Below are 72089 nucleotides of genomic sequence, written 5' to 3' on the forward strand. Positions count from 1 at the left end.
GGGGCCACCGCCGTGTATAGCAAGGAGAAATATTTGTCTCGTTCCTGAGACTCCTGCGAGTCCGGGACAATGTAGGAAATAAGTGATGTCCCATAGAATAATAATACAACAGTGAGATGGGACGAACAGCTGGAGAAAGCCTTTACTCTACCCGCTGAGCTACGGATCTTTATAATAGTAACAATTATACATGTATAAGAGACTAATATCAACACAAAGGGCGTAAGTCCTAAAAATATATTTTCCAAAGACAGCAACATCTTAATACCTGTAACATCGCCACTAGAATACCCTATCATGGTTTTCAGATCACAGTAAAAATGACTGATTGCTTGGGAGTTGCAGAATGATGCTTTAGAAATCAGCACAGCATAGATTACTGAATTAAAAAAGCAGACTAGCGAGGAGACAGAGATAAGAGTAATACACACATTACTGCTCATAATGATTGTATAGCGCAGAGGGATACAGATGGCGACATAGCGGTCATAGGCCATAGACGTTAGGAGTAAAAACTCTGCCACAATACAAAATGTAAAGAAGAACATCTGTGTGATGCATCCTTGGAAGGCAATTCTGGTGTCACCCGTTACCAGGATAGAGAGGAATTTGGGAATGATGCTGGAGACGTAGATGATGTCCTGCACTGAGAGGTTACACAGGAAATAGTACATAGGAGTGTGGAGCTGCGGAGTCAGACATATAAGACCAGTGATAAGCAGGTTCCCCAGCAATGTCAGTAAATACATTACCAGGATCCCAATGAAGAGTAGAAGCTGAAGGCCTGCAGAGATGGAGAAAGCCAGGAGGTGAAATTCTCTTTGTACTGTGCAGTTTATGAGATATTCCTTCATCCTTCTTGCAGGCTCAGGTTCAGCCGCAGCAGAAGCTTCACAGAGTAACCTGATGGGGTCAGAAAGAGGAGAAGACAACTAATGCTAAATCCAAGTTTTCTAAATATATTTTAGCACCAACATCATATAGAGACAGAGATTTTCTTCTATGCAAAATACATTATGTTTAATACATCTGTCAGGAACTCTGCACTGAGGTCTCCTCCCTAATCCATGCCTCCTTCCAGCTACAAGGTTTTGATAAAGTCACATTAGCTGTAAATGAGTCAAATAAGTTGATCTTCAGCCATAAATATGTTGCAGTGTTTGCACTTGGTTACTAGCACTGAACCATTAATAAATGTCCCTCATATACACAATACAGTAGTGAGAACTATTTAGAAATCCAACATTTCATATTCAGAAGGTCATGTTCCTACTTTGAAGGGTTTTGGACCCAGTTGAGAAAATATTTGGTTCCATCAGTCTAGGCCTCATGATGTTGTAGAGCCCAAGGTTGGAGATCATTATTTTATAATACATGATTATATCACTGGTCTAGTGTGAGTGAAGGGATGTATCTACTCTAGTTATGGTGACTGGTTACTTTGGAAGAGCACACTTAGAAAGTCTTGATGGATTCTGGGTCCATTGATGGGCCAAGTTCCAAGATGGGAATACACATTTTGCAGAGAACTTTCAGACCTCATTATGACATAAAGATACCAGCACCATAAATCTAAGCATTTCAATTGCCAAACAGGTCATTATTATTTCTTACGTTTACAAACATTTTGCAAACCCTACAACTGTGTACATAACATATTAGAGCATAAACTCATATAAACACACAAACTACAGCCCAGCACGTTGTCATTGATTTGTTTTCCAGAAATATACTCATGCACTTTATATACTAACAAGAGTCATTTTATTCTGGGTCGAGATCGGTTATGTAAAATGTACATTTATATACTTTACAGTAAGTATTACGCATCATTATTATCCAAGTGTTAGGCATTACTTTACAGTTTTCCGCACATATTATTCTTTACATTACATTCTAATCCATGTATTATTTATTATATTACATTATTATCCAAATATGGGGCGGGATGTAATACAGTACGATATGGCCGGAGCTCAGAGATTCCGGCTGAACTTGTACGTTTTGTTTTTTTTAACAGCGGCAAGTTTGGTTTTGCCTTATAAATATTTGCCGCTTTTAAAAACGTACAAGTTCGTCCAGAATCCCGGAGCTTCCGGCTGTCTCGCACTCCATTACTTGCCCATAATCCTTTACATTATTATCCACATATTATACATTACATTATTAGCCACATACAGTATTATTCATTACCGTCCACATGTGAACTCACCAAAACTATTTAAATTGAATCTTGTAGTGAAAATAGCTACTTAATATTTGTTGGTAGAGAACAGGGAAAAAAATGGTTAACATGTAAATAATTCTAAGGAGTCTGATGGGTTGATTCATATTGTTACGTATACACAGGTATATATTGGATCAGAAAGACATATATCAGTCATTGTTGTTACAAGAAGATTCTTGGATGACAATGTGTGTACGGTCTGTGAGCACAATGGGGGTCATTCCGAGTTGTTCGCTCGCTAGCAGATTTTCGCTGCCGTGCAAACGCTAAGCCGCCACCCTCTGGGAGTGTATATTAGCTTAGCAGAAGTGCGAACGCTTTAATCGCAGAACAGCTACAAAAAAAATTTGTGTCGTTTTTAGAGCAGCTCAAAACCTACTCAGCGCTAGCAATCACTTCAGACCATTCAGTTCCGGATTTGAAGTCAGGTGAAGGAGGCATCTCAGCTTTAATACTCTGAAGGAGAACCTGCATAGAATCAGAAGTTGGGACAATTATGAGTGACGTTTCCGGGATTCCCACCATACCTATATGCTGTTTTTGAACTGTCTAAACCACAGTTCCACCAAATCTGGTAAACCTCCATTGTATCTATTCTGACTGAGAAGCCTACCTGTCTAAAATGCCTTTTGCACAGACCGCTGGATTTTATTGTTTTTACGTTGTTTGTTATTAAAAAATTGTATTACACTATATTCTCTCTCCTATCTCTTTGTTATATATGCAATACGATGGAGATGATCTGAGAAGAATAAGTGAACCTCTGAACAAACAGAAGTGCTGGTTAAGGGGTTTTCTCAATTTTTTGTTTATGTTTGCACTATTGGTGAGGGGTTAAGGACACCTCTAGGAGTTAACCAGTAACAGGCTGCTTCTTGCGCACAACAAAATTATTTTTTTTCTTTATACCTAGCCATGCCTGCATTTTCCCTGGCACGCCTGCGTTTTTCCGAACACTCCCTGAAAACGGTCAGTTGACACCCAGAAAAGCCCACTTCATGTCAATCACTCTACGGCAGCCAGTGCGACTGAAAAGCTTCATCGCTAGACCCTGTGTGAAACTACATCAGTCGTTGTAATAGTACGTCGCGCATGCGTATTGCACCGCATACGCATGCGCAGCAGTGCCATTTTTTTGCCTCATCGCTGCGCATCGAACAAATGCATCTAGCGATCAACTCGGAATGACCCCCAATATCAGCAGTTAAACTGTACAGGAAACAGTCACAGTAAATACATTTTAATATCAAGGGTCCTATGGATCAATGCTTACGACACTGCAGTAATCATTAACAATACATTTTGTGGCAGATATTTTCCTTTTTAATCCTCGGCAGTTTGAGTTTATTATGTGTGTGAAAGACTCCTCCGGGAATCTGACACTGCGCTGCACATAATATCAGATTCTGCTTCTGGACGGAGGCTGCAGGGGAGGGATTGATAGATGTCTCTCCTGCTAGTGCCTCCATAGGCTTAAAGCAGTTTACGCCATCTGTAGATAGTATAAACTAACAGGACCAAAATCCGGAAAGCTTTGTTTCTCTGAGTTTGGTACATAAGGGGCCAGATCGTAGTCAACATTGATAATAGCGAGGATGGCAATTTGCTTTCTGTGACATCTCCTGGGTTAGGTTATTAGTACATAGCTACTGTACAATGCATAAGATTACGCAGAAACTGCAGATTTTACATAATTTGATTAAACACACACTTGATAATTAGGCCCCTTAGACTTATACACGTGTGACCAGTATGTCTTAAAGAAGGATGAAAAATCCAAAAGTACCATATAGCAAGCAAACAGCAATAATAAATATATGAATCTGTTCCATAGTACATAAGGGAGATACAGTAACTGTGAAAACATAATACAATACATATTCCTAATAAAGATTTGACCCCTATGATTTACCATGTGAAAGTTCAATTGAAGTTCAGTTTATAAATGAGAATTTCACACGATGGTGCAGCACGTTATTCAGGTTTCCCCCTGTCTCCCAACTACAAGGGATGGAAGATATATATAAAGCTGTGTTTATGCCCCAGGGATTGGCCCTTTGCGGATACCTTTATTACAATTTTCCCAGAACTAATTAATGTTGAACATTTTATTTTTCCTCCAGCTTGATTACTTTAATAATTCTTTGTAAATTTGTAAAGTGCAAACTTTCCTGTATGTTACCCAGCCTTTGTAATAGAAGTTTTCAAACAACATAGCATATACTGCAATAGTAAAACCCTAGCTGACACATCTCAGATGTTATTCTATAAGTGTCCAGTTATTACACACATAAGCTAACATTCAGTTATAAGACATTTTATTATTGCAATTATTATTATCCTTTATTTATATAGTTGCGGCAAATCGTACAGCGTTGTCGTCCCCCATTCCCCCCTCCCCGTGCAACCGGAGAATGGTTCGAGATGTCAGATAACCTCAGTAGGAGTCAGACTTTCAGGCAACTCTTATCAGCTTTGCCAATAGTTATTTTGGATTGTGGGGAAAACTTGAGGGGTCTGGAGGAAGCCCAAACATTCTAGTCGAGAAAATACAAACTCATCTGGTTGGCGCTGAGGCCAAACATCCAGAATGCAATTCAAACCACTATGCCACCAGGTTGTCCACCCATATACAAATATAAGTTACTATTTTTTTGGAAGATTACAGGAAGACGGCAGAACAACAAACATAGAGAATAAGAAGTAATACAGCTCTGCATGTTAGGGCTTTTTTGTTTTGTTTTCATTTGCTCAGTTGTGTAATGAGTAATGATTTTATGAACCCTTTGTCAATAATTTAGGAATCCATAGATTAGTTTCTGCCTCTCATGTCCCACTACTTATCCAACCATTAAGATCAGGCTCCCACCTGTATGGTGTCATCCATAATGTTTATTGATATGAGGAAATGTTCCATGCATCTGTTTGCCACTGAACAAGATCTGTACTATCTAAATAATTGTCAATAATAAAATACTAAATAATCTTTATCATTAAGGAGTTTATTAAGTGGGCCTATGATACTTTTAGTAGAACAGTCTGAGCAAGAGATCTTTGATGTTACGACTCTGAAGACTTAATGGTGGCAAAGAGAGCCACCACACAGGAAACCCTTTGTTTCTTGAGCTTCCCAAAGAGTACTCCTAGAGACCTCTTGGGCAGTATTATGGAGAATAAGTTCATCCAAAATGGTCATAAATTCACCCTTGTATAGTCATAGAAAGGAGAATAAGCTCTTTAAGCCACCAGGACCAACTAGAATGGGGAACCGTAAGGAGCCAGAAACTGGGAATGGTCTGACCAAGTCGCAGGACCAATCTTGGATGCCGCTACAAGAGAGAGAAATCTATGAGGGAGAAAAAAAAATCAAGCCTATTAAAGGTTTGCTGCGGAGCATAAAAGAAGGTAAAGTCCCTGTCTAATGGGTAAGAAAGATGCCTTGGATACATCAGCTGATGTCCTAAGAATTAACACGTAGCAAATGGTGGATACAAAAGGAGGCACTAGAATGAACTTTAGAAGTATCCAAGAGAGAGTCCATTGTCCAATTGAAATCCCCATCTAAACTCCAAATACTCTACTGCAAAGTGGCTATCTTTGTTCACTTGGTAGTGGACACCCCAAAGGAGCAAAAACTATTGCAAAAACATTTAGCCCTACTGTTGTTCTTATGAAAAATGGAGGTATAGTAATAATTCGAATAGTAGGGGCACCGTAAAGAGTAAAAGTTTGTCTCTTGAACAAAAACTATGTCTACTCATTCTGAGCTAAAATAAAATGTAGTAACTGGGTAAGCTTCTTGGGAGTGTTCAACCCCTTTGCATTAATAGTAAAAAAATATGTCAAAAATTTCATAGGAATAGGACATAGGTCAAACAGAGAGACTTCCACGAGGACAACAGCAGCAAGGTGGGACGGGAGGGGGGGAATTCCACAATGGAACTGCGTAGAGGACCCATATATAGGCATTAAAGGGAGGGGGGGGGGGGTTGTAAAAAAGGGTAAAAGTAAATAAAACAGCATATAAAGTAGACAACATTTACAGTGCATATGGGAAGTATTCACTTTTTCCACATTTTGTTATGTTACAGCCTTATTCCAGAATGGAATAAATTCATTTTTCCCCTCAAAATTCAAGCTTGGCACACCTATCTTTGGGCAGTTTTGCCCATTCCTCTTTGCAGCACCTCTCAAGCTCCATCAGGTTGGATAGGAAGCGTTGGTGCAGAGACATTTTCAGATCTCTCCAGAGATGTTCAATTGGATTCAAGTCTGGGCTCTGGCTAAACCACTCAAGGACATTCACAGAGTTGTCCTGAAGCCATGCCTTTGATATCTTGGCTGTGTGCTTAGGGTTGTTATCCTGCTGAAAGATGAACCATCGCCCCAGTCTGAGGCCAAGAGCAGGTTTTCATACAGGATGTCTCTGTACATTGCTGCATTCATCTTTCCCGCTATCCTGACTAGTCTCCCAGTTCCTGTTGCTGAAAAACATCCCCACAGCATGATGCTGCCACCACCATGCTTCACTGTAGGAATGGTATTGGCCTGGTGATGAGTAGAGCCAGTGTTGGACTGGAGCATGAAGGGCCCACCGGGGGTATGCAGTGGTAGGGGCCCATGATTAGAGGTGTGGCCAGCCTCCAAAGGGGGTGTGGCCAGCCACCGCAGAGGTTTGGCTAACCATTATAGAGTACCTGGCCTAGACTCCTTGAAAATGTATATAGTAATTAATGCTAGTGCATGCATGATAATGTACCAGATTAATGACAGCAATGTACTGTAGAGAATACATCATAATCCTGTGCAGTAGTTCAATCTTTGTCTCATCAGACCAGAGAATTTTGTTTCTCATGGTCTGAGAGTCTTTCAGGTGCACTTTGGCAAGCTCCAGGTGGGCTGCCGTGTGCTTTTTACTAAGGAGTGGCTTCTGTCTTACCACTCTACCATACAGGCCTGATTGGTGGATTGATGCAGAGATGGTTGTCCTTCTGGAAGGTTCTCCTCTCTCCACAGAAGTGACCTTCGGGTTCTTGGACACCTCCCTGACTAGGGCCCTTCTCCCCCTATTGCTCAGTTTATACGGCCGGCCAGCTCTAGGAAGAGTCCTGGTGGTTCCGAACTTCTTCCATTTACGGATGATGGAGGCTACAGTGCTCATTGGGACATTCACAGCAGCAGATATTTTTCTGTACCCTTCCCCAGATTTGTGCCTCCAGACAATCCTGTCTTGGAGGTCTACAGACAAATCCTTTGACTTAATGCTTGGTTTGTGCTCAGACATGCACTGTCAAGTGTGCAATCTTATATAGACAGGTGTGTGCCTTTCCAAATTATCTCCAATCAACTGAATTTACCACAGGTGGACTCCAATTAAGCTGTATGAACATCTCAAGGATGATCAATGGAAACAGGATGCACCTGCGTTTAATTGTGAGCTTCATGGCAAAGGCTGTGAATACTTATGTACATGTGATTTCTTAGCAAATTTTGCACGTTGTCATTATGGGGTATTGTGTGTAGAATTTTGAGGGGAAAAATGAACTTATTCTATTTTTCAATAAGGCTGTAACATAACAAAATGTGGAACAAGTGAAGTGCTGTGAATACTTTCTCGATGCACTGTATATCACATGGTACAAAGTGAAACATTCACCATAAAATGAACAATCAATTGCTAGAACACCTAGCTCCAGCAAGGTAGAGCAACACCCAAATAGAAACACTGGGGTACATTTACTAAGATTGTATTTTCCAGAATCATGTCCAAGTTCAATCACGAATGACATCGACAGTGTAAAATTGCAACTTTTTGAATTGATTACGATGGATTTACTAAGCTGTCGTATTCGGGTTTTTCTTTTGTTCCGATGTCGATGTCATTCGTGGTTTTTTACCTATTTTTACGGCAGTGATTAGCAAAACACTGCCGACTTTTTTTACAATCAATCTCGGCCGGATCTGTGTGATCCGTGCTGGGGTTTTTTTTTTTAATTAAATTAAACACTGTAAAATCATTAAAAAAAATGCGTGGGGTCCCCCCTCCTAAGCATAACCAGCCTCGGGCTCTTTGAGCCGATCCTGGTTGCAAAAATATGGGGAAAAAAATGACAGGGGTTCCCCCATATTTAAGCAACCAGCATCGGGCTCTGCGCCTGGTCCTGGTTCCAAAAATACGGGGGACAAAAAGAGTAGGGGTCCCCCGTATTTTTAAAACCAGCACCGGGCTCCACTAGCTGGACAGATAATGCCACAGCCGGGGGTCACTTTGATATAGTGCCCTGCGGCCGTGGCATCAAAAATCCAACTAGTCACTCCTGGCCGGGGTACCCTGGGGGAGTGGGGACCCCTTCAATCAAGGCCCCCCCCCCCAGCCACCCAAGGGCCAGGAGTGAAGCCCGAGGCTGTCCCCCCCCATCCAATGGGCTGCGGATGGGGAGGCTGATAGCCTTTGTTGTAAAAGAAAAGATATTGTTTTTAGTAGCAGTACTACAAGGCCCAGCAAGCCTCCCCCGCATGCTGGTACTTGGAGAACCACAAGTACCAGCATGCGACGGAAAAACGGGCCCGCTGGTACCTGTAGTACTACTACTAAAAAAATACCCAAAAAAAGACAAGACACACACCGTGAAAGTATAATTTTATTACATACATACACACATACATACATACTTACCTTAAGTTCCCACGCAGGTCGGTCCTCTTCTCCAGTAGAATCCAAGGGGTACCTGTTGAAGAAATTATACTCACGAGATCCAGGGGTCCAGGCTCCTCGGGAAATCCAGGGGTAATCCACGTACTTGCATAAAATAAGAAAACGGAAAGCCGAGCCACGAACTGAAAGGGGCCCCATGTTTTCACATGGGACTCCTTTCCACGAATGCCAGAAACCCACTCTGACTGATGTCTAAGTGGGTTTCTTCAGCCAATCAGGGAGTGCCACGTTGTAGCACTCTCCTGATCGGCTGTGAGCTCCTGTCCTCACTGACAGGCAGCACACGGCAGTGTTACAATGTAGCGCCTATGCGCTACATTGTAACCAATGATGGGAACTTTCTGCCCTGCGGTTGACCTAAAGTGACGTCACCGCTGAGCAGAAAGTTCCCATCATTGGTTACAATGTAGCGCATAGGCGCTACATTGTAACACTGCCGTGTGCTGCCTGTCAGTGAGGACAGGACCACACAGCTGATCAGGAGAGTGCTACAACGTGGCGCTCCCTGATTGGCTGAAGAAACCCACTTAGACAGAAGTCAAAGTGGGTTTCTGGCATTCGTGGAAAGGTGACACATGTGCAAACATGGGTCCCCTTTCAGTTCGTGGTCGGGACACCGTTTTGTTTTTTTTGTCAAGTACGTGGATTACCCCTGGATTTCCCGAGGAGCCTGGACCCCTGGATCTCGTGAGTATAATTTCTTCAACAGGTACCCCTTGGATTCTACTGGAGAAGAGGACCGACCTGCGTGGGAACTTAAGGTAAGTATGTATGTATGTGTGTATGTATGTAATAAAATTATACTTTCACGGTGTGTGTGTGTGTCTTGTCTTTTTTTGGGTATTTTTTTAGTAGTAGTACTACAGGTACCAGCGGGCCCGTTTTTCCGTCGCATGCTGGTACTTGTGGTTCTCCAAGTACCAGCATGCGGGGGAGGCTTGCTGGGCCTTGTAGTACTGCTACTAAAAACAATATCTTTTCTTTTACAACAAAGGCTATCAGCCTCCCCATCCGCAGCCCATTGGATGGGGGGGGGACAGCCTCGGGCTTCACCCCTGGCCCTTGGGTGGCTGGGGGGGGGGACCCCTTGATTGAAGGGGTCCCCACTCCCCCAGGGTACCCCGGCCAGGGGTGACTAGTTGGATTTTTGATGCCACGGCCGCAGGGCACTATATCAAAGTGACCCCCGGCTGTGGCATTATCTGTCCAGCTAGTGGAGCCCGGTGCTGGTTTTAAAAATACGGGGGACCCCTACTCTTTTTGTCCCCCGTATTTTTGGAACCAGGACCAGGCGCAGAGCCCGATGCTGGTTGCTTAAATATGGGGGAACCCCTGTCAATTTTTTCCCCATATTTCTGCAACCAGGATCGGCTCAAAGAGCCCGAGGCTGGTTATGCTTAGGAGGGGGGACCCCACGCAATTTTTTTTAATAAAATAACAACTTTCCCACCCCTTCCCACTGATATACATGCACGGATCTCATGGATCCCTGCATGCCTATCCAATCACGGAAAAAAAAAGTAGGTCTGTTTTTTTTTAGCACTTTTTTACGAGTTGTAATTTTTCACGGCAGTGTTTGTTTGTTTGTTTTTTGCTTTGCACTTCTTAGTAAATGACCGAGATTCATACTTAAACAGCCGCGTTTTGACCGATGGTGTATTCATTCGTAATTTTTTACCTGAACTTGCAAAAAATTACGAATGCCCTCATCACTGCCGTGATTAGTGCTTAGTAAATTACCGAGATGACACTTTGATGAAAAAACGGCATCTCGGTCAAAATCGGGAGCTTAGTAAATTTACCCCACTGATTACTTCATAAGCCCACCAGTGGGCTGGCCCATGCACTGCATCTCTTTCGTAGACCCAAACTAACTGACAATCATGAAGGAACATAATGAATCTTGGACCTTTATGGGCACTGCATGAAGATTATGTTAAAGTCATGGTGAGAATATCAGAGCAAAATATAAAGGAAAGCCTCATGGAGCTTAGGAGCAGAAAGCGCACAAAAACAAGAGACATTTTGGCGCAGAGATGCCTAGACATTGCACACAGAGTCCTTAGAGCCCAAGTGAGAAGACCAAGGTCTGGATCGTTTCTTTTGGTGCTGAAACCTAGGAACCAGTTGTCATGACTCAAATTGGACTATTGAGGAGCCTCCAGATGGGAGGAAAATGCTGGGACAGACACCATCTGGATGCCAAGGGCAGAACAAAAGTCGGGCAGGTCAGATGGTGATTTCAGTAAAAGGGGTTTATCATCTTTTAGCATATTAAGGTTAAAGGGAAATTCCCATTGGTACTTGATATCCTTCTTCCGGAGAACAGACAAAAGGGGTTTAAGAAGATAGATCTGCTGTAAAATGTGCCAAGACAGGTCTTGAAATTTTTGGTGACTACAAATTCAACAGAATCCAGAAGACGGACATTTCAAATGATGTCATCTATGATTGTAAAGAAATATAGCCAGCAGATTAGAGGCCTCAGAGGAAAAACCACATGGGTGAAGTGCTTGGTGGACCCTGTCAAACATGATCTGTGTGTCCGTGTCACTAGACAGAATCTTGTTAAAGATTTTTGTTACAACGTCAATAATGCCATGTTGTGGCATTTCTTCTGTGATCCCCTGTACCTTTAAGTTATTGCGGAGCTGAATTGACATGCTTCCAGGTTTTGGAGACTCTTAAGGGTCTCATCTTTCCCCTCCGCTGTCTCCTGTAAATCTAGAACCCATCCAGATCTATGCAAAATCCAAATTTCTCCTCCAGGTGAGGCTGAAAATCTGACTTGGTAGGCAGAGTCTTGAGAAGTTGAAGTATTTTAGAGTTGTCTGCCTCAGCTACAGCCAGACAGGGAGGCAATAATAAATATAAGAGGACATTTATAAGTAGGAGGACTTCAAGGTGGCCTGGGATGGAGGTTTTGGAGACCTTGGAACTTGGGGCAGGATCAATGTGGTGGAGGAATTGGTGCATGTTGGAGGTACTGTAGAGGAGAGATCCCTGCCCTTCCCTAAATTTTTCTTTGGAGGCATCATGGGAAGCCAGAAGAACAAATAGAAAAATGAAGGCAAGCAGTATATGTAATTATGCTCCACACAGGGTTGCGATAGAAGAACAAACAGGACAGGACACGGTCTGGGAAGCCGGGCACGCGCCATCTGCCCCACATGCAGGACTTAGAGTGAGGGCATATTAGATGAAAAGGGACAAATCAGCCAATCTCACATCTCCAAAAATGGCATATTTTGGGTGTTGGCCACATTTTCATGCATAGCATATCCCACCCTATATGAGGAGCCTTTCAGGTAGACAGAGCAGACGCTTGACCCCAATAGGATGACGCCATCTGCAGATGGCATTATCCTATCATAGCCTATGTCCTATGAACTACTAATTTGAGCATTTTTCACATGCGTTAGGGACCCAAACCAAGAAACAGTCTGCTGACTTTATGCTATCACACTGCTCCCAGCTATTCTCCAGGATGGACTCATATCGGAACTGGCAAGAGAAAACTAGTAAATTTGTGTGAAATTATAAAGTTTCTCTTTACAAATTTATGTGAATTTTTTTATCACATCTGCATTAAAAATGCAGATTGTTATATGTATGCCTTTATGGGAGAGATCCTGCATATATTCAGAATGTAATGTGTTAAAGTAGTTTAGGAATTGCATTTTTTATCAAGTAATAATTTAAGAAGTGCTGCGGCAGCCGAGTTTAAGAAGTGTTTTCTGCAGTGTGGGATTGGGACAAGAAGGGACCACCAGGGAAATGCAAACAGGGAGAGCCATGAGGGGTGTGGTCTGTCACCAAAGGGTATGTGGTCAACCACTAGTGGTCAGCTATTATAGGGTCTAAATTCAAACCACAGAGGAAAGGATTACTGCCATTGTAATAGTAAAATGTTTTATTGATTTAAGGCCACCTACCTTGCAACTTGTAGTCTGTCCTGTTTTCTCATCTTCTATAGCTTCGGCGGAGCAGAGTACTTAGTGGACCCCACCCACATGGGAATATTGTATTGCTGTACAGTACAAAGTAAATATGCATATACAGTACTGTATGTAAATTCAAGTTTGATATTTTAAGGACTCTCATTATAATAATAAAGAGCACTGGTGGGTGTGTGGCCTAGTTACTGCTGTGAGTAGACGTGCTGCCCTGGAGCTCCTGAGTGTATAGCTCCTTTTCATCTACTCTCCTCACTGTTCCCTTTCCCTATTGCCCCCCACACTTCCTACCATCCCGCAGCAACCTGTGAGTGGGATCCGCTAAATTGGGGAGAGTCCCTGTACCCTCCCACGGATTGCGGCCTTCTAATCAGCCTGTAGTTGGGGCCTATAGTTTACAGATGATCCGGGCCGGACTTCCGGAGATGGGGCGAACGCACCACGGCACCTCCGGTTGCATACCACTGGCCTTTGGAGTATCCCTGCACCCCCTCCTCATCTGTGCCTCCGTTCCCCTACCTCCATGTGAGCCCAGACGCTGGGGAGCAACGTCTATAACCCTGCCTGGCCGAGATCGAGTGGTGGGCGCCGTCCATCTTGCGCCGGCCATTTTGGACTCTCATGGAGCATTGGATACCCCCGTGCACTGAGGGCCTGCCCGTGTGAGTTACCATCCGCCACTTGTAACCTCTGCACGTCCGGGAGCCTGCGTTGTCGGGACGTCCATCATGGGACTTCTGGGACATTTCACATAAGCCACTTCTTTAGACGGAGCTGACCACGGTTGGGATTCGCCGGCGGCCCCCTCCACAACCTACCTGCTGCCCGCTGCTGTCCCTCCATTCCTCACCTTGGCACTCACTGGGAGACACTTGCCACTCCTCCGGCAACTCAGCTCCTATCACCTGCTGTGACTGCGGCCCTCGAGGGTGGACAACGCTGCTCCAGTTAACTCCCTCCCTGGCTACAGGTACCCCCTCCACACTTCTCCCTGGCTGGGAATTTCTATTGAATGGGGTGCTCCCTGGTACATATGACCAATTACAGGTCCTATTCTGCTGCTGCCCTCCTTTTACCTCCTGACCTTACATTCCAGAACAACCTCAGCCGGATTGCTCTATACACCCCCCACTGGAGCATCCACTGACCAGCCAATGTCTCTGTAGCCAGATACCTCTCTCACCACTCTACTGTGAGGTTTTCAAGGCGGGCATCCTAAGGTGGGCCAGTCGGTTGTTACTCCCTTGATTGATGACTGTATGACAAGTTGCTGGCTGGTCCATGACTATGTTGCCATAACCACCCCCACCTATTGGCTACTACTACCGCGCCACCCTTGAAGGGTGTCCAGACCCCGGGGTGACCCTCCACTTCACTAAGCCGTGACACTCAATTTATGGCTGATCAATTTAATCCAGGCACTCCAAAACACTCATGATGCCTATTTTAAGCTAAATCATTCTGCGGCTATATAGTGTATTGGGGTTCGCTCCTCTCTCGACCGTAGTATCTTTTTGGGTCCTCGCCTGGACCTTAATGTGATTTTTCAAGTCTACGATAAGTGGCCCACTGAGCTGATATCTTCTGTCACTGTCAACCTGCCCCTTCCATTTCATTATGTCACAGAGAAACCGCAAAACTCCTGCTCTTGCCAAACCTAGTATTCTTCGAGCATGGGAGAAGGCAGGCTCTGCTTCTCGTAACTCCCCAACCGTGGATCAAATGTCTGATACCGAGGATGTTCTGTCACCGAAAGCTTCCCTCACCACCCAAGATATTATAGCTATTGTCACTAAAACCATTCAGACGGAAATTAGATCAGTACTCACTGAATTCAGAACTGAACTTGCTGACCTGGGTACTCGTACCGACTCCCTGGAATGAAAATTAGACAAAGTCTGCCAGTTTCAGACAGTGATTGAACAAGAGCTCGCTGACTTTCGTTCGGATATCGATCTTCATGGCGACCACCTAGAGGATTTGGACAATCGGAAACGCAGAAACAATGTTCAGATCCGCACATTCCGGAGAGTGTTACAATGGAAGGCCTCCCGGGTTTTCTAGAGGGCCTATTTCTGGATTTGATACCCGAGATCCCTAAAGACATGCTACTTCGAGACAGGGCACATAGGGCGTTGCGCCCTCAACCTCCCCCCTACTCAACCCCTTCGTGATGTTATCCTGGGGTTCCACTACTACAAAACGAAAGAAAGATTTATGCTGCCTGCTCGGGAACACCAATCAATTATTCGAGCACCCAACTTCAAATCTACCAGGATTTGGCGCCTTCTACACTTAGAAAGCGACGAGACCTCACCGCTGTCACCAGGGTTCTCCGTGACCATTCCATTAAGTATAAATGGGGGTTTCCGTTCCAACTTCAAGTCACTAAGGATGGCTCCCACCATTTGGTTAAAACCCCTGCTCAATGCTACAACCTCCTCAAATCTCTTAGCATCTTTGACTCACTCCCTGACGACATTCGAAATCAGCTCCCCACCACTTCTCCTAAGAGACCTATGGCACCTACCCCTGAATGGTCTACTAAATGACAAGCTGAGATGCTGACCGAAGATTCGTAACTATGTTCGATTTTCTTTACTATTTCCATCCCGTTTATGATACGTTACCCAGAACATTTCACTTATACTGTACTGTGGTCTGTTACCTATCTGGGACTCGTATGCACTGACCCTTGATGGTCCCGCCTATACACTGGTTTTCGGGCCATGGAGGTGATGGAAAAGTTACAACTGTTTTGTTTCTAGATTTACCATGGTTCAATTGACGGTTACCTGTCTTTATGTATGTCTGTTAGTTCTACATGTGATCGTATGGTTGCTGTCTGTGTAATAGCCATCTTATATTCTTTTAGTTATGCTACTGTTTAAGCATTGACCTATTCTCTCCACACCCCTTACACTTGCTCGCAGAATATCTTTATTCTCTTTTCCTATGATCTTACTCTTGCTTACTGTTTACTGTTATTGGCGCTACTCCCCACTACGAAGGGACTGCCCACCTGGCATTAACCCTTTCCCTCTTGGACCCAACCCGCTTTCAGGAAAGGGTCTACCCCTTGAGTTTATTCTCACATTTCCCTTAACCCGTTAATATTTTTGTTGCTTTACCACCCCACTAATTTTTCCTAGTCGGTCCAATCAATGGTTGTTTATCTCACTATACTCTGATGATTATTACCCTCCATGACTTTGAAAGTGCTGTCCATTAATGTCAATGGCCTTACTTCTCCGACTAAAAGATCCATGGCATTTCAATTTTTTGCCTGACAATGGCCGGATATAATCTTTTTACAGGAGACTCACTTTAAGGTTCCCCACCCCTCTTTACACTGTAAACAATATCCTCACATTTTTTATTCTATGATGTCAGCCAAGCATAGAGGCACTGCTATTATGATCCACCGTGACCACCCCATAGTTATTCATGACTCAATTTTAGATGATAGTGGCAGATTTGTAATCCTCTCCGGTACCCTCAATCACACCCCCATCACCTTAGCATTGATATACGCCCCAAACATGCAGCTGGGGTCCTTTTTTAGGATGTTCTCTGACCATCTCTCTAAGATCTCAAAATCTTGGGTCATCGTGGTTGGTGATTGTAACACTACCCTGGGCCCTCTTTTTGATAGATCTTACTCTAGCATGGGGACATCCTCCCAAGCGAAATTATCTAAACTTTTAAAGTCATGTATCACCTCCCATGATTTGTATGATGGCTGGAGAACTCTATACCCATCTGCTAGGGGTTACTCGCACTATTCCCCACATCATGACCTATACACTCGTATTGATTATATTTTTGTGGATCGCGATTCCACCCAAACCTTTTAAGGGGCTCAAATAATTCTGACCACTTTGTCAGACCATTATACGATCACAATGGATTTTGCTACCCCTTATAAACCCTCGCCCACACGCACGTGGCATCTAAATGAGTCACTCCTCCTTAAACCCTCCAACATTGCTCAAATTAATGACACGATTCTCAATTATCTTACTGACAATGCTTTTCCTGATATAACGCCTGCTATTTTATGGGAAGCTCATAAAGCCACACTACGGCGCGTCCTCAATAATCTTTCTTCAACCCAGAGAAAGATTGAAGCTAAGCGTATCACTGACCTGGAAACATAATTAGCCTCTTTAACTCTTCTTCACCAACGCTTTCCCAAGAAAAAGCTCTATCTCAAGATTCTCTCGCTTAAAGGACAACTATCACAAATTCTCACCAAAAAAAGATTAAATCACTCTTGTGGATCCGCCAGAGGTTTTATGAAAAATCAGATAAAGCAGATACTTTATTGGCCCATCGTCTGCATGCAAAATGTACACGCAACCGCATACTTGCCTTGAAGTGCTCTGATGGATCCATAACTTGTGACCCTAAGGTGATGGCTTCACAATTTCAGGACTATTATAAATCCCTCTACAATCACCCTTCAGCTGTCTCTACTGCTCCGCATCACGTCTCCTCCATTCAACAGTACCTTTCCTCTTGTCGCTTGCCGACACTCACTGCATCAGACCTGGAAACACTCAACTCCCCTATATCTCACAAGGAAATTCTTGCTACAATTAAGCAGCTCCGCCGCTCTTCCGCCCCGGGCCCAGATGGCAATACCGCTATCTATTATAAAACATTTTCTCAATCCCTTCTTCCTATGCTTCATTCGCTTTTTAACTCGCCATTCGAAGAGGGATCGCTAGATACAGCCACCACCACGGCCAACATCATAGTCATCCCCAAACCCGACCGTGATCCATTGGAAATGAAAAATGATATGCCTATCTCACTTTTAAATACAGACCTGGTTATTCGCCAAAATCTGGACCAAGTCAGTTTTATTCCTAATCGGCAAGCTGCAGACAATACTCAACGACTTATTAATCTTATTCACCTCTCCCATAGAGAATCCCTTCCGACCCTGGTGGTGGCCCTTGATGCAGAAAAAGCCTTTGATAGAGTAGCTTGGCCCTTTATCCAACAAACTCTAAAGAATATAGGATTGCATGGTGCCTTTTATAATGTCGTTATTTTGCTCTATCAAAATCCTTCTGCTTCTATTTTAGTTAATGGTTTGTCCTCCCCACCTCTACCTATTAGAAATGGCACCCGTCAGAGTTGTCCGCTTTCTCCCCTACTTTTCACCCTGGTGATGGAACCATTAGCGGCAAAAATCAAACTAAACACAAACATTTCGGGCATTTTGGTGGGAAACCGTGAATTCAAAATAGCATTATACGTGGACGATGTCATCTTAACCCTGACCGACCCATGCATATCCCTGCAACATTTATTTGATGAGATTAATGTTTATAGTTGTTTATCTAATTATAATCTCAACACTGACAACATGGAAATTTTAGATTTACACATACCTCCTCAAGATTTACGTCTCTTACATTCCTCTTACCCATTTAAAATGGCAATGCAATAAGCTTAAATATTTAGGCATCTACCTGACCAAATCTTACTCAGCGTTATACACAGCTAATTTCCCAAGGCTAATTTCATCTATAAACACTGATCTGGTCAGTTGGAATACATTTTTTATCTCCTGGTTTGGGCGCATTGCTGCACTTAAGATGAATATACTGCTGCGATTATTATAACTTTGGCAAACCCTCCCGATCCACATTCCCACCAAGATACTGAAGAATCTCCAACGGGACATTTCTAACTTAATTTGGGCAGGGAAAAATCCCAGAGTCAAAATGCAACTACCTCAACAACATTGTACATCGGGTGGTCCTGGTATGCCGGATCTTGTTACGTACTATTGTGCTACACATTTGGCCGCCTGTGTTCTCTGGCACTCACCTCCTCAGCAGAGAATATGGACACTTCTTGAGGTGCACACACTGAAAATGTACTCACCTTCAACCCTATTGTGGAGCTTGCCCTGTTCCCGCCCGACCTCTACTCTACTATTATCGACTATACACTTCTCTTTATCGATTTGGGACCTCTGCACTCGTTTCTATCAGCTTCGCTCTCAAAATCCTTATCTAACCCCCTTATGGAACAGTGTAGAGTTTCCCCCGGGCAACGACCACCTTGCATTCAAACATTGGACTGCACACAACATTCTCTTCTCACTGGATATAGTCCCTCTTTCCTCGTTCCCCTCATTTGCGGATTTGCAATCTCGCTTCTCGCTCCCTCACTATCAGTTTTTGCAAATACGCCATTTTTATAATACCCTCTCTAAAACCGCTCAACCCGCAGTTACTACTACCTTTGAATCCTTGTGTCGCGGCCCTCATTCAACAAAAGGGTTATTATCACGTATCTATCAAATATTACTGGCACATAATGCCCTCCCTAAGGGGCCTCATGAATTAGCTTGGGAATGAGATGTGGGAGAAATTTTAACCGTCGAAGAGTGGGATGACATTAGACAAGAAATTGCTAAGAGCTCTATATCTGTTCGTATTGCAGAAAATTCTTATAAAATATATTACCACTGGTATTCAGTGCCTTCTCGGCTACACACTATTTATCCTGCTTGCTCTGATAGATGCTGGAAACTTTGTGGGCAACGGGGAACCTTGCTGCATGTTTGGTGGTCCTGCACACTAATCCGCCGATACTGGCGACAGATCCATAAAATAATCTTGGATGTCACGTATATACTTGTCCCCAATTCGCCCCTATATTCTTTACTCTCCCGTCCCATTCCTGGCATCTCGGGCCACCAGCTTAAACTGATTAAACATATCTTGAACACAGCTAAATGCCAAATTGCGGCAAATTGGAAATCTACAACCCCTCCTACTTTATCAGCCACTGTTAATGCTATCTGGTTCACATATAAACCGGAACGGCTGGCCTTCATGATTCACCAGATAATTTTATTTAGACTTGGACGCCTTGGACATTACACTTTCACGCAGAACCTCCATTGACGACCATTTAGCCCATTACTTTCATAAACTTTGGATTGTTATTACAGACAACCTCGACTAGCCGACATCTCCCTTTTATTGTCTCTCCCCACCCTCACCCCCCTTTTTTCTCTTCTGTGTTTCACCCTATTTTTGTTTTAATATACTCATAATGTTAATTATGATAACTAGTTGGAAGGGTTGTTATGAACCTTGATGTTGAAATGCCTTGTCGAAACCCATTCCCCTTGTATCTCTTATATGCTTCCCAATTCTTCTTACTGTTTATTTGTTGTTATACTTACAAAAATCAATAAACCGATTAAAAAAAAAGAGCATTGGTGGCATGGCTTGGAAGCCAAAGATGATGGACAGACAGCAGTACAGCTCTGCCATGTTTCTAGGTACAGCCTGGTGGACACTTTGTTTACCGGAGTCCACACACACATGCATGCTCTGGATTGCCTTTTGACACATCTGTCCTCCTTCTGGGCTGTCACGGATGGGAAGAGAGCCTTCTAGGTAATTCTCTCCTCAAGTTATGGACCCCATTGGAGCAGCTGTTTGAGGGTCTTCTCTTCAGTGTTCACACAAATATACGCTCTGGAGCCCAACAGCCTTCTTTGGCATTCCCAGAGCCCCAGTGGGCCCTATGGCTGCTGCAGCTCATTTGGGCTGGATCTCCACTGGAGCCGATCTTCTCTGCAGTGGATGTCTCATTCTCCACTGCTGACAGATGCCTTGCACAGACCTGTCCCTCCACTGCAGTCACTGGCAATATCTATAATGGGTACAAAGTGTGCAGTGCGAAAAAATTGTATTGAGTGTGCATGGCGCTGTATGCTGAATTAAACAGTCTTTCCTTAGGACAAAAAACTTTCTCTGGCAAAAGTTGTAGTCTTCTAACACACCGTAACCAATGGAAACGAACTTACATTCGGGTTCTCACCCACAGACTCTGAAAGGTATCTTTAGGGCTGGACCCAAACACTGGGTAGCATAGACATGCCTCTGCCCAAAACCATTTTTGTAGGTTAGTGTCATGCAGCATGGATCTTGCTTTGTATAGTTGTCGTGCTCACTTACACCATTTTTGTTCACATTTTATTCCAGCTTGATGCTCAGTTCCAAACTTCTTTAGAAACGTTTGATGATCCTAAACTTTGATCTTATGATTAGTTTGAGCTTCTACTGATTTTTTTATAATCTGCAATCATTTCTATTTCTTTGCTTTGTAATTTAATGAAGTACAGTAGATGAGTGTCGTTCTTGTGAAGTCATCAATGACAGAGAGTCCATATCCAGGATTCCGGTTACTTGGTAACAACAGGTACACAGGTAACAGCAGTAATGCAAGGGTTAATAGCGGTATCCAGCAGACACTCTACACAGTAAAGATGGCATTGGGTGCACATGCTGAGTAGCCCAGAAATGGCATCATCGGGTCAGAGGTCATACCTGCCAGGGCCTTTGGGTCATAGTGACTGGAGACCACTGCTCTTTAGTATTTTAAACCCATCATTTGCAGGGTCCCAGGCAAGCAAAATGCATGAAAACATTACATTTGTGTCCAACTGTTGGTGGCCAAGTGCATTGCACATCACTGTGCACATTTGAGTGGTGCAAATGGCCAAATAAAGTGTCCAAATTATTAGATAAATTAGTGGGGAAGGTAGGTGAGTGGCTGAAGTTGGCCCATGTTTGTGATATAAATAAGTATGTATATATTTCCTTTGTGTGAGATATTATGGGTTATTGGAGCAACCACTTTTAGGTCAGTTGCTATGTAGGCTGTTAGGTGGCCTTTTCTGAGATGTGTCTCCTGTATGTTGACCATTTTACCTTCTCTGTAAATTGGTGCTAATGGTAGAAATCACAAAAACAATATATTTACTAAGTAATCGCTAAAATATAATTACTAACTGTAGGTTCTATATTTACTAACCAGTATGCTGTCAGAGCCACAGATCATCTGTACCTTTGACAAATAGTTTTAAAATGCCATAAATGCCAAGCAAAGAGATGAATAAAATCAAAAAGATTCCCGCACCAAGATCCGTCATCAATGAAATAGAGAACAGAGGGATCTTCCAATGATATAAAAACAAATGAGAGGGTCTCTCTAAACCCAGATGTATAATACAGGTGCAACCTGCTGACCTAAATAGATTTATATCTTAAAGAGAAAGAAGTAGACGTCAGTTCTCCTGCGGTGCACTCGTGACCCTCAGACAGTATACATTTAGCATCCCCGTGGTTGGGATGCCGGCGGTCATGTGACTGACGCTGGAATCTGTACACCACTCAGGAGAGATTCGGTATGATATACCGATGGATGGGATACTGGCGATTAAAATACCGACAGCGGCATCCAGACCATCAGAATACCGACAGCCCCCCAAAAAGTACCCTAACCCTCCCCTGCCCCCTATCCTATCCCTCCCTTGTGGTCTAACCCTTCCCTGCGCCCTATCCTAACCCTAACCCTCCCTTGTGGTCTAACCCTCCCTGGCGGTGCCTAACCCTAACCCTTGCAGTGATTCCTAACCCTAACCCTTGCTTCCCCGCTGCCTAAACCTATCCCTCCCCACTTGGTGCCTAACCCTAACCTCCCCTTGTAAGTGTCTAACCCTAACTCCCCTTCCCCGTTACCTGACCGCCATTTTCCTGCCCCTGCACCCTAACCCCCCTTCTAATACCTAAACTTAACCTCCGCCCCCACTGCAGGACACAAGCACGTATCACGAAAAGAGCATTCGGGATTCCTGGCATCTGTATTTTGACGCAGGGATACCGATCCCTGGCCGGATTTTGATGCCGGCATTATTCTGACAGATGGGATTCCGGCATTGGTATTTCGACAGCCACGATCCTGTCTGGCAGCATTGTAACTACATCCCCTCAGGAGACCGACGCCTGAACACTGACAGCCGGCATCCTGGATGTAAGTATTTCGGTTAAGGTTAGGACCCAGGGGGGTGGGTTAGGGTTAGGCACTAGGAAGGGTTAAAGTTAGGCATGGGGGGGGGGCTGGCCTGGCCCGACGCATACGCCGACTACGCAGCCGCGTTGAGCACCGGACCTGTGAGGGCGCTGCTGAAATGGCCGCCGCTCACTACCACCCGCCGCTGGCCGATCACCGCCCGCCTGCCCAATAAAGCTGCCAGCCCAGGTTAATACCCTTCACCGCCCAGCTGTATCTCTGTGCGGTGCCTCCGGAGCAGAAGCTGGAGCTTAGCGTAGCTGGTGTCTCCAGCGCTGCCCCCACGAGAAGCAGCGGGGAAGAAGCTGTTCGGGCTGCCTTCACCCAAGTGCTCCCCGGCCCACAGCCAGCCGGCCTCTCTGCAGCTCCCCCCTCCTAGCCCCAGGGTGCTCGGCAGGTCCAAACACGGCAACACCTGCTTCACTAACATCACGGCCAGGACCGCAAGGAGGTGACAGAGCATGGGGCCACGATCCTGCATTCCCTCTGGACCCTGGAGTACACTCTCCAGCACAGCCGCGAGTTTAAGGTGAGAGACAGTCACAATTTTGTTTGAGGGTTATCCCAGTCCCTTGGTTTTGCCCTGTTATAGCTCTCTGTGAAACTACTTATCCCAGCATGGACAATGCAAACTTCTGGCTGTGATTTGTAGTTCCACAACAGGTTGGGACATATGATTGCGCTCACCCTAGGCGTGGTGTTGGCCCCTCTACAATAAAGGGCCCTACACATTTAACGATCCGCCACCGAGCTGCCCAACAGCAGATACGGCCGACGGGCGACCCAACGGCGGGGGGGGGGGGGGGGGGCAGTGACGGGGAGAGCCATCACCCGGCTCCATAGAAGTGCAAGCAAATATGGACGAGATCGTCCATATTGGCCTGCATGCGGGTGCGCCGTGGAGCAGGTGAGTATGGTTAGTGTAGTTACGGGTTTGATTTAGGGCTGCTAGACAAGTAGTTGAAATGTATCATTGTATTAATAGATGTTTATAATGTATATGTTTAGCTCTACATAGCCTCTAATGGTAGTCCTTAGCCCGGTTTTTAGGTGTTTTTTTAAATATGAGTTTGTTTTCTCTCATGTTTTAGTATGCTTTTGTTATGTCTTTTCAGCTGGTGCCGGCGTTCTGATCATACTCCGGTTACCATGGAGCTCTCCTGCGAAGCGCGCGCATCCGTGACGTCACGGTTGGGAGACGCGGAAGTGGATCGCGACGGCTGGCGGGCGGGTGCGCCGTGGAGCAGGTGAGTATGGTTAGTGTTGTTAAATGTTGGTGGTTTCTGCTATATATGTCTGTTATGTACCTTATGTTAGTTAGTTTGGCCCTGAGGACGGAGAGGATTCTCCGAAACATGTCGGCCCGTTGCCAATAAAGGAATTATTCTTGTCACCAGCCTGCTGAGTGCCGCCTATTCCATTCCACAGTATTATGGGAAGTTTTCTCTCATGAGGAGGGCACCGCAGCATTTCACTTTTTCTTCCTCTGAGTGCCGGACACCACATTGGACTATATATATATATATATATATATATAATCTCGTTTGTATGGCTGGTGACCCTTGAAACCCAGTGTGTGTGCCACCATAAGCGGCTCCGCTGTGGTTTAACGTGTATAAGCTGCTTCGCTGTGGTGAAACGTGTATAAGCGGCTCTACTGTGCTGTGTAATATGAATTGATGCTATTCTGTGGCCACGCCCCTTCCCTATGAAGCCACTCCCCCATATATTCCACTATGGGGCGCCAAAATATAATTTCGCTTACCAAAAATATTAGGCTCGGGCTGGCCCTGGAGGGGTGGGGTGGGGTGGGGTGGGGGGGGGGGGGGGGTTTAGCCCTAGCGGCCACCCCAGGAGGGTTAGGGTTAGGGTAGGGTAGGGGAGAGTAAAAGTACTTACCTGCTCCGATATTGGGATCTTCATTGTCGGGATGCCACTTTCGGCTGGGATGTCATACTGAACCCCCTCAGACAAAATCAATGGATAAAACCAAATTTTATTAGATATACATTAATGTCTTGCTACATTTTCTATTTAATGAATCAAATGTGTAAATAGAATTATAAGTCCTAAAAAGGTCTAACAGGGTGGAAGTATTAATAACATGAAAAGGAAGAGAATAAGGTGATAAAGAAAAAAAAAGTGAAAAAATGAATTGTTTGGTTAAAATTAGAGATGAGCGCCTGAAATTTTTCGGGTTTTGTGTTTTGGTTTTGGGTTCGGTTCCGCGGCCGTGTTTTGGGTTCGACCGCGTTTTGGCAAAACCTCACCGAATTTTTTTTGTCGGATTCGGGTGTGTTTTGGATTCGGGTGTTTTTTTCAAAAAACCCTAAAAAACAGCTTAAATCATAGAATTTGGGGGTCATTTTGATCCCAAAGTATTATTAACCTCAAAAACCATAATTTCCACTCATTTTCAGTCTATTCTGAATACCTCACACCTCACAATATTATTTTTAGTCCTAAAATTTGCACCGAGGTCGCTGTGTGAGTAAGATAAGCGACCCTAGTGGCCGACACAAACACCGGGCCCATCTAGGAGTGGCACTGCAGTGTCACGCAGGATGTCCCTTCCAAAAAACCCTCCCCAAACAGCACATGACGCAAAGAAAAAAAGAGGCGCAATGAGGTAGCTGACTGTGTGAGTAAGATAAGCGACCCTAGTGGCCGACACAAACACCGGGCCCATCTAGGAGTGGCACTGCAGTGTCACGCAGGATGGCCCTTCCAAAAAACCCTCCCCAAACAGCACATGACGCAAAGAAAAATAAAAGAAAAAAGAGGTGCAAGATGGAATTGTCCTTGGGCCCTCCCACCCACCCTTATGTTGTATAAACAGGACATGCACACTTTAACCAACCCATCATTTCAGTGACAGGGTCTGCCACACGACTGTGACTGATATGACGGGTTGGTTTGGACCCCCCCCAAAAAAGAAGCAATTAATCTCTCCTTGCACAAACTGGCTCTACAGAGGCAAGATGTCCACCTCATCATCATCCTCCGATATATCACCGTGTACATCCCCCTCCTCACAGATTATCAATTCGTCCCCACTGGAATCCACCATCTCAGCTCCCTGTGTACTTTGTGGAGGCAATTGCTGCTGGTCAATGTCTCCGCGGAGGAATTGATTATAATTCATTTTAATGAACATCATCTTCTCCACATTTTCTGGATGTAACCTCGTACGCCGATTGCTGACAAGGTGAGCGGCGGCACTAAACACTCTTTCGGAGTACACACTTGTGGGAGGGCAACTTAGGTAGAATAAAGCCAGTTTGTGCAAGGGCCTCCAAATTGCCTCTTTTTCCTGCCAGTATAAGTACGGACTGTGTGACGTGTCTACTTGGATGCGGTCACTCATATAATCCTCCACCATTCTTTCAATGTTGAGAGAATCATATGCAGTGACAGTAGACGACATGTCCGTAATCGTTGTCAGGTCCTTCAGTCCGGACCAGATGTCAGCATCAGCAGTCGCTCCAGACTGCCCTGCATCACCGCCAGCGGGTGGGCTCGGAATTCTGAGCCTTTTCCTCGCACCCCCAGTTGCGGGAGAATGTGAAGGAGGAGATGTTGACAGGTCGCGTTCCGCTTGACTTGACAATTTTGTCACCAGCAGGTCTTTCAACCCCAGCAGACTTGTGTCTGCCGGAAAGAGAGATCCAAGGTAGGCTTTAAATCTAGGATCGAGCACGGTGGCCAAAATGTAGTGCTCTGATTTCAACAGATTGACCACCCGTGAATCCTTGTTAAGCGAATTAAGGGCTCCATCCACAAGTCCCACATGCCTAGCGGAATCGCTCCGTGTTAGCTCCTCCTTCAATGTCTCCAGCTTCTTCTGCAAAAGCCTGATGAGGGGAATGACCTGACTCAGGCTGGCAGTGTCTGAACTGACTTCACGTGTGGCAAGTTCAAAGGGCATCAGAACCTTGCACAACGTTGAAATCATTCTCCACTGCGCTTGAGACAGGTGCATTCCACCTCCTATATCGTGCTCAATTGTATAGGCTTGAATGGCCTTTTGCTGCTCCTCCAACCTCTGAAGCATATAGAGGGTTGAATTCCACCTCGTTACCACTTCTTGCTTCAGATGATGGCAGGGCAGGTTCAGTAGTTTTTGGTGGTGCTCCAGTCTTCTGTACGTGGTGCCTGTACGCCGAAAGTGTCCCGCAATTCTTCTGGCCACCGACAGCATCTCTTGCACGCCCCTGTCGTTTTTTTAAAAATTCTGCACCACCAAATTCAAGGTATGTGCAAAACATGGGACGTGCTGGAATTTGCCCATATTTAATGCACACACAATATTGCTGGCGTTGTCCGATGCCACAAATCCACAGGAGAGTCCAATTGGGGTAAGCCATTCCGCAATGATCTTCCTCAGTTGCCGTAAGAGGTTTTCAGCTGTGTGCGTATTCTGGAAAGCGGTGATACAAAGCGTAGCCTGCCTAGGAAAGAGTTGGCGTTTGCGAGATGCTGCTACTGGTGCCGCCGCTGCTGTTCTTGCGGCGGGAGTCCATACATCTACCCAGTGGGCTGTCACAGTCATATAGTCCTGACCCTGCCCTGCTCCACTTGTCCACATGTCCGTGGTTAAGTGGACATTGGGTCCAGCTGCATTTTTTAGGACACTGGTGAGTCTTTTTCTGAGGTCCGTGTACATTTTCGGTATCGCCTGCCTAGAGAAGTGGAACCTAGATGGTATTTGGTAACGGGGGCACACTGCCTCAATAAATTGTCTAGTTCCCTGTGAACTAACGGCGGATACCGGACGCACGTCTAACACCAACATAGTTGTCAAGGCCTCAGTTATCCGCTTTGCAGCAGGATGACTGCTGTGATATTTCATCTTCCTCGCAAAGGACTGTTGAACAGTCAATTGCTTACTGGAAGTAGTACAAGTGGGCTTACGACTTCCCCTCTGGGATGACCATCGACTCCCAGCAGCAACAACAGCAGCGCCAGCAGCAGTAGGCGTTACACGCAAGGATGCATCGGAGGAATCCCAGGCAGGAGAGGACTCGTCAGAATTGCCAGTGACATGGCCTGCAGGACTATTGGCATTCCTGGGGAAGGAGGAAATTTACACTGAGGGAGTTGGTGGGGTGGTTTGCGTGAGCTTGGTTACAAGAGGAAGGGATTTACTGGTCAGTGGACTGCTTCCGCTGTCACCCAAAGTTTTTGAACTTGTCACTGACTTATTATGAATGCGCTGCAGGTGACGTATAAGGGAGGATGTTCCGAGGTGGTTAACGTCCTTACCCCTACTTATTACAGCTTGACAAAGGGAACACACGGCTTGACACCTGTTGTCCGCATTTCTGTTGAAATAGTTCCACACCAAAGAGCTGATTTTTTTGGTATTTTCACCAGGCATGTCAACGGCCATATTCCTCCCACGGACAACAGGTGTCTCCCCGGGTGCCTGACTTAAACAAACCACCTCACCATCAGAATCCTCCTGGTCAATTTCCTCCCCAGCGCCAGCAACACCCATATCCTCCTCATCCTGGTGTACTTCAACACTGACATCTTCAATCTGACTATCAGGAACTGGACTGCGGGTGCTCCTTCCAGCACTTGCAGGGGGCGTGCAAATGGTGGAAGGCGCATGCTCTTCACGTCCAGTGTTGGGAAGGTCAGGCATCGCAACCGACACAATTGGACTCTCCTTGTGGATTTGGGATTTCGAAGAATGCACAGTTCTTTGCTGTGCTGCTTTTGCCAGCTTGAGTCTTTTCAGTGGCAGCAGCTTCAGCACGAGGTGGAAGTGGATCTTGATCTTTCCCTAATTTTGGAACCTCAACATTTTTGTTCTCCATATTTTAATAGGCACAACTAAAAGGCACCTCAGGTAAACAATGGAGATGGATGGATACTAGTATACAATTATGAATGGACTGCCGAGTGCCGACACAGAGGTAGCTACAGCCGTGGACTACCGTACTGTACTGTGTCTGCTGCTAATATAGACTGGATGATAATGAGATGTAGTATGTATGTATAAAGAAGAAAGAAAAAAAAAACACGGGTAGGTGGTATACAATTATGGACGGACTGCCGAGTGCCGACACAGAGGTAGCTACAGCCGTGGACTACCGTACTGTACTGTGTCTGCTGCTAATATAGACTGGTTGATAATGAGATGTAGTATGTATGTATAAAGAAGAAAGAAAAAAAAACCACGGGTAGGTGGTATACAATTATGGATGGACTGCCGAGTGCCGACACAGAGGTAGCTACAGCCGTGGACTACCGTACTGTACTGTGTCTGCTGCTAATATAGACTGGTTGATAATGAGATGTAGTATGTATGTATAAAGAAGAAAGAAAAAAAAACCACGGGTAGGTGGTATACAATTATGGATGGACTGCCGAGTGCCGACACAGAGGTAGCTACAGCCGTGGACTACCGTACTGTACTGTGTCTGCTGCTAATATAGACTGGATGATAATGAGATGTAGTATGTATAAAGAAGAAAGAAAAAAAAACCACGGGTAGGTGGTATACAATTATGGATGGACTGCTGAGTGCCGACACAGAGGTAGCTACAGCCGTGGACTACCGTACTGTACTGTGTCTGCTGCTAATATAGACTGGTTGATAATGAGATGTAGTATGTATGTATAAAGAAGAAAGAAAAAAAAACCACGGGTAGGTGGTATACAATTATGGATGGACTGCCGAGTGCCGACACAGAGGTAGCTACAGCCGTGGACTACCGTACTGTACTGTGTCTGCTGCTAATATAGACTGGATGATAATGAGATGTAGTATGTATAAAGAAGAAAGAAAAAAAAAACCACGGGTAGGTGGTATACAATTATGGATGGACTGCCGAGTGCCGACACAGAGGTAGCTACAGCCGTGGACTACCGTACTGTACTGTGTCTGCTGCTAATATAGACTGGATGATAATGAGATGTAGTATGTATGTATAAAGAAGAAAGAAAAAAAAAACACGGGTAGGTGGTATACAATTATGGACGGACTGCCGAGTGCCGACACAGAGGTAGCTACAGCCGTGGACTACCGTACTGTACTGTGTCTGCTGCTAATATAGACTGGTTGATAATGAGATGTAGTATGTATGTATAAAGAAGAAAGAAAAAAAAACCACGGGTAGGTGGTATACAATTATGGACGGACTGCCGAGTGCCGACACAGAGGTAGCTACAGCCGTGGACTACCGTACTGTACTGTGTCTGCTGCTAATATAGACTGGATGATAATGAGATGTAGTATGTATAAAGAAGAAAGAAAAAAAAACCACGGGTAGGTGGTATACAATTATGGATGGACTGCCGAGTGCCGACACAGAGGTAGCTACAGCCGTGGACTACCGTACTGTACTGTGTCTGCTGCTAATATAGACTGGATGATAATGAGATGTAGTATGTATAAAGAAGAAAGAAAAAAAAAAACACGGGTAGGTGGTATACAATTATGGATGGACTGCCGAGTGCCGACACAGAGGTAGCTACAGCCGTGAACTACCGTACTGTGTCTGCTGCGACTGGATGATAAATAATGATATAAAAAATATATATATATCACTACTGCAGCCGGACAGGTATATATTATATTATATAATGACGGACCTGCTGGACACTGTCTGTCAGCAGAATGAGTTTTTTATAGAATAAAAAAAAAAACACCACACAAGTCACACGACGAGTGTTTAACTTTTTCAGGCAATCACAATATAGTATACTATACTGGTGGTCAGTGTGGTCAGGTCACTGGTCAGTCACACTGGCAGTGGCACTCCTGCCTGCAGCAAAAGTGTGCACTGTTTAATTTTAATAATATGTATGTACTCCTGGCTCCTGCTATAACCTATAACTGCTCCCCAGTCTCCCCCACAATTAAGCTGTGTGAGCACAGTCAGATATTATACATAGATGATGCAGCACACTGGGCTGAGCACAGATATGGTATGTGACTGAGTCACTGTGTATCGTTTTTTTCAGGCAGAGAACGGATTATATTAAATAAAACTGCACTGGTGGTCACTGGTCAGTGGTCAGTCACTAGTAAACTCTGCACTCTCTAGTACTCCTAAGCTCCAGTAAATCAAGTGTCTCTGTCTCAATCTCACTCTCTCTCTTCTAATCTAAATGGAGAGGACGCCAGCCACGTCCTCTCCCTATCAATCTCAATGCACGTGTGAAAATGGCGGCGACGCGCGGCTCCTTATATAGAATCCGAGTCTCGCGATAGAATCCGAGCCTCGCGAGAATCCGACAGCGTCATGATGACGTTCGGGCGCGCTCGGGTTAACCGAGCAAGGCGGGAAGATCCGAGTCGCTCGGACCCGTGTAAAAAAACAAGAAGTTCGGGCGGGTTCGGATTCCGAGGAACCGAACCCGCTCATCTCTAGTTAAAATAAGCCAATATTCTGTACTAAAGCTTTTACCAACTGTGTCTGAGTGTCAGGGAATTTCTTGTTCCTCCAAAAAGTATCTTATTAATATACACAATGTATTTATTCTTCTGAACCAACTGGGGACTCACGCATAATGGAGGCACTCGATATACCAACTGTTGGGATCCTGGCGCCAGCATACCGGTGCCAGGATCTCAACCGCCAGGATACCGACAATTATTCTCCCTCTCGGGGTGTACACGACACCCCTGGAGGGAGAATAAATAGCGATGCGCATGTAGCGCATCACCGTGCCCACAATGGGCTCTTTTGCACTCGCCCCGCTGCCGGCATTGCAGCGGTCAGGATCCCGGTGCCCAGCATACCCGACAACTGGCCATTCGTAGTACACCCCACGCATAACTCTACAAATGTTACAGTTTTTAATTCACAGTAAAAAATTTACTTTAAAGTAACAATTTCTCTAGTATTGATAGCAAGGACATAGCTACCATAGGTGCAGGGAGTGCAGCTGCTATGGGGCCCAGAGCTGAGAGGGGCCACCTTCCCTGTCACAGTTACATGTGTTATATACAGGGTGTGGCTACCATAGGTGCAGGGAGTGCAGCTGCTATGGGGCCAGAGCTGAGAGGGGCCACCTTCCCTGTCACAGTTACATGTGTTATATACAGGGTGTAGCTACCATAGGTGCAGGGAGTGCAGCTGCTATGGGGCCCAGAGCTGAGAGGGGCCACCTTCCCTGTCACAGTTACATGTGTTATATACAGGGTGTAGCTACCATAGGTGCAGGGAGTGCAGCTGCTATGGGGCCCAGAGCTGAGAGGGGCCACCTTCCCTGTCACAGTTACATGTGTTATATACAGGGTGTAGCTACCATAGGTGCAGGGAGTTCAGCTGCTATGGGGCAGAGCTGAGAGGGGCCACCTTCCCTGTCACAGTTACATGTGTTATATACAGGGTGTAGCTACCATAGGTGCAGGGAGTTCAGCTGCTATGGGGCAGAGCTGAGAGGGGCCACCTTCCCTGTCACAGTTACATGTGTTATATACAAGGGTGTAGGTACCATAGGTGCAGGGAGTGCAGCTGCTATGGGGCCAGAGCTGAGAGGGGCCACCTTCCCTGTCACAGTTACATGTGTTATATACAGGGGTGTAGCTACCATAGGTGCAGGGAGTGTAGCTGCTATGGGGCCAGAGCTGAGAGGGGCCACCTTCCCTGTCACAGTTACATGTGTTATATACAGGTGTGTAGCTACCATAGGTGCAGGGAGTGCAGCTGCTATGGGGCCCAGAGCTGAGAGGGGCCACCTTCCCTGTCACAGTTACATGTGTTATATACGGGGTGTGGCTACCATAGGTGCAGGGAGTGCAGCTGCTATGGGGCCCAGAGCTGAGAGGGGCCACCTTCCCTGTCACAGTTACATGTGTTATATACAAGGGTGTAGGTACCATAGGTGCAGGCAGTGTAGCCGCTATGGGGCCAGAGCTGAGAGCGGCCACCTTCCCTGTCACAGTTACATGTGTTATATACAGGGTGTAGCTACCATAGGTGCAGGGAGTGCAGCTGCTATGGGGCCCAGAGCTGAGAGGGGCCACCTTCCCTGTCACAGTTACATGTGTTATATACAAGGGTGTAGGTACCATAGGTGCAGGCAGTGCAGCCGCTATGGGGCCAGAGCTGAGAGGGGCCACCTTCCCTGTCACAGTTACATGTGTTATATACAGGGGTGTAGCTACCATAGGTGCAGGGAGTGTAGCTGCTATGGGGCCAGAGCTGAGAGGGGCCACCTTCCCTGTCACAGTTACATGTGTTATATACAGGTGTGTAGCTACCATAGGTGCAGGGAGTGCAGCTGCTATGGGGCCCAGAGCTGAGAGGGGCCACCTTCCCTGTCACAGTTACATGTGTTATATACAGGGTGTGGCTACCATAGGTGCAGGGAGTGCAGCTGCTATGGGGCCCAGAGCTGAGAGGGGCCACCTTCCCTGTCACAGTTACATGTGTTATATACAAGGGTGTAGGTACCATAGGTGCAGGCAGTGCAGCCGCTATGGGGCCAGAGCTGAGAGGGGCCACCTTCCCTGTCACAGTTACATGTGTTATATACAGGGTGTAGCTACCATAGGTGCAGGGAGTGCAGCTGCTATGGGGCCCAGAGCTGAGAGGGGCCACCTTCCCTGTCACAGTTACATGTGTTATATACAGGGTGTAGCTACCATAGGTGCAGGGAGTGCAGCTGCTATGGGGCCCAGAGCTGAGAGGGGCCACCTTCCCTGTCACAGTTACATGTGTTATATACAGGGGTGTAGCTACCATAGGTGCAGGGAGTGCAGCTGCTATGGGGCCAGAGCTGAGAGGGGCCACCTTCCCTGTCACAGTTACATGTGTTATATACAGGGTGTAGCTACCATAGGTGCAGGGAGTGCAGCTGCTATGGGGCCCAGAGCTGAGAGGGGCCACCTTCCCTGTCACAGTTACATGTGTTATATACAGGGTGTAGCTACCATAGGTGCAGGGAGTGCAGCTGCTATGGGGCCCAGAGCTGAGAGGGGCCATCTTCCCTGTCACAGTTACATGTGTTATATACAAGGGTGTAGGTACCATAGGTGCACGCAGTGCAGCCACTATGGGGCCAGAGCTGAGAGGGGCCACCTTCCCTGTCACAGTTACATGTGTTATATACAGGGTGTAGCTACCATAGGTGCAGGGAGTGCAGCTGCTATGGGGCCCAGAGCTGAGAGGGGCCACCTTCCCTGTCACAGTTACATGTGTTATATACAGGGGTGTAGCTACCATAGGTGCAGGCAGTGCAGCTGCTATGGGGCCCAGAGCTGAGAGGGGCCACCTTCCCTGTCACAGTTGCATGTGTTATATACTGGGGTGTAGCTACCATAGGTGCAGGGAGTGCAGCTGCTATGGGGCCCAGAGCTGAGAGGGGCCACCTTCCCTGTCACAGTTACATGTGTTATATACTGGGGTGTAGCTACCATAGGCGCAGGGAGTGCAGCTGCTATTGGGCCCTGAGCTGAGAGGGGTCACCTTCCCTGTCACAGGTACATGTGTTATATACAGGGTGTAGCTACCATAGGTGCAGGGAGTGCATCTGCTATGGGGCCCAGAGCTGAGAGGGGCCAACTTCCCTGCCACAGTTACATGTGTTATATACAGTGTGTAGCTACCATAGGTGCAGGGAGTGCAGCTGCTATGGGGCCAGAGCTGAGAGGGGCCACCTTCCCTGTCAAAGTTACATGTGTTATATACAGGGTGTAGCTACCATAGGTGCAGGGAGTGCAGCTGCTATGGGGCCCAGAGCTGAGAGGGGCCACCTTCCCTGCCACAGTTACATGTGTGATATACAGTGTGTAGCTACCATAGGTGCAGGGAGTGCAGCTGCTATGGGGCCAGAGCTGAGAGGGGCCACCTTCCCTGTCAAAGTTACATGTGTTATATACATTTTTCCCCCATTGGGGGGTATGCAGGGGTCCTTTCAAACTTTTTCCTTGGGGCCTGCAATATATGTAGGTATGCCTGTGGTGCCCCACTGCCGTGAAGATGATAATTGTGTGTGTGTAGTAAATATAGTGGCATTGTTGTCACCCACTGGGCAGTGAATTTATTGTATCTAAATTTATTGTATTTATTGTATTGAATTTATTGTATCTAAAAATCTGTGCTGCATGAACAATAGTCTGGGGGGGACCCGCACATGGGGGATATGGAGAGAGACTGGCCCTGCACGAGAATAAAACTGTTGGGTCCCGGCGGAAGGATACGGGGACTCGGGGAAAGGAGGTGAAGGGGAGTGAGGACTGGTCGGTTGGCAGTTGAGCAACGGAAGAGAGAGGGTCTGAGCTAACGAAGCAGGGGAAGCGCTGTAAGGCTACGGAGCTTGAGGACAGGGTTTGGTCTCCCTTCGCGATCAGCGACTCTCACCCGGTGTTTGGCACCCAGCAGCAGTAGCAATGTGAGCTCTCCCTCGGCAGCAGTGAGCGGAAAATCCACGCCGGCGGGACCCGGGACGCAAGCCTCCAGCAGCGGTGGTGAGGAGCTGAGCTGAGGCGGCTGGCAGTGACGCAGAGATCCGGAGGGAGAGGAGAGGAGCGGCCTGTTGGTGAGTGACGGCCAGGGAGGCGGAGCCATCTATAATAAAAAGAAACAAAGAGTCAGTCACAGCTGAGAGTATAGGAAAGGTACCTTAACTTTATTAATCCTACAACTCCACGCAGGCACACCACACAGAGAGTCAAGCTAGCTGCAAATAGCAATAAGTGCACTTATTAAACAGACTGAAAAGTAGTAAAAGACACACTGCAGTGTAATTCAGCATTGATTCAACGCGTTCATATAGTAGTCCGGAGGCAGCAATCGACACAACTAGTAAGCGTCGATAGGAGAGAAGATCGTATCGCAGTTAAGAGCTATCACATTTCCGTCAGGAATCAAGCCTCTGCTACCCTACTATGCTAACAACAAAGAGAGGGAGTCAGTGTAATACGTCCTAAAGTCAGGAGAATGAACTGAATCCGTCAAGTTACATAGATGTGCATGTCCACCCAGTGAGAGAGGAAAACCAGTGACTTGGTAATGGAGTGACTAATAAATACCTTCATTAAGGCACTCACAGTCATTTAGAGTAACAGGGCGTTTTACAGATCTCAACAGTAAACTCTGAACGAGAGACTATAGCTTGGACGGGAATTAATTGTGATAGATCCACTGAGGGACGTCACCCATATTAGAGTGGTAACTGTATTCGTCCATCGTTAAGGACAAGTTCAATTAACATGATAAAAGTAGTACCCAATTGAACTGCATTGTGAAGTCAGACTTGGGGAGTACCGGGGACGTGATACATGTACTAATCTTACAAAGTTGTAGTACGTACATTTAACCAGCAATACTGGTCTGTTAGAGTTTTACCAAATGTTTTATGCTTGTATTCACTTATAACCGGCATGTTATTAGAGAAAGTTGGGTATCCATTTATTTACAGGCGGAATTGACAGCACGGAGTAGTGTAATAAACACGGTTACTAACTGTAAAGTTAATTATTCTGTTGACAATTAAACCGTATTGTGATGGTTTATCGAATTAATACTTATTTAACTTACCAGGAATTTCTTAAGCACCATTGCTATATCAATAAATTTAAATTAATTCTAAGCAACTAAAGGCAACGGTTATTTCTTAGGAGTTGTCCGACACACCTCTCAGCAAAGTTCAATACTGCTAAAGGTCCAGGCAGCAGGAATAAAAAGGTAACTCAACCAATCATCATATCCGTCCAAACCCGATACTTACCTGGTTTGTCACATGCCCCTGGACGTGCTCATTGTAGTGTGGTATAAAATGAACTGGAGGGCATTTTAATGTTATATAATATGAACCGGGGCGCTGTAATGAGGCACAATATGAACGGGGAGCACTATATATCATGATGTGAACTGGGGGTACTGTGCGGCATAATGTGTACTGGCAGCTCTGAAATGTGACATAGTGTGAACTTAAGCACTACTGGGGCATAACATTAAATAAGGCTCTACTATGTTTCAGAAAGTGAAGTAGGACACTATTATAGGGCATACAATGAACAACTGCTGCAGAGAAGTGGGCAGAGCAATTTACAGAAATTTATGGAAATTAAAACTGAAATCCGTTCAACCAGAGAAATACTGTAATATTCCTCACTGTAAACTGATAAATAGGTGTATATCACCTGCGTGGCTACTGAAGTGCAGTGGTATTTTATCTTACAACTATCTGTGGTGACTTTCCTGCTTGAGGTGAGTTTCTGCTTTCCGGCCCGTTCCTTCTGTTAATTAAATAGCACACGGCAGGTGTAATCTTGTAGAGACTCCGTATTTACCTTGTGTGGAATGTAAACAAATATAACCTAGTCCTGAGGCTGCTCCTCCATCCCCCTGCCTCATGCCTTGAACATCTCTGCCATCAGGTTACCTCCCACTTGCTTGCACCTCATGTCATCTTTTTGTCGCCCCTCCCCACTAGATTGTTAGCTTTTCAGAGCAGGGCCCTCTTTCCTGTTGTTCTCAAAGCCCTCTTCACGACACATTTCACTCGCAGCTCTCTCCTACTTAGCGACCATCTTTACCCGCTTTTCCTCCTGCTGGTAAAGGCTCATCTCCATCTATGACCACCAGCCCCAAGTAGTACGATGATTACTCCCTCACTACTTATATCTTAGCTGTATCATGTTTTGAGAATTGTGGTGCTCTTTGTTACCCGTACCCAACACTACACTGTCTGACCATGGTGATTGTAAATGAACATTGCCCCCCTCTTAGCCAACATCCCACGGGTCACAATCAGGCGATGTTCAGGATTTGCCTCAAGCAACCAATCAGCAACCATTATTTATCTAGCACCGTCTTTGAAATGACAGCTGGAAGATGATTGGTTGTTTTGGGCAACTTCTTCACTTTATTTCTCTCCGAGGCTTGATATATTCCACCTGGTGTCATCTTACAAAAACTCAACATTCTGTAGATTATTTTTTTTTCTCTGAAACAAAGACACAAGGGGATGTATAAATAACCCAACAGAAAACAAGGTCGTGGACAAATTGAATTGTATTCAAATAACATGTTGATGGCAGAATCATAACATATACTTTTTTTGTATTAATTCCATTTTTAAAATCTGTTGGTAAAAGTTATTTCCACCCCTCTTACGTGACATCTGGGCTCTATGCTAAAAAAGGCCCACCACAAAGGAGGACTCCATGTGGAGAGTAGGCAGCTGTGGAGCATCTTATAAGGTGCTATGCATACTTGCCTACTCTCCCGGAAGTTACGAGAGATACCAGAATTTTCAGGCAGTCCCCTGCACCCCTGGAAGGGTGGGCTGACCTCCCACATCCTGCCCACTTACCAAGGAAGTGGGCACTACCGTGATGATAGTGCCACGATTTGCAGGTTGCTACGAGTGGGTGGGGCCAATTTGATACATTTTATTTTAAATTGTCATTTTGACTCCACCTCCTTACAAGTAACAGCATTCCTGGTGAGATGCACAGGATGATGCACAGGGCTTGGCCCCACCTCCAGTCATCAACATCTCTCTTCTTAGCTTCTCCCAGAGGAGAGAGATGAAAAGTAGGTACAGATGTAGCCACCTTTATCTTGACCGATTCTCCGCCAAGACGGACGTTTAGTCACGCTAAGGCGATAGCTGAGTTTAATCACAGGCAGGCGCGTTGAGGCGATTCTAGATACTCAGCATGCATTACACATCTCCACCACTGGGTGGCTAATGCTCCACTAATCCAGTACTTTCGATCGTACAGTATAGTGGCGGATTGATCTACAGCTCTGGCAATTGGTCAGTGACGACTGTAATGTTAATACTGTAGGCGTAACGGGAGGCGGTGGAAAAAGATGGTGACCTACACTGTGCTTTTAAAACACATGTACAGTACATGAGCGTCTGAGTTCCCTAAGGCATAATGGGAATGGTGGGCTAGCGGGAGGCGGTGGAAAATACCGTGCTTTACAAATGCGAGCGTCTGAGTCCCCTAAGGCATAAACCAACACCAATGGGGAGGGGGCAGAGCGCTGTTTGCTGTACTTTTACACATGAAATTGGGAATCTCTCATGAGGCGTTGTGGGCTAGCGATGAAGGCTCCCACCTCCCACGCTGGGGTCCAGGGTTCGAGACCTGATGTGCCTTTTTTTTTTTTTTTATTGTAATAATATACTGTATTATTTTATTTTCATTGTAAGACAGTCAATGGAAAGGTGCACACAAGTTACATATAAATCAGAGTACATCTGCAGGAGCGATTCTTTACACTAAATGCAACTACACAGCGGCAATGAGTAGAAATGAGTGTATTCTGACGCAACGAATTGAGCAAAACAGTACAGTAGATCTTCGGCGTTTGTGTATTGCACAGGACCTGAATTCCCTCCCTGTCTACTGCATGATCTGTGCAAGCTCCCAGGGGGGAAGGGCGATGGGGGTAGGGAGAGACGATGGAAAATACCGTGCCTTTGAAATGCAATTATATGAGCGTCCGAGTCCCCTATGGCATAAACCAACACCAATGGGAAGGAAGTGCCAACCTTTTTTTTTAATGTGTTCCCGTGACATTCACTTTAATATTTTTTTTTCTCTCTAATACATTCAATGGAAGGATGCATACAAGTTTCAACATAAATCAGAGTAGATCTGCAGGAGCGATTCTTTACGCTAAATGCATCTACACAGCGGTAATGAGTAGAAATTAGTGTATTCTGAGTGAGCAAAACAGTACTGTAGATCTTCGGCGTTTGTGTATTGCACAGGACCTGAATTGCCTCCCTGTCCACTGCATGATCTGTGCAGGCTCCCAGGGGGGAAGGGCGATGGGCTAGCAGGAGGCGGTGGAAAATACAGTGCTTTATAAATGCGAGTGTCTGAGTCCCCTAAGGCATAAACCAACACCAATGGGAAGGAAGTGTCAACCTTTTTTTTTTTATGTGTTCCCGTGAACAAGCACAAACAGCTAATTAGTACCCTGATAGAACATACTGTACAGAGATAATAAGTACAGTGATTTGGCAACCGGTAAAACAGCTGTTCATGCTAATTAGTACACTAGTAGAACATACTGTACAGAGATACTAAGGATGGTGATTTGGCATCTAGGAACTTTCAGAGGAGCTTTTATCTCTCTCCATTATACATAGAAAGATTAAACTTGCAACTGTACTTTACAAGCTGTTCGTGCTAATTAATACACTAGTAGAACATACTGTACAGAGATACTAAGGACGGTGATTTGGCATCTAGGAACTTACTGAGGAGCTTTTATCTCTCTCCATTATACATAGAAAGATTAAACTTGCCACTCTACGTTACAAGCTGTTCGTGCTAATTAGTACACTAGTAGAACATAGAGTACAGAGATACTAAGGACAGTAATTTGGCATCCAGGAATGTAGGGAGGAGCTTTTATCTCTCTCCATTATACTTAGAAAGATTACAATGGAGAGATAAAAGCTCCTCTGTAAGTTACTAGATGCCAAATCACCGTCCTTAGTATCTCTGTACAGTATGTTCTACTAGTGTACTAATTAGCACGAACAGCTTGTAACGTACAGTGGCAATTTTAATCTTTCTATGTATAATATAGAGAGATAAAAGCTCCTCCCTAAGTTCCTGGTTGCCAAATCACCATCCTTAGTATCTCTGCATAGTATTTTCTATTAGGGTACTAATTAGCACAAACAGCTAATTAGTACCCTAATAGAACATACTGTACAGAGATACTAAGTATGGTGATTTGGCATCCAGGAACTTACTCAGGAGCTTTTATCTCTCTCCATTATACATAGAAAGATTAAACTTGCCGCTGTACGTTACAAGCTGTTCGTGCTAATTAGTACCCTAATAGAACATAGAGTACAGAGATACTAAGGATGGTAATTTGGCACCCAGGAACTTAGGGAGAAGCTTTTATCTCTCTCCATTATACTTAGAAAGATTACAATGGAGAGAGATTATAGCTCCTCCCTAACTTCGTGGATGACAAATCACTGTCCTTAGTATCTGTGTACAGTATGTTCTACTAGTGTACTAATAAGCACGAACAGCTTGTAACGTACAGTGGCAAGTGTAATTTTTCTAATATAATGGAGAGAAATAAAAACTCCTCCCTATGTTCCTGGATGTCAAATTACCATGCTTAGCATTTCTGTACAGTATTTCCTATCTAGCCAGAAACCCTGCATCCTGTGCAAGCTAGGCGGACAACTGGAGGGGACCCAAAACACGGTTGCTTCCCGTTTCCCTTTCCAGTGTCACATAAACTAGTGGTTGGTCTTCCCCGAAAGCCAAGAGTCTCCTCTTTTGTATGGTACCAGTCCTGAGTCTCTGGGACACCCAGAACCAGAGATATCAGTATGCAAAGTGGACCCATTTTCCCATAGACTATAATGGGCCGGTTAATTCAGACCCACCATGGGTTCCAACGCTTGCCATGAGCCTTGTGGGGGTCACAGAAACATAGGGTTGGTACCCTCTGGTAGCTAATTGTTTCTCCTTCCATACCAACCTAGCGATGAAGGCTCCCACCTCCCATGCTGAGAGTCCCAAAGTGCCAACCTTTTTTTTATGTGTTCCCGTGACATTCACTTTATTATTTTTTTTTCTTTGTTATACATTCAATGAAAGGGTGCACACAGGTTTCACATAAATCAAAGTAAATCTGCAGCAGCGATTCATTCAGCTATATACAAATACACATCGGTAATGAGTATAAATTAGTGTATTCCGACACAACTAACTGAGCAACACAGTACTGTAGATCGTCGGCATTTGTGTATTGTACCTGACCTGAACTCCCTCCCTGTCCACTGCATGACCTGTGCAGGCTCCCAGGGGGGAAGGGCGATGGGGGTAGGGAGAGGCGGTGGAAAATACTGTGCTTTTGAAATACAATATTAGCATCCGAGTCCCCTAAGGCATAAACCAACACCAATGGGAAGGAAGTGCCAACCTTTTTTTAATGTGTTCCTGTAACATTCACTTTATTATTATTTTTTTCTTTGTTATACATTCAATGGACGGGTGCACACAGGTTTCACATAAATCAGAGTGGGCGGGGGATTTTCCTACATACAGTAGTATACTGTTGCACATGTCTTGTAACCTGATCGGAACTCCCTCCCTGTCTACTGCATGTACTTTGCAGGCTCCCAGGGGGGAAGGGGAAAGTGGGATGGTGGTAGGGTGAGGCAGTGGAAAATACCGTGTTCAAAGAAAAGGCATAATCAAAACCATGGGGAACTTTGCGGTGTATCGTTATGTGCAAAGACCTCACTTATCCTTATCACCCCTGTGTATTTTAGCTAGGGGATTCTGACGCTCCTTCAGCATTGCCCCGTGACCTACCAAATCTGTGCTGTTACTTGCTCCATAGCCGAGGGCCTCCATTGGGCAAAGAGTCACAGGCGGTAGCCATTTCAATTGAGTCTGCCCTGCTACAGAAGTGTATGTGTACCGTATGGTGCATAGAACCTTAACAGTACAACCGCTCCTGCAGCTTTGCCCTAGTTTATGTGAATAACTCCCTCCCTGTCTACTGCATGACCTGTGCAGGATCCCAGGGGGGAAGGGCGATGGGCTAGCGGGAGGCGGTGGAAAATACTGTGCTTTTGAAATGCAAGTACTGTATTAGTCCAAGTCCCCATTATGTTCTTCTAGTGTACTAATTAGCATGAACAGCTTGTAACGTACAGTGGCAAGTTTAATCTTTCTATGTATAATGGAGAGATAAAAGCTCCTCAGCAAGTTCCTGGATGCCAAGTCACCGTCCTTAGTATCTCTGTACAGTATGTTCTACTAGTGCACTAATTAGCACGAACAGCTTTTAACTGGATGCCAAATCACCATACTTAGTATCTCTGTACAGTATGTTATATTAGGGTACTAATTAGCACGAACAGCTTGTAACCTAAGTAGGGTAAGTAGGGTGTTATGTGAAGCCTACTGTACCTCCTATAATATAGGGTGGTAAGTAAAGGGAGGGCTTTAACAGGGCAATAAAAAATGGTTTTATCAAAATGTTGGCATTTGCGAAAAAGATGAATGCTTTTTTGGAGCACTCTTTTATCATTTATGATTTAGCATAAGCTTAATAATGTTTTTTACAAATATTCTCCATGGATTTTAAAACCTGATTGTTTCTCAGGGTATAAACTAGAGGGTTTAGCATAGGGGCCACCACTGTGTACAGCAAGGAGAGAAATTTGTCACGTTCCCGAGACACCTGCGACTCTGGGACCATATAGGACACAACCGAAGTCCCACAGAGTAATATTACAACGGTGAGATGGGACGAGCAGCTGGAGAAAGCCTTTACTCTGCCCGCTGAGCTACTGATTTTTATTATAGTAGCAATTATACATGTATACGAAATTAATATCAGCACAAATGGCGTAAATCCCAAAAATATGCATTCCATAAATAGCAGCATCTCAATGCCTGTGATGTCAGCACTAGAGAGTACTGTCACGGTTTTCGTGTCGCAGAAAAAATGACTAATGTCTTGGGAATTGCAGAATGATAAAGTAGAAACCAGCATAGCATAAAGTAATGAATTAAAGAAGCTAACAATCCAGGAGACAGAAAATAATGTAATACACAAGTTTTTGTTCATAATGATTGTATAGCGCAGAGGAACACAGATGGCGACATAGCGGTCATAGGCCATAGATGTTAGGAGTAAAAACTCTGCTACAATACAAAATGTAAAGAGGAACATCTGTGTGATGCATGCTGGGAAGACAATTCTGGTGTCACCTGTTACCAGGATAGAGAGGAATTTGGGAAGGACACTGGAGACATAGATAATGTCCAGCACTGAGAGGTTACACAGGAAATAGTACATAGGAGTGTGGAGCTGTGGAGTCAGATATATAAGACCAGTGATAAGCAGGTTCCCCAGCAATGTCAGTAAATACATTACCAGTATCCCAATGAATAGCACAAGCTGAAGGTCTACAGAGATAGAGAACGCCAGGAGGTTAAATTCTCTTTGTACTGTGCAGTTTATGAGATATTCCTTCATCTTTCCTGCAGACTCAGGATCATCCACAGCAGAAGCATCACAGAGTAACCTGATGGGGCCAGTAAGAGGAGAAGAACAACAACCAATGCTGAATCCAAGTTTGCAAGATTTATTCTAGCATCAACATCATATAGTGATAAAAATATTTCCTTCTCAATGTCATCCATTAAGTTTGCCAGATCCGCCAGGCATGAGGTCTACTCCCTTATCCACTCCTTCATCCGGCTACAGTATTTAGATAAAGTCTCACTAGCTGCAAATGAGTAAGAAAAGGTGATCTTCAGCCATAAATATGTTCCAGTGTTTGCACTTGGTTGTTAGCACTGAAACGTTAATACTTGCCTCTCATATACACATTATAGCACTGAGAACTACAGTAGGTAGAAATCCAACATTATATATTCAGAAGGTCATGTTCCTAATTTGAAGGCTTTTGAACCCAGGAGGCAACATTTAGCTCCATAAGTTCAGGTTGCACCTTTGTATTATAAAGCAACTTGAGTGGTGGATCTTCCAAATGTAGAGCCCAAGGTTTGAGAATAATATTGTATATTTCATGACTAAATGACTGGTCTAGTGTGAGTGAAGGCATGTATCTAATTATGCTGCTTGTTAACTTTGGAAGATCATTATTTAGAAACTCTTGATGGTTTTACAGTCCATTGATGGCCCTAGTTCCAAAATGGGAATACACATTTTGCTGAGAATGATCAGACCTCATTATGACATAAGAGCACCAGCATTGATTGTTGTGAAGATCAGCCACTTGGTCAATTTATTTCTAGCTACTAGTCACTGCCAGACTAATCTGCTCCATATGTACTCTCTTCTAGCACTGTACTCACTCAGAGCTATTGGTCAGAGGACTGAGGAGAGGAGGTGACTGGGCCAGAAGGAGAACATGGAACTTCTTTAAGAACAAAGGCTGACCCTACACATCTTGTGACCCACCACTGATCTAAGCATTTTAATGTTGGAAATGTGTGTACACATGGTGGGTTGGCAGAATTATTGTACACACCAGTGGAATATGTGAATGACCCAAGGATGAGTCCAGATCAGCTTAACCAGGCAGTGTGGTTTATTGAGCAAGTGATGGAACAGTCATACTCACTGTTACAATGGTTGCAAAGCAGTAAGCGGAGAATGTAGTGCAGTGGGGTTCAGAAATATCACCAGCCAGTGACTCTCTCTTGGCTGTAGTAGCGGTGAAGGTACTGGAGCAGCTGTCTAGCGTTTAGTATGGTAGCAGGTCTCAGGAGCTAAGGTGGAGATGTCCATATCCCGCTATGCCACTCATGCACAGTGGTGGCATAGTAATAGTGGCGGCTATCTTGATAAGGAAATGAAGCATCATTCCCAGAGGAGACTGTGCAGTAGCGCTCTCCTATTCTAACTTTAAATGAAGACTTAATTATGGTAATATTGGGTAGAATTACACTTGGCTAGCCTTCTCAGGACAATTCTGTACATATCATAAACTGATATGATGGCGTAAAATATATATATATATATATATATATATATATATATATCCATGCAGAGGATCCGGCACTCCAACCATAAATTGTTATAGATGCTCTGGTGCCTTCTTTAAGGGGTCTGCGCCCCTGCACATGCAGCAATAAACAGGAAGCGGCACTCAGAGACGTAGTAACTCGTGCAAAAATAAAGCAACCAAGCTTTAATGTATCATCACATCATCAACTTTTCGGGGTTGTCCCCCTTCATCCTGATGAAGGGGGACAACCCCGAAACGTTGATGATGTGATGATACATTAAAGCTTGGTTGCTTTATTTTTGCACGAGTTACTACGTCTCTGAGTGCCGCTTCCTGTTTATTGCTATATATATATATATATATATATATATATATATATATATATATATATAACTACTGTATATAACATTGTAAATGATTTGTACTTTACAAATGTCTCACGCACTCTACATACCAACTGGAGTCATTTACACCTGGGGTGAGATTGGTTATGTAAAATGTAAAGTATGAAATTTTACAGTATTATGCATTATTATTATCCCAAGTATTCACCATTACTTTACATTATCATTGCATGTATTATTCATTACATTAGATTATTATCCATTTCATTCATTATTATTCATGGTTTTGAAGCATAAAATGAATTATTATGGGGCATAAAATTGACCAGGGCACTACTGTGGACATGAAATTAACCAGGGCACTACTGTGGGGCATAAAATGGGCTAGGGAACTACTGTGGGGCATAAAATGTGCTAGGGCACTACTGTGGGGCATAAAATGAACTAGGGCACTACTGTGGGGCATAAAATGAGCAACTGCTGAGGAGAGGCATCTCTCTAGAAGGGGGAAGGGGCCTCTTCAAAATGTTGGGATTTGGCCCACAAAGTTTTGGCTACTGCCCTGATCAAGGCTATACAAGGCTTAGTTGGGTATGGCTCACAGGACAGCCCCTGTATAAATGTTCCCTTCTATTCCTGAGAGGTGAGTGCCTATATGGAAGGGTCGGGACTTGCAGAGAAGTGGGGTCCCTTGATGACGGACTGAAAGCTTAAATGTTTGATCAAAAATGTGAAGAACATCCCCATGTTTTTATATGTTAGATAGATTCAGATTTACAGGATATTATTGTTAGTGCTGATAGCAAAGCTATTTCTGTTTTGTATACATATATGGCATTAATGTTGCCATGCAGCTGGTACCATGTACAATAATAGGTAAATCTAAGCGTAGACATATTTGGTTTCTATATACAGGTATATATGGTGTCTGATGGACATATATCAGTGATTTTTTGTTTTAGATCTGTGATTCCCCTAAGTACGGCTTAGGGGGGGGTCATTCCGACCTGATCGTAGCTGTTCTAAATTTAGCACAGCTACAATCACTTACACTGACATGCGGAGGGACGCCCAGCACAGGACTAGTCCACCCCGCATGTCAGGCCGCCCCCCCCGCATAAGTACAAAAGCATCGCACAGCGGCGATGCTTTTGTACTTGAAGAGTAACTCCCGGCCAGCGCAGCTCCTGCGTCTGGCCGGGAGTTACGCGTCGCTGCCCTGGGTAGCAGCGGCTGCGTGTGACATCATGAAGCCGCTGCGGCCCGTCCCCCGCATCGACTGGACACGCCTGCGTTGGCCAGACCGTGCCCCTAAAACGGCGGCCAGATGCCGCCGTGCCGCCCCTTCCCGCCCGTCGACTGCCTCTGCCTGTCAATCAGGCAGTGCCGATCGCTAGGCAACGACAGCCGTTGGCTGTCAGCAATGCGCCGGTCAGAATGACCCCCAATGACAGCTGATTCCTTGCAGCGTCAAGCAGAGACAGAGTGTGCAGTTCAGCCTGGCACTGCTGTAACCGCGGGGGAGCCATTGATGTTGACAGACTACTGTGTCGGGAAGGGAGATGTCCCACTGTCAGTCTGTATTCCATCATGCTATTGATATGTATAGAAAGACTGAGCCTTGATAACTGCTGGGAAGAAACGTATAGAGAGTCATAACTCACAGGGCTGGAGAACATAGTGCACTCAGGGCTAAGATACTGTACTTACTGTAACGTTTGTGACCCCAGTACTGAGAAGTATAATTGCTATAGAACTCAATATTCTATGTGGATTCCCTATTGTGGATTACAAATACTGTGCATGCATGTGATAGAACAGTGACCGCTTAGCAAGAGAATACTCCCAACGATAATACTCTCTGCTCACCTATTAGTAAATGACTGATCAGTATGGAGTATTTATGGTCTCTTGCACAGTAATATAAACGAATCCCATCTGCTATACTATATATGTATATGTGTGAGGGTTACTACGTATATTCAGGATATTGGGGGTCATTCCAACCCGATCGCTCGCTGCAGTTTATCACAGTGCAGCGATCGGGTCGGAACTGCGCATGCACTGGCGCCGCAGTGCGCCGGCGCATGCCAGATGGCCGAAGGCCGTCATTGATTGACAGGCAGAGGCGGTCGCTGGGTGGGAGGGGGCTGGTCCGGCCAACGCAGGCGTGGCCGGACCATTGGGGGGGCGGGCCGTGGCGGCTGCGTGACGTCACACGCAGCCGCTGTGACCCGGGCAGCGAAGAGGTTCTCCCGGCCAGCAGTTACTCCTCAGATGCAAAAGCATTGCCGCTGTGCGATGCTTTTGCATTTCTGTGGGGGGGCAGCACTGACATGCGGGGCGGACTAGCCCTGTGCTGGGCGTCTCCCTGCATGTCTGAGTGCATGATCGTAGCTGTGCTAAATTTAGCACATCTACGATCAACTCGGAATGACCCCCATAGGGGGGCAATTCCGGGTTGATCGCAGCAGCAAATCTGTTAGCAGTTGGTCAAAACCATGGCCCTCATTCCGAGTTGTTCGCTCGGTAAAAATCTTCGCATCGCAGCGATTTTCCGCTTAATGCGCATGCGCAATGTCCGCACTGCGACTGCGCCAAGTAAATTTGCTATGCAGTTAGGAATTTTACTCACGGCTTTTTCATCGTTCTGGCGATCGTAATGTGATTGACAGGAAATGGGTGTTACTGGGCGGAAACAGGCCGTTTTATGGGCGTGTGTGAAAAAACGCTACCGTTTCCGGAAAAAACGCAGGAGTGGCCGGAGAAACGGGGGAGTGTCTGGGCGAACGCTGGGTGTCTTTGTGACGTCAAACCAGGAACGACAAGCACTGAACTGATCGCAGATGCCGAGTAAGTCTGAAGCTACTCAGAAACTGCTACGAGGTGTGTAATCGCAATATTGCAAATACATCGTTCGCAATTTTAAGATACTAAGATTCACTCCCAGTAGGCGGCGGCTTAGCATGAGCAAATCTGCTAAAATTCACTTGCGAGCGAACAACTCGGAATGAGGGCCCATGTGCACTGCAGGTGGGGCAGATGTAACATGTGCAGAGAGAGTTAGATTTGGGTGGGTTATTTTGTTTCTGTGCAGGTTAAATACTGGCTGCTCTATTTTTACACTGCAATTTAGATTTCCGTTTGAGCACACCCCACCCAAATCTAACTCTCTCAGCACATGTTACATCTGCCCCCCCCCCCCCCCCCCCCCCCCCCTGCAGTGCACATGGTTTTGTCCAGCTGCTAACATGTGCTGCTGCAATCAACTCTGAATTAGCCTTCTAATGTATTGAAGTAGTGGAGGAATTGCATTTTCTACCTAATAATAGTTAAAGAGGTGCTGCAGCAGCTGAGTAAGAAGTGTATTGGATTGCCAAGAGAAATGCAGTTTGTTGGTTATTCAGCATCGTATTGCTAAGAAATGAATGCATATATTATTATTATCACATTTGTGTCGCCAGGGCCGGCTCTAGGCATGTTCGAATAGAGCGGCCGCGCAGGGCGCCACCCTTAATGGGCGCCGCGCGCTGGCGCCGCCATATTCGAACATGAAGCCGGCCCTGGTCACTGCAGGCGCTTGTGTGCGCTATACGCGCTGAGCGGCGCCGGTATCTAACGTCAGACGCCGGCGCAGCGCACACAGCGCACACAAGCGCCTTGGACGCTTCCTGGCCGCCCGCCCTCCCGCCTGCACCCGCACCCGGCCGCCCGCCCGCCAGCACGCCAGCACCCGGACCCGGACAGCAGTACTCACCCTCCAACGCCGCAGGTATTTGGAGGGGGGGTGAATCATTTAAGGATGGCACTGTGGGGGCATTTATGGATGGCACTGTGGGGGCATTTATGGATGGCACTGTGGGGGCATTTATGGATGGCACTGTGGGGGCATTTATCTGGCACTGGGGGCATTTGTCTGGCACTGTGGGGACATTTATCTGGCACTGGGGGCATTTGTCTGGCACTGTGGGGACATTTATCTGGCACTGTGGGGACATTTATCTGGCACTGTGGGGCACACTGTGGGGGCATTTATCTGGCACTGTGGGGGCATTTATCTGGCACTGTGGGGACATTTATCTGGCACTGTGGGGACATTTATCTGGCACTGGGGGCATTTGTCTGGCACTGTGGGGACATTTATCTGGCACTGTGGGGCGCACTGTGGGGGCATTTATCTGGCACTGGGGGCATTTGTCTGGCACTGTGGGGACATTTATCTGGCACTGTGGGGCGCACTGTGGGGGCATTTGTCTGGCACTGTGGGGACATTTATATGGCACTGTGGGGCGCACTGTGGGGGCATTTATCTGGCACTGTGGGGACATTTATCTGGCACTGTGGGGGCATTTATCTGGCACTGTGGGGGCATTTATCTGGCACTGTGGGGACATTTATCTGGCACTGTGGGGACATTTATCTGGCACTGTGGGGCGCACTGTGGGGGCATTTATCTGGCACTGGGGGCATTTGTCTGGCACTGTGGGGACATTTATCTGGCACTGTGGGGCGCACTGTGGGGGCATTTATCTGGCACTGGGGGCATTTGTCTGGCACTGTGGGGACATTTATCTGGCACTGTGGGGCGCACTGTGGGGGCATTTGTCTGGCACTGTGGGGACATTTATCTGGCACTGTGAGGACATTTATCTGGCACTGTGGGGCGCACTGTGGGGGCATTTATCTGGTACTGTGGGGACATTTATCTGGCACTGGGGGCATTTGTCTGGCACTGTGGGGGCATTTATCTAGCACTGTGGGGACATTTTTCTGGCACTGTGGGGACATTTATCTGGCACTGTGGGGACATTTATTTGGCACTGGGGGCATTTATCTGGCACTGTGGGGACATTTATCTGGCACTGTGGGGCGCACTGTGGGGGCATTTATCTGGCACTGTGGGGACATTTATCTGGCACTGTGGGGACATTTATCTGGCACTGTGGGGCGCACTGTGGGGGCATTTGTCTGGCACTGTGGGGACATTTATCTGGCACTGTGGGGACATTTATCTGGCACTGTGGGGCGCACTGTGGGGGCATTTATCTGGTACTGTGGGGACATTTATCTGGCACTGGGGGCATTTGTCTGGCACTGTGGGGGCATTTATCTGGCACTGTGGGGACATTTATCTGGCACTGTGGGGGCATTTATCTGGCATTGGGGGCATTTATCTGGCACTGTGGGGACATTTATCTGGCACTGTGGGGCGCACTGTGGGGGCATTTATCTGGCACTGTGGGGACATTTATCTGGCACTGTGGGGGCATTTATCTGGCACTGGGGGCATTTATCTGGCACTGTGGGGACATTTATCTGGCACTGTGGGGACATTTATCTGGCACTGTGGGGACATTTATCTGGCACTGTGGGGCGCACTGTGGGGGCATTTATCTGGCACTGTGGGGGCATTTATCTGGCACTGTGGAGGCATTTATCTGGCACTGTGGGGGCATTTATCTAGCACTGTGGGGGCTTTTCTGTATCTACATATCTGGCACTGTGTGGCCATTTATGTATCTGGCATTGCTGGGGGGCATGTCATGTGTAGCTGGCACAGCTGGGGAGCATATCATATAGTGTTCCCGCTAGGCGTCTGTGGCTAGGCAATGTGTCTAACGTGCTCTGCCTGGCGCAAAGTGTCTAACGTGCTCTGCCTGGCGCAAAGTGTCTAACGTGCTCTGCCTGGCGCAAAGTGTCTAACGTGCTCTGCCTGGCGCAAAGTGTCTAACGTGCTCTGCCTGGCGCAAAGTGTCTAGGAGGTTCTACCTGGTGCAGTGTCTATTAACTGCACTACTGTGTGGTGTAATGCGAATTGCCACTATTATGTGGCCACGCACCTTCCCCACGAAGCAACGCCCCTAAATTTTGGCGTTGCGCCTTCGGCGCGCACTGTCCATGCTTTGCCGTGTAGGTAGATGAGCACCAAGCATTACAGTATGTACGTCATTTTGCCCTCCTAACTTAAAAATGTGCCCTCCCTGCCCTAAAAAGTGAACACTATCGTGTAGCTGGCACTGCTGGGGGGCATATTGTGTGTAGCTGCCACTGCTGGGGGATATATTGTGTGTAGCTGGCACTGCTGGGGGGCATATCATGTGTATCTGGCACTATACTGGAGACATTGTGTGTAAGGAACACTACTGTGGCTGTTATGTGTAAGGCTGCTAATTGTGTGCGTAGAGGGTGTGTGAAAATATATTTATTTATAGTCTAATAATATGAAGTTACGAGGCCATGCCCACTCTCCAAGAGGCCACGCCCACTTTTCCTGGAGTGCGCGCGCCTTCGGCGCGCGCATTGGGGGGGGGGCGCTTTTACATGTTTTCACTCAGGGTGCTAGTAGGCCTGGAGCCGGCCCTGTGTGTCGCATTGTATGTCACTTCTCGCATAGTGTTAATTACTTTATAATTATTTGCTGCTCATTCTTTATTGTGTGACCACCCATGTCACTTGTATGCTGTTACTTTCTGCTTACCGTATATCTGACCTACGTCCTCCTGCTCCATTTATTGATAAATTTACCAGCTGGTTCACATTACTGTGTGTGGGCCTGGCCTCCCTGCTGTAGTCTGAGCAGGATAAGCCGGTGTAGTCGTTGCCTGCTAGAAGAGGGAAGGTGAACTGGAGCTGCCGTCTCTACTGCATGGTACCAGCTAAACCTAACTGACCTGTGCCACGCGTCCACACCGGAGTACCACACATCTAAACCAGGCTCTGGACTAATTGTAACAACAGCTTGAAACTTTGGCCCTCATTCCGAGTTGTTCGCTCGCTGGCTGCTTTTAGCAGCTTTGCACATGCTAAGCCGCCGCCTACTGGGAGTGAATCTTAGCATAGTAAAATTGCAAACGAAATATTAGCAGAATTGCGAATAGACACTTCTTAGCAGTTTCTGAGTAGCTCCAGACTTACTCGGCAAGTGCGATCAGTTCAGTCAGTTTCGTTCCTGGTTTGACGTCACAAACACACCCAGCGTTCGCCCAGACACTCCTCCGTTTCTCCAGCCACTCCCACGTTTTTCCCTGACACGGCAGCGTTTTTTCACACACTCCCATAAAACGGCCAGTTTCCGCCCAGAAACACCCACTTCCTGTCAATCACATTACGATCACCAGAACGAAGAAAAAACCTCGTAATGCCGTGAGTAAAATACCTAACCGCATAGCAAATTTACTTGGCGCAGTCGCACTGCGGACATTGCGCATGCGCATTAGCGACTAATCGCTCCGTTGCGAAAAAAAAAATAACGAGCGATCAACTCGGTATGACCACCTTTGTTACCAGAAGATTCTCAGCTGACAAATGGCCTAATTCAGGCCGGATCGCTGTGCTGCAAATTACACCGTCCTGCAATGAGATAGTTGCCGCCCAGGGGGAGTGAAAATTTGCCCCGTGCAAGTGTGCGATCGCATGTGTACGCCGTGCGAAAATTCCCCTCAGTCAGTGGACAGCTGCAAATCCGTTCGCACCACATTCACCATCCAATGTTTTCCCCATTCTGTGCAGTGTGTGCGCAGCCCAGAACTTACTCCTACAGTGCGTAGGAATCAGGCTGATCGGGGCCGGAGCTGACGTCACGCACCCGCCCTGAAAACGCTTGGGAATACCTGCGTTTTTCCTGACACTCCCAGAAAACGGTCAATTACCACCCACAATCGCCCTCTTCCTGTCAATCGCATTGCAAACGCCCGTGCGATCGGAATTTTTGTACCAACCTGTCGCTGTTTGGTTGCACCAGCCTGTCACTACTGCGGTGCATGCGCAGTAGTTCGATAATCGCCCGCTGTGCGAAAACGCACAGCAGCGGTCAGTTCTGAATCAGGCCCTATGTGTGTACAGTTTGTGATCATAGTATCAGGGTATGAAATGTACAGAAAACAGTCACAGAGGGGCAGATTATCACCTTCCACTTTATCACTTCACCGAGCTTAATAAATCTGCACCAGAGTAACTTAATTTACATATCATATACAGTATGCAAGTATATAGGGGGTAATACCAAGTTGATCGCAGTAGGAAATTTTTTAGCAGTTGGGCAAAACCATGTGCACTGCAGGGGAGGCAGATATAACATGTGCAGAGAGAGTTAGATTTGGGTGGGTTATTTTATTTCTGTGCAGGGTAAATACTGGCTGCTTTATTTTTACACTGCAAATTAGATTGCAGATTGAACACACCCCACCCAAATCTATCTCTCTCTGCACATGTTATATCTGCCTCCCCTGCAGTGTACATGGTTTTGCCCAACTGCTAAAAAATTTCCTGCTGCGATCAACTTGGAATTACCCCCATAGTCCATTATTTAACGTTTAGACTGTGAGCTGCATGTCTTAAAACAAGGAATAAAAATCATAAAGGACCTTATAGCCGGCAATAATAATAATAATAATAATAATAATAATACATTCATCTGTTCATAGTACATAAGGTAAATACATTAGCTGTGAAAACTTCATGTAATAAATATTATTATTTTACCCCTATGATTTACCATGTGAAAGTTCAGTGCAAGTCCTGTCTGTAAATGAGAATTCCATACGATGGTGCAGCACGTTTATCCAGGTGTCTCCCAATCTCCCAGCTACAAGGGATGGACGATGTATATAACACTGTGTATGCCACAGGGATTGGCCCTTTGCGAATAGATTTATTACAGTTTTCCCAGAACAATTATTGTTGAAATTTTATTTATTTTTTATTTTTCTGACGTTTACTTTGTAAGAATTTTTTGGTAATTAGAAATGCAACTTTCCTGTATATTATCCAGCCTCTGTAATAGAGGTTTTCATCAACATAGTATTTACTATAAGGTGTACAGAATCATGTTTGAAGCGTAAATCAAATTGATGGACATCGCCAGAATGTTTTTTGCTCAAAATCACAATTTACTAGCGTGTTTGATTGTCGCTTTTGATGCTATGGTGATACTCTTCGATTTCTCTCATGTATGAGTTATGTTAAATTCAGACACAAAAACAGGATTTTGATACCTACCGGTAAATCCTTTTCTCCTAGTCCGTAGAGGATGCTGGGGTCCACTTCATGACCATGGGATATAGATGGTTCCGCAGGAGCCATGGGCACTCTTAAGACTTTTCATTGGGTGTGAACTGGCTCCTCCCTCTATCCCCCTCCTCCAGACCTCAGTTATAGGAACTGTGCCCAGGGAGACGGACATTTCGAGGAAAGGATTTACTCTAAACTAGTGCTGAGATACATACCAGCTCACACCTCAACCATGCCGCACAACATGGCATTCAACAGAACACACGCCAACAGGCATGAACCAATGACAGCAACATGCTGAAACTAACATAACACAACTTGTGTTACTCTAATAACAAAACTGCAGGTAAAGTACGCACTGGGATGGGCGCCCTGCATCCTCTACGGACTAGGAGAAAAGGATTTACCGGTAGGTATCAAAATCCTGTTTTCTCATACGTCCTAGAGGATGCTGGGGTCCACTTCATGACCATGGGGTTTATACCAAAGCTCCAGTACGGGCGGGAGAGTGCGGATGACCGTGCAGCACCGATTGACCGAACTTGAGGTCTTCATCGGCCAAGGTGTCAAACTTGTAGAATTTAGCAAATGTGTTTGACCCCGACCAAGTAGCTGCTCGGCAAAGTTGCAATGCCAAAACCCCCCGTGCAGCCGCCCAGGATGAGCCCACCTTCCTAGTGGAATGGGCCTTCACCGACGTCGGTAACGGCAATCCAGCCATAGTGTGAGTGTGCTGAATCGTACTTCTGATCCAACGCGCAATAGTCTGCTTGGAAGCAGGACACCCAATCTTGATGGGAGCATACAGGACAAACAAAGACTCTGTTTTCCGTATTCGAGCTGTTCTAGCGACATAAATCTTCAAAGCCCTAACCACATCTAGAGACTTTGACTCAGTGAACGTGTCAGTAACTACTGGCACCACAATAGGTTGGTTTATGTGGAAAGATGAAACCACCTTCGGAAGAAAATGTTGACGAGTCCTCAACTCTGCCCTATCTTCATGGAAGATCAGGTAAGGACTCTTGTGAGACAAGGCCCCCAATTCAGACACCCGCCGCGCGGATGCCAATGCCAAAATCTTCACTACTTTCCAAGTGAGAAACTTCAACTCTATCTCCTGTAGAGGCTCAAACCAATCTGATTGAAGGAACTGCAACACCACATTAAGGTCCCATGGTGCCACTGGAGGCACAAATGGCGGCTGGATGTGCAGAACCCCTTTCACGAATGTCTGAACCTCTGGAAGAGAGGCCAATTGTTTTTGGAAGAACACTGATAAGGCCAAAATCTGGACCTTGATTGATCCCAATCGTAGGTCCTGCCTCCACACCAGCCTGCAGAAAATGGAGAAAACGTCCCAACTCAAACTCTTCCGTAGGAGCCTTCTTGGATTCACACCAAGACACATATTTTCTCCAAATACGGTGGTAATGTTTCGACGTTACTCCTTTCCTGGCTTGAATAAGGGTGGGGATGTTTTCCTTGGGAACACCCTTTGGGCTAGGATCCGGCGCTCAACAGCCATGCCGTCAAACGTAGCCACGGTAAGTCTTGATACACGCATGGCCCCTGCTGCAGCAGGTCCTCGCCAAGAGGAACAGGCAGAGGATCTTCTATGAGCAACTCCTGAAGATCTGGGTACCAAGCCTTCCTTGGCCAGTCTGGGGCAATGAAAATTGTTTGAACTCTTGTTCTTCTTATGATCCTGAGCACTTTTGGGATCAGCGGAAGTGGAGGGAAGACATACACCGACCGGCACACCCACTGGGCCACCAGCGCATCCACTGCTATTGCTTGAGGGTCTCTCGACCTGGAACAATATTTCTGAAGCTTCTTGTTGAGACGAGATGCCATCATGTCTACTTGAGTAACTCCCCAAAGACTTGTCACCTCTGCGAAGACTTCTTGGTGTAGGCCCCACTCTCCTGGATGGAGATCGTGTCTGCTGAGGAAGTCTGCTTCCCAGTTGTCTACTCCTGGAATGAAAATTGCCGACAGAGCCTTTACATGTCTTTCTGCCCAGAGGAGGATCTTCGTCACCTCTGCCATTGCCGCTCTGCTTTTGTTCCGCCCTGCCTGTTTATGTACGCGACTGCTGTTACATTGTCCGACTGGATCTGCACGGGATGATCTTGAAGAAGATGTACCGCTTGTTGAAGGCCGTTGTAAATGGCTCTCAATTCCAGCACGTTTATGTGAAGGCAGGCTTCCTGACTTGACCATTTTCCCTGGAAGCTTTCTCCCTGAGTGACAGCTCCCCAGCCTCGGAGACTTGCATCCGTGGTTACCAGGAGCCAGTCCTGAATCCCGAACCTGCGTCCCTCTAGTAGGTGAGAACTGTGTAGCCACCACAGGAGTGAAATCCTGGCTTTTGACGACAGGAATATCTTCCAGTGCATGTGTAGGTGGGATCCCGACTACTTGTCCAACAGGTCCCACTGGAATACCCTGGCATGGAACCTGCCAAACTGTATGGCCTCGTAGGCCGCCACCATCTTCCCCAACAACCGAATGCACTGATGGATCGACACACTATGGTTTCAATATCTGTTTTACCATTTTCTGGATTTCCAGAGCCTTTTCCACCGGAAGAAATACTCTCTGAACTTCTGTGTCCAGAATCATCCCGAGAAAAGACAATCTTGTCGTCAGTTCCAACTGAGACTTTGGATAATTTATGATCCAACCGTGTTGTTGGAGTATTGACAGGGAGAGTGTGATGTTTTGTAACAACTGCTCCCTGGATCTCGCCTTTATCGGGAGATCGTCTAGATAAGGAATTATATTGACTCCTTTTTGATGCAGGAGAACCATCATCTCCGCCATCACCTTGGTGAATACCCTCGGCGCCGTGGAGAGACTGAAAGGTAATGTCTGGAATTGGTAATGGCAATCCTGAACCGCGAATCTCAGATAAGCCTGGTGAGGAGGATAAATGGGAAGATGCAGGTAAGCATCTTTTATGTCTACAGACACCATGTAGTCCCCCTCCTCCAGACTGGAAATCACTGCCCTTAGTGATTCCATTTTGAACTTGAATTGTTTCAAATAGAGATTCAGATTTTTCAGGTTTAGGATCGGTCTGACCGAGCCGTCTGGCTTCAGAACTACAAAAAGGCTTGAATAAAACCCCTCCCCTTGTTGTGACAAAGGTACCTGGACTATGACCTGATCCTGACATAATTTTTGGATTGCCACTATTACTGCTTCCCTTTCTGGAAGAGAAGCTGGCAAGGTCGATTTGAAAAATCGGCATGGGGAAACGTCTTGAAACCCCAGCCTGTATCCGTGGGATACTATTTGCAACACCCAGGGATCCAGGCCAGACAGAATCCAACCTTGGCTGAACAGTTTGAGACGTGCCCGCACCCGAGAGGCCTCCCGCAAAGGAGCCCCAGCGTCATACTGAAGATTTGGCAGAATTAGGGGTAGACTTCTGCTCCTGGGAACCTGAAGCTGCTGTGGACTTCTTTCCCTTTTCCCTTCCCCTACCCGCAAAGAAGGGGGAACCTTTCGCTTTTTTGTATTTATTGGTCCGAAAGGACTGCACGTGCGGGTGATATGTCTTTTTGCCTGTGCAGGCGCAGAGGGCAAAAATGTTGACTTACCTGCGGTAGCCGCCAAGACTAATGCATCCAGTCCATCGCCAAATAAGGCCTCACCTTTATATGGGAGAGCCTCCTTATTTCTTTTGGAATCTGCATCCGCGTTCCACTGGCGATTCCACAACGCCCGCCGAGCCGATACTGCCATGGTAGCGGCTTGTGAACTCAAGAGTCCAATATCTTTCAATGCTTCTAGCATGTATGCGGCAGCGTCTTTGATATTCCCTAACTTAAGGAGTATCTCATCTTTATCAATCGTGTCAATTTCTGATGACACGCTTTCTGACCATTTTTCAATAGCGCGACTCACCCACGCGCAAGCAATTGTGGGCCTGAGCAGAGTACCATTGGCAACATAAATGGATTTCAATGTAGTTTCCATCTTTCGGTCTGCCGGCTCTTTTAGTGAAGCCGTGCCAGGTGCGGGTAGAATTACCTTCTTTGTCAACCTGGACAGTGCACTGTCTAACACAGGGGGTGACTCCCATTTTTTCCTGTCCTCCACCGGGAAAGGATAAGCTACAGTATCTGAATTTTCTTGGGAATACGCAATTTCTTTTCGGGATTCACCCACATCCCTTCAAAGAGTGTATTAAGCTTGTGGGAAGGAGGGAAAGTGACCTTAGATTTCTTTTCTTTATAGAAATAAGCAGGGCCGGCTCCAGGCCTACTAGCACCCTGAGCGAGAAAATGTAAAAGCGCCCCCCCCCCCCCATGCGCGCGCCGAAGGCGCGCGCTCCCGGAAAAGTGGGTGTGGCCTCTGGAAAAGTGGGCGTGGCCTCATAACTTCATATCATCAAACTATAAACATATTTTCACACAATTAGCAGCCTTACACATAGCCACAGTAGTGTTCCTTACACACAATGTCTCCAGTATAGTGCCAGATACACATGACATGCCCCCCAGCAGTGCCAGCTACACATGACATGCCCCGCAGCAGTGCCAGCTACACATGACATGCCCCGCAGCAGTGCCAGCTACACGACATGCCCCCCAGCAGTGCCAGCTACACATGACATGCCCCGCAGCAGTGCCAGCTACACATGACATGCCCCGCAGCAGTGCCAGCTACACATGACATGCCCCGCAGCAGTGCCAGCTACACATGACATGCCCCCCAGCAGTGCCAGCTACACATGATAGTGTTCACTTTTTAGGGCATGGTGCTGATCACAGGGAGGGCACATTGCCTAGCCACAGACGCCTAGCGGGAACACTACATGACATGCTCCCCAGCAGTGCCAGCTACACGTGACATGCCCCCCAGCAGTGCCAGCTACACGTGACATGCCCCCCAGCAGTGCCAGCTACACGTGACATGCCCCCCAGCAGTGCCAGCTACACGCGACATGCCCCCCAGCAGTGCCAGCTACACACGACATGCTCCCCAGCAGTGCCAGCTACACGCGACATGCCCCCCAGCAGTGCCAGCTACATAAATGGCCACACAGTGCCAGATACATAAGTGCGCACACAGTGCCAGATACATAAGTGCCCCCACAGTGCCAGATATAAAAATGCCCACACAGTGCCAGATATGTCCCCACAGTGCCATATATAAAATTGCCCCCACAGTGCCAGATATGCCCCCACAGGGCCAGATACATAAATGCCCCCAGTGCCAGATACATTAATGCCCACACATTGACAGATGCATAAATGCCCCCAGTGCCAGATGCATAAGTGCCCACACAGTGCCAGATGCATTATTGCCCCCCACAGTGTCAGATACATTAATGCCCCCAGTGCCAGATATGCCCCCACAGTGCCAGATACATTAATGCCCCCAGTGCCAGATATGCCCCCACAGTGCCAGATAAATAAATGCCCCCCACAGTGCCAGATAAATAAATGCCCCCCACAGTGCCAGATAAATAAGTGCCCCCACAGTGCAGATATACCCCCACAGTGCCAGATACATAAATACCCCCACAGTGCCGATATGCCCCCCCAGTGCCAGATACAGAAATGCCCCCACAGTGCCAGATACATACATGCCCCCACAGTGCCAGATACATACATGCCCCCACAGTGCAGATACATAAATGCCCCCACAGCGCAGATATGCCCCCACAGTGCCAGAAATGCCCCCACAGTGCAGATACATAAATGCCCCCACAGCGCAGATATGCCCCCACAGTGCCAGAAATGCCCCCACAGTGCCAGATACATTAATGCCCCCTCACAGTGCACAGATAAATGCCCCCCCGCAGTGCCAGATAAATGAATGCCCCCCACAGTGCCAGATAAATGCCCCCACAGTGCCAGATACATAAATGCCCCCACAGTGCAGATATGACCCCACAGTGACAGATATGCCCCCACACAGTGCCAGTGCCCCCACAGTGCAGATATGCCCCCACACAGTGCCAATGCCCCCACACAGTGCCAATGCCCCCACACAGTGCCAGTGCCCCCACAGTGACAGATATGCCCCCACACACAGTGCCAGTGCCCGGCCCCGACGATCCCAACAATACCTGCGGCGGCGCTGGGAGGGGACGTGCTGCCGTTGAGCCTGAGGGCACCGACTGTTCCCGGCCGCTTGAGCACTCAATGCGCCGCGCAGCGCACACACAGTTTTGAAAGGCCGGGGACGGCGGGGAGAGCTGCCTGCAGTGTACAGGGCCGGCTCCAGGTAAGACTATGGCGGCGCCAGCGCGCGGCGCCCATTAAGGGTGGCGCCCCGCGCGGCCGCTCTAGTCGAACGTGCCTAGAGCCGGCCCTGGAAATAAGCCTTCTCCTGAGGTACAGGAGTGGCTTCCGTGACTTCCAGAACTTCCCTTATATCCACAATCATATATTGTATATTTTTTGTCAATTTATGATCTATTTCTCTGGAGTCACTATTGTCGACACAAGAATCAGTGTCCGTGTCGGTATCTGTATTCACAATATTCGCAAATGGTCTCCTATGTGACCCAGAGGGGTCACCTGCGGATGGAAGAACAGAACCCTGAAAAATCACATCCTCCACAGATTTTCTCCAGCACTCAGTATGAAATTCAGACTTATCTAATCTCATATCGATATAATGCAAACTATCACGTATTTCTTTCACCCATGCAGGCTCTTGGTGTGCCGGCAGCGCCACCACATTACACTTCTGTGTCCCTAAAATGGTTTCCTCCGGGGAGGAACTCCCTGCCTCTGACATGTCTTACACACATGTACAACACACACACACAGACACACTGGGACTTATAGGGGACAGACCCACAGTAAAATCTGTCAGAGGGACACAATTTAGGAGCAGCCAGTTCACAACCCCAGCGCCAGTATCTAATGCCTGTGAACACAGAATGCGCACTGACATGCAGCGCTTTTTACACAGTAAAACACACTTGTAAAGCACCAAATTTGCTTGTGCCCCCCCCTGTTTTGCACCCTGATACTTGTAGTCAGAAGTGAAGGAGGACCAGCGATGTCTCTGCAGCCTGAGGAGAGTGAACATGGCACTGAGCAGTGTGCTGGCTGCCTGAGGAAAAAGCTTTGCCCTTTTTACCTCAGAAACTTTTCGTAATATTTATACTGGCGGGGGTAGGGCTGTGCCTGGGCATCTTATGCCCCCTTTTTGCCAGGTTATAGTGGTGTTTTTGCTGCCCAGGGTGCCCCCCCTCGCCCTGCACCCTGCAGTGCCTGGGTGTGTGGGCAGCAATGGCGTGCTGCACACCCGCCAGCCGCGCTGTACCTCAGCCGTCACTTTTCTTGATAGAAGATCTGTCTTCTTCTATTCGCCTGTCTTCTGACTTCTCGCTCTATGAGGGGGTTGACGGCGTGCTGTGGGAGTGAGCATCTAGGCACGGTTGGCGTTCAGTTCCCTTCAGGAGCTAATGGTGTCCTGTCAGCCAGAAGCAGAGCCATGAAACTCTTCAGGAAGTTGGTTCCTACTTCTGCCCCCTCAGTCCCACGAAGCAAGGAATCTGTTGCCAGCAGTACTCCCTGAAAATAAAAAACCTAACATAAGTCTTTTCAGAGATACTCAGTAGAGCTCCTCAGAGTGCATCCAGTCTGCCTGGGCACATTTCTTAAAACTGAGGTCTGGAGGAGGGGCATAGAGAGAGGAGCCAGTTCACACCCAATGAAAAGCCTTAAGAGTGCCCATGGCTCCTGCGGAACCGTCTATACCCCATGGTCATGAAGTGGACCCCAGCATCCTCTAGGACGTATGAGAAAGTAACAATATGATTGAATTCACAAACCATAGACGAACCGGAAAATTATGAAAATCAATTCAATTCAATGAAAAATGATCAACCTCAGAATTAATTTGATAACATATTCCTATAGCATCACATGCAATGTGTCATCACAACTCCCTAATAGCATCACATGCAACGTGTCATCGCAACTCCCTTATACCATCACATGCAATGTGTCATCGCAACTCCCTTATAGCATCACATACAATGTGTCATCGCAACTCCCTTATACCATCACATGCAATGTGTCATTGCAACTCCCTTATACCATCACATGCAATGTGTCATTGCAACTCCCTTATAGCATCACATGCAATGTGTCATCGCAACTCCCTAATAATATCACATGTAATGTGTCATCACAACTCCCTTATAGCATCACATGCAATGTGTAATCGCAACTCCCTTATAGCACCACATGCAATGTGTTATCGCAACTCCCTTATAGCATCACATGCAATGTGTCATTGCAACTCCCTTATACCATCACATGCAATGTGTCATTGCAACTCCCTTATAGCATCACATGCAATGTGTCATCGCAACTCCCTAATAATATCACATGCAATGTGTCATCACAACTCCCTTATAGCATCACATGCAATGTGTAATCGCAACTCCCTTATAGCACCACATGCAATGTGTTATCACAACTCCCTTATAGCATCACATGCAATGTGTCATCGCAACTCCCTTATAGCATCACATACAATGAGTCATCGCAACTCCCTTATAGCATGACATGCAATATGTCATCACAACTCCCTTATAGCATCACGCGCAATGTGTCATCACAACTCCCTTACAGCATAACACGCAATGTTTCATCACAACTCCCTTATAGCATCATATGCAATGTGTCATCGCAACTCCCTTACAGCATCACATGCAATGTGTCATCGCAACTTCCTTATAGCATCACATGCAACGTGTCATTGCAACTACCTTATTGCATCACACGCAATGTGTCATTGCAACTCCCTTATATCATCACATGCAATGTGTCATCGAAACTCCCTTACAGCATCACATGCAATATGTCATCGCAACTCCCTTATCGCTTCACATGCAATGTGTCATCACAATTACCTTATAACATCACATGCAATGTGTCATTGCAACTTCCTTATAGCATCACATGCAATGTGTCATTGCAACTCCCTTATTGCATTACACGCAATGTGTCATTGCAACTCCCTTATAGTATCACATGCAGTGTATCATGGCAACTTCCTTATAGCATTACATAGAATGTGTAATCGCAACTCCCTTATAGCACCACATGCAATGTGTCATCGCAATTCCCTTATAGCATCACATACAATGTGTCATCGCAACTTCCTTATAGCATGGCATGCAATATGTCATCACAACTCCCTTATAGCATCACATGCAATATTTCATCGCAACTCCCTTATAGCATCACGCGCAATGTGTCATTGCAACTCCCTTATAGCATGACATGCAATGTGTCATCGCAACTCCCTTATAGCATCACATGTAATGTTTCATTACAACTCCCTTATAGCATCATATGCAATGTGTCATCACAACTACCTTATAACGTCCCATGCAATGTGTCATCGCAACTCCATTATAGCACCACATGCAATATGTGATCGCAACTCCCTTATAGCATCACATGCAATGTGTCATCGCAATTCCCTTTTAGCATCACATGCAATATGTCATTACAACTCCCTTATAGCATCACACGCAATATTTCATCGCAACTCCCTTATAGCATCACGTGCAATGTGTCATCGCAACTTCCTTATAGCATGACACGCAATGTGTCATCGCAACTCCCTTATAGCATCACACGCAATGTTTCATCACAACTTCCTTATAGCATCATATGCAATGTGTCATTGCAACTCCCTTATAGCATCACAAGCAATGTGTCATTGCAACTACCTTATAACGTCCCATGCAATGTGTCATCGCAACTTCCTTATAGCATCACATGCAATGTGTCATTGCAACTCCCTTATTGCATCACACGCATTGTTTCATTGCAACTCCCTTATAGTATCACATGCAATGTATTATGGCAACTTCCTTATAGCATTACATACAATGGGGGTCATTCCGAGTTGTTCGCTCGTTATTTTTTTTAGCTACGGAGCGATTAGTCGCAAACTGCGCATGCGCAATGTTCGCAGTGCGCCTGCGCCAAGTAAATTTGTACAAAAGTTTGGTATTTTACTCACGGCCTAACGAGGTTCTGCTGATCGTAGTGTGATTGACAGGAAGTGGGTGTTTCTGGACGGAAACTGGCCATTTTGTGGGATTGTGCGGAAAAATGCAGGCGTTTCAGGGAAAAACGCAGGAGTGGCTGGAGAAATGGGGGAGTGGCTGGGCGAAGGCTGGGTGTGTTTGTGACGTCAAACCAGGAACGAAAAGGACTGAACTGATCGCAGTGTAGGAGTAAGTCTCGAGCTACTCAGAAACTGCTAAGAAATTTGTATTCGCAATTCTGCTAATCTTTCGTTCGCAATTCTGCTAAGCTAAGATTCACTCACAGTAGGCGGCGGCTTAGCGTGTGCAATGCTGCTAAAAGCAGCTAACGAGCAAACAACTCATGAGGGCCAATGTGTCATCGCAACTCCCTTATAGCACCACATGCAATGTGTCATCGCAACTCCCTTATAGCATCAAATGCAATGTGTCATCGCAATTCCCTTATAGCATCACATACAATGTGTCATCGCAACTCCCTTACAGCATGACTTGCAATATTTCATCGCAACTCCCTTGTAGCATCACGTGCAATGTGTCATCGCAACTACCTCATAGCATGACACGCAATTTGTCATCGCAACTCCCTTTTAGCATCACACGCAATGTTTCATCACATCTCCCTTATAGCATCATATGCAATGTGTCATTGCAACTCCCTTATAGCATCACATACAATGTGTCATCGCAACTCCCTTATAGCATGACATGCAATATGTCATCACAACTCCCTTATAGCATCACACACAATATTTCATTGCAACTCCCTTATAGCATCATGTGCAATGTGTCATCGCAACTACCTTATAGTATGAAACGCAATTTGTCATCGCAACTCCCTTATAGCATCACATGAAATGTTTTATCACAACTCCCTTATAGCATCATATGCAATGTGTCATCGCAACTCCCTTTTAGCATCACATGCAATGTGTTGTCGCAACTACCTTATAATGTCCCATGCAATGAGTCATCGCAACTTCCTCATAGCACCACATGCAATGTGTCATCGCAACTCCCTTATAGCATCACATACAATGTGTCATCGCAACTCCCTTATAGCATGACATGCAATATGTCATCACAACTCCCTTATAGCATCACACGCAATATATTATCACAACTCCCTTATAGCATCACGCGCAATGTATCATTGCAACTCCCTTATAGCATGACACGCAATGTGTCATCGCAACTCCCTTATAGCATCACATGCAATATGTCATCACAACTCCCTTATAGCATCATATGCAATGTGTCATCGCAACTCCCTTATAGCATTACATGCAATGTGTCATCGCAACTCCCTTATACATCACATGCAATGTTTCATCACAACTCCCTTATATCATCACATGCAATGTGTCATCGCAACTCCCTTATACATCACATGCAATATGTCAGCGCAACTCCCTTATAGCATCACATGCATTGTGTCATCGCAATTACCTTATAACGTCCCATGCAATGTGTCATCGCAACTTCCTTATAGCATCACATGTAATGTGTCATCGCAACTCCCTTATTGCATCACACGCAATGTTTCATTACAACTGCCTTATATCATCACATGCAATGTGTCATCGCAACTCCCTTATACATCACATGCAATATGTCAGCGCAACTCCCTTATAGCATCACATGCATTGTGTCATCGCAATTACCTTATAACGTCACATGCAATGTGTCATCGCAACTTCCTTATAGCATGACATGCAATGTGTCATTGCAACTCCCTTATTGCATCACACGCAATGTGTCATTGCAACTCCCTTATAGTATCACATGCAATGTATCATGGCAACTTCCTTATAGCATCATATGCAATGTGTCATCGCAACTCCCTTATAGCATCACATACAATGTGTCATCGCAACTCCCTTATAGCATGACATGCAATATGTCATCACAACTCCCTTATAGCATCACACACAATATTTCATCGCAACTCCCTTATAGCATCACGTGCAATGTGTCATCGCAACTACCTTATAGTATGAAACGCAATTTGTCATCGCAACTCCCTTATAGCATCACATGCAATGTTTTATCACAACTCCCTTATAGCATCATATGCAATGTGTCATCGCTACTCCCTTTTAGCATCACATGCAATGTGTTGTCGCAACTACCTTATAATGTCCCATGCAATGTGTCATCGCAACTTCCTCATAGCACCACATGCAATGTGTCATCGCAACTCCCTTATAGCAACACATGCAATGTGTCATCGCAACTCCCTTATATCATCACATGCAATGTGTCATCGCAACTCCCTTATACATCACATGCAATATGTCAGCGCAACTCCCTTATAGCATCACAAGCAATGTGTCATCGCAATTACCTTATAACGTCACATGCAATGTGTCATCGCAACTTCCTTATAGCATGACATGCAATGTGTCATTGCAACTCCCTTATAGTATCACATGCAATGTATCATGGCAACTTCCTTATAGCATTACATGCAATGTGCCATTGCAACTCCCTTATAGGATCACGCGCAATGTGTCATTGCAACTCCATTATAGCATCACATACAGTGTGTCATCGCAATTCCCTTATAAAAATTCCCCAAACCCTCCAAACACGTGCATTGTGGTGGATTTACTCGGAAGGAGTTTGCACTTGGGGAGGGGAGTTATTGATTGGATTTATTGATTGATTTTAAGTGATTTTGCAAGTTAACATAGGTTTAAAGGATTAAAAGAGTAACTGGGCGCATAGAATAAAGGAAATTATAAACCCAGCAGCAACCTTCTGACAAGTGCTATTCCCCAATATCAAAATTGAACACAAATAAAAAAAATAGGTGTATAAGATAGATGCACTTGTCTTTAAAAGAGAAAATATATAACCACGTAGGGAAAGAAAACAAGCAGTACTTCCCCCAGTAGTTCTCCTTGAAATGCCTCAATACGTCCTTGAATGGCCAAAATACAGTTGTGCTCATAAGTTTACATACCCTAGCAGAATTTGTGATTTTCTGGCCATTTGTCAGAGAATATGAATGATAACTCACAAACTTTTCTTTCACTCATGGTTAGTGGTTGGGTGAAACCATTTATTGTCAAACAACTGTGTTTACTCCTTTTAAATCATAATGTCAACAGAAACTACCCAAATGACCCTGATCAAAAGTTTACATACCCCAGTTCTTAATACCGTGTATTGCCCCCTTTAACATCAATGACAGCTTGAAGTCTTTTGTGGTCGTTGTGGATGAGGCTCTTTATTTTCTCAGATGGTAAAGCTGCCCATTCTTCTTGGCAAAAAGCCTCCAGTTCCTGTAAATTCTTGGGCTGTCTTGCATGAACTGCACGTTTGAGATCTCCCCAGAGTGGCTCAATGATATTGAGGTCAGGAGACTGAGATGGCCACTCCAGAACCTTCACTTTATTCTGCTGTAGCCAATGACAGGTCAACTTGGCCTTGTGTTTTGGATCATTGTCATGTTGGAACGTCCAAGTACATCCCATGCGCAGCTTCCGGGCTGATGAGTGCAAATTTTCCTCCAGTATTTTCTGTTAACATGCTGCATTCATCTTGCCATCAATTTTGACCAAGTTTCCAGTGCCTTTGTAGCTCACCCATCCCCAAAACATCAGCGATCCACCTCCGTGTTTCACAGTAGGAATGGTGTACCTTTCATCATAGGCCTTGTTGACTCCTCTCCAAATGTAACGTTTATGGTTGTGGACAAAAAGTTCAATTTTGGTCTCATCACTCCAAATGACTTTGTTCCAGAAGTTTTGAGGCTTGTCTCTGTGCTGTTTGGAGTATGTAAGCGGGATGCTTTGTGGCATTTGCGTAGTAATGGCTTTCTTCTGGTGACTCGACCATGCAGACCATTTTTCTTCAAATGCCTCCTTATTGTGCATCTTGAAACAACCACGCCACTTTTTTTCAAATTCTGCTAGGGTATGTAAACTTATGAGCACAACTGTAAAAGAGATATATGGGAAAAACACAACATAGTGTAGTATATTCCAGAAAATTTATTTTTCACACACTTTACATGCAAAACAACACATAAATAGTAAAAACGTCAGTATAAATAAAAAATGTAAAATATGCCAATTCATCATCTATTAAAAGCATAGCAGTTTGTCAACGATAAAAAATGTCAATAGGCAAAATGGAAGTTTACGAGATTTCTGTAAAAGTTGGGCCTTACGGTAATTGGAGAGCTTCGCTCCTGGACCTGTCTCCCAGGTCCTGCTTTCCACCTATGCCTGGTTCACCTTCACCCAGAAGTGCATTACCGACCCCTAGTAACAACAAGTCTAGAATGGCACTGCACAACCTCAGACTACTGCTCCCAGACCCATTACTTGCACCCAAATTTACCCCTAATAGTCAAACCTTAGCTGGCATGTCTCAGAGTCAGATTTCATTCTGTAAGTGTCCAGTAATCACATGTAATAAAGTTAAATTTGAAGAAAACTTGATATTACTATTGTTATCCTTTACTTATATAGTTCCAGCAAATCGCACCATCTCCGTGCAATCAGAGGGCGGTATTCAATTCTTTTCACCCTCTTCCACACCCGTTCTGTTTCTGCTGACAGGCATGGTATAATCATTTCAGCTCGCTACCCCTGGGGTATCGAGGGCGCCCATCCCTTTACGCAGCTAAACCTGATTAGTATGGGCGCAATATGCACGATAACGGGGATCACTGTAGAAAGGAGATTGGGCGTGATATAGCATTTGAATACCGCCCATAGAATGGTTCTAGATGTCGGACAAGCTGTCAGTAGGTTTCTGGAATGTGGTGGGAACTTGGCTGGTCTGGAGGAAGCCCACAAATTCTTGTGGAAGTGGATAACATACCATACAAACTCCACTGGTTGGAGCTGAGGCCAACCACTACGCCATCATGTTGTCCCATCCAAACTAAATGTAAGTAATACTTTGTGTAAAAATTACAGTATCAGTGTGTATTGAAGGAATATTACAGGAACACAGCAGAAGAATGAACATGGAGAAAGACATAACTAACCTCTGTGGGTTAGGGCATTTTTTGTGAATTAATAGTTTTTTGCTTTCGTTTGCTCAGTTGTGTAATGAGTAGTGGTTTTATCAACCCTTTGTCAATTGTTCATGGAGTAATGTAGTTGCTGCCTCTCATGTCCCACTACTTCGCCAACCATTGCTGTCATCAAGGTCGGGCTCCCATCTGTATCATCCACAATGTTTATAGATATAGATGTCCCATGCATTTGTTCACCAAAATATCTGTGACATTTTGCAAGTTGATTTGAAACTACTGTAATGGCCATGAGAATTCTGCCTCATTGACATAGTATTATTAAGTTTCTTATAGTAACATAGTAACATAGTTGGGGAGGTTGAAAAAAGACTAGTAGTCCATCGAGTTCAACCTGAATTATATCGCATTCCCTATTCTATTCAGGTTAAAGGCTATCTCTAACCCATTTTTAATACACATTTACTGAGTCCGCCATTACAACCTTCTCTGGCAGTGTATTCCATATTCGTATTGCCCTTACAGTGAAGAATCCCTCCCTGCGCTTAGTACGAAATTTCCTCTCCTCAAGCTTTAGCGGTTGTCCGCGCATTTTGTGTAGAGGTCTCTTAGTGAACAACTCACATGATAGCTCCACATATAGGCCCTCATTCCGAGTTGATCGCTCGCTAGCTGCTTTTAGCAGCATTGCACACGCTAGGCCGCCGCCTTCTGGTAGTGTATCTTAGCTTAGCAGAAGTGCGAACGAAAGGTTAGCAGAATTGCTCGTAAAAATTTTCATGCAGTTTCCGAGCAGCTCCAAACCTACTCCTACCTTGCGATCACTTCACTTAGTTTAGTTCCTGCTTTGACGTCACAAACACGCCCTGCGTTCGGCCAGCCACTCCCCCGTTTCCCCAGGAACGCCTGCGTTTTTACCTGTCACGCCTGCGTTTTTTAGCACACTCCCTGAAAACGGCCAGTTACCACCCAGAAACACCCACTTCCTGTCAATCACTCACCGATCAACAGAGCGACAAAATAGCGTCACTCGACCTTGTGTAAAACTGCATAGGTTTGTGTGAAAGTACTTTGCACGTGCGTACTGCGGCCCGTACGCATGCGCAGTTTTGCCATTTTTTCATCTGATCACTGCGCTGCGAAAATTGGCAGCGAGCGATCAACTCGGAATGAGGGCCATTGCCCCTTTATATATTTGTAAATATTAATCATATCTCCTCTTAGTCATCTCATTTCTAGTGTAAACATATCTAATCTAGAAAGCCTCTCCTCATAGTCCAGTGTCTCCAACCCCTTAATCAATTTGGTAGCTCACCTCTGAACCTTTTCAAATTCTAATATTTCTCCTTTATAGTGTGGTGCCCAGAACTGTACACAATACTCTAGATGTGGCCGTACCAATGATTTATACAGTGACAGGATTACGCTCTCATCCCTTGTCTCAATTGCCCTTTTAATGCATGCTAACACCTTATTTGCCTTTGTAGCTGCACTTTGACATTGTGTGTTGCTGCTAAATCTATTATCAATGAACACCCCCAAATCCTTTTCTAATACAGTTTCCCCTATTTTTTCCCCATTTAATTGGTAGGTTGCATGTTTATTCTTAGTCCCAAAGTGCATAACTTTACATTTTTCTACGGCAGTACGGATGGTGTAATGGCAATACGGATAGTGTAATGTTTAGCATTACTGCCTCACAGTACTGAGGTCATGGGTTTGATTCCCACCATGGCCCTAACTGTGTGGAGTTTGTATATTCTCCCCGTACTTGCGTGGGTTTCCTCTGGGTACTCCGGTTTCCTCCCACAATCCAAAAATATACTGATAGGTTAATTGGCTTCCAACAAAATTAACCCTAGCATGAATGTGTCTGTGTGTACATGTGGTAGGGAATATAGATTGTAAGCTCCACTGGGGCAGGGACTGATGTGAATGGGCAAATATTCTCTGTAAAGTGCTGCAGAATATGTGTACGCTATATACATAACTGGTAATAAATAATTTTTCCACATTAAACCTCATACACCGTTTCGTTGCCCAAACTTCCAGTTTAAATAAATCGCTCTGAAGAGCCTCTACATTATTATTATTGTTATTATTATTATTATTATTATTATCCTTTATTTATATGGCGCCACAAGGGATCCGCAGCGCCCATTACACAGTACATAATAAAATGAGCAAACAAGAAAAACCGCACTTACAGTAGAGAACAAAATAGGACAGGTATAGAAAACCCGGAGTTAGGTGCCATCAAAGGGAGTATGGAGTATAAGATAGTGTAAGTAAGAAAAGGAAAGGCACATGAGGAAAGAAGTCCCTGCTCTTGGGAGCTTACAATCTAAAAGGTGAGGGGCTAACAGACCGGAGTGACACAGACGGGGTAGACAGTGAGCATAGACAAGAGGGTTAGGAGGA

General features: G+C 45.8%; 2 protein-coding genes and 1 long non-coding RNA gene across 3 annotated transcripts in view; 1 reads left to right on the top strand and 2 right to left on the bottom strand.

The window, feature by feature from the left end:
- Positions 1 to 854, bottom strand: part of LOC134958864 (olfactory receptor 5V1-like) — a 942-nt gene extending 88 nt beyond the window's left edge. Inside the window, exon 1 of the mRNA XM_063941568.1 lies at positions 1 to 854. This exon is cut by the window's left edge and continues 88 nt beyond it. Coding sequence (XP_063797638.1) covers positions 1 to 854 — 854 coding nt within the window.
- Positions 855 to 34923: 34069 nt separating this feature from the next.
- On the top strand, positions 34924 to 43921 carry LOC134957161 (uncharacterized). Its single transcript, XR_010186507.1, has 2 exons — positions 34924 to 35299; positions 43776 to 43921. It is a non-coding gene; the product is annotated as an uncharacterized LOC134957161 (long non-coding RNA).
- Positions 42829 to 43764, bottom strand: LOC134957219 (olfactory receptor 5V1-like). Its single transcript, XM_063938921.1, has one exon. The coding sequence runs from the start codon at positions 43762 to 43764 to the stop codon at positions 42829 to 42831; it is 936 nt and encodes a 311-aa protein (XP_063794991.1).
- Positions 43922 to 72089: the final 28168 nt, after the last annotated feature.

The sequence above is a fragment of the Pseudophryne corroboree genome, chromosome 9 (genome assembly GCF_028390025.1).
Source record: "Pseudophryne corroboree isolate aPseCor3 chromosome 9, aPseCor3.hap2, whole genome shotgun sequence".
In the NCBI taxonomy this organism is placed as follows: domain Eukaryota; kingdom Metazoa; phylum Chordata; class Amphibia; order Anura; family Myobatrachidae; genus Pseudophryne; species Pseudophryne corroboree.

What these genes read in the sequence shown, in the direction of transcription:
- LOC134957219 (XM_063938921.1), bottom strand. Translation starts at nt 43,764, where the DNA reads ATGAAGGAATATCTCATAAACTGCACAGTACAAAGAGAATTTAACCTC.